The following is a 65,634-nucleotide window of genomic DNA, read 5'->3' as shown; positions in this document are numbered from 1 at the left end:
AGGCCTCTGCCCCTCTAGTTTTGGACTATGACCTCTAGTCCCTTCTGTACTTTGTTAAATTCCTTTATTTATTTGAATGTTTCTATCACATCCCCACCTCTCTTCTCTCCTCCAAGCTATAAACATATTGAGATCCCTTATTCCTGATACCATATTGGCTCGATTATACGCCGCACCCTTAAGGTTTTGTGCTATTTTAAAGAAAAAAATATTTTTACAGAAAAAATGCACGTGGAATAATAAAACTGTATTTTACGTAATAAACAGGAATACATGTATTTTATCATTTTTGGTATCTATTACGCAGTTAGTCAGCATATGTTACATGCAAACAGAAATCTGAGAAACCAATAGCCATTTTAAGGTCCCCCTGAATTCATAATGCACCTTACTTATAGATATGCCATTCTGCTCCTCTGATATGCTTTCCTGCCCCCCTAGATATGACACTCTGCCTCCTGATATGCTTTATGCCCCTTAGATATGACACTTTGCCCCCCCCCAACTTACCAGACTTGCATCCCCGGACTCCCTGCCTGGTGTCTTGCGGGGCCAGACGGTGCCCAACTGCGCGATGCGCATAGACAACCTATGCCACTGCTCTCCACTTCCGCCGGGGCTTCTATGCCGGCGCTCCGTCATAGAAGCCCCAGCGGAAGTGCCGCAGCAGCTGGGGTTGTCTGCATCGCGCAGACGCCCACCGGCTGCCAAAGCGGAGGATCCAGGTGCCCTGCAGCGTAGTGGGGCTAAATGAAAAAGAAAAAAGAAAACCTGCCCGCAACTGCATGTCCTGGGCATCGGGTGATACAAATTGCGCATCCCTGCACTAAACCCCGATTAGAGACCGCATCCCCGCTTTAAAGACTTAAATGGGGGGGGGGGGCTATAATCGGGCCAATACAGTATTTTTATCCTGGAAACCTTTTGCTATTTTATCAGCCCTTCTCTGAACGCTCTCAAGAATAACAACTTGGAAAATGAGGTCTTCGGACCTGTGCACATTACAGATGTCTGGTCAGAGCTCATCTAGAGTAAAGTTGCAGAACCAACTTTGCTCCTAATACTTGTTATAGAAGTTACACCCTGCTTGCCTTTACTGATGCTTTTGTGCATTAACTGCTTACCTCCTCAGATATAATTACTCCCAAGTACCTTTCATCTGTTGTTGCTGACAGATTTTTGCATCCCAGGTGCGATATAGGTATAATGCATTTTATCTCCTTAACTTGGATTAGAACACATATAAAAGTATCTGTTTCTATTTCCTACCCAGAACCCGTGTGTAGCACTAAACGAGGGCCGTGTTACATTATTGTGTAGTCAGGTATGCATCTTCAGGCTTTCTCCAGCTCCGCTGTGTAGATCAAATTATGATCTTCGCTTTTGGGGTTTTATTGGGCATCTTTCCCTGCCTTTCTCTGTCCCTACGCTGAGAAGCCGGCCAGCAGGTGCTCGTCACGTGCTCCCCGTATACTTCCCTCTTAAGCTTCAGGACGGACGGCTGATGGAGGCAGGATGGGCGCTGGCGCAAGCAAACGGCCCAGCAGTCAGCGAGCGTTCCCTATACATACTGGAGACAGGGATGAGATGTCAATTGTCTCATATTTCAGGTTTTTTAAAATTTCCCCTGTAAATCAGTGAGGTAAATGTGGCCTTTCTGGTGTAACCCCTGCTTTTGGTTGTCTCCCACTCTATTACTAGAGACGATGGTTTCATTAAATGTCATAATAACTAAAAGCGGAGATATAATTCATCAAATAACGGAATAAATATGAAATCACGCATTCCGGAATGCCGCAGCTCAATGAGTTTAATGTAAAGGGCCGAGCAGTACGGGAAGTGTTGCTGCGTGATGTCAGTGGAGAGGGGAGGGTGACGGCTGTTCCCGCCGCTTCCGTGACGTCAGCACGTTGTACGTCGTCGAATGAAAGGAAACAAACACTCTAGCTCTACGGATCCTGTTCCTGTAATCACATTGATTGCTGCGGCTGTAGGCACCAGGGGCGGAGGGTGAGTCTCTGGTCATGAGGCATGGGGAGCCGACGGGAAAAATGTGCCTGCTCGGGGGCGGCAGCAGCAGTCGCAGCCTGGGGGGGAGGCCCTCCTGCATTCCCCGGACCCCATTGTGGTAAAATGAGGCGGTTTGAGGGGCGCAGGGTTATGATACGGGTGGGTGACGGTATAAAATATACGGTATATAGTGGGTGATGCTGTGTGAATGATGTGGGTACAGCTTCTATATATATATATATATATAAGTGTAGACAGGTGAGAAGGTCCTGTTTTGGGGGGGGGGCAGTAGCCCGGTGGAGACCCGTGTACCTGCTTTCTGTAGATCAGCGGATGCTGCCCCCCTTAAACCCAAACACACAATATACATTATCGGGCGTTTGCGTTTAGTGAAATATACCGGGTCTGGTGGCGCAGCGTATGTCACTACGATAAAAACATAAGGAAGTCTGTGAGATTCGGGACAGTTACATGTATGTGTCACGGGAAGCGGATGTAATCGGGTTAATAGATGAGGGTAGAGCAGGACAGTTTATTGTCCCCGACGGTCCCATATAGAAAAATTGCTGTTAAAGTACTTTATGAATACTTTAAAATGCCTTCTTTAGAAAACTGACAAAATACAACACTTGCTTTAAGTAGACGCTTGTCTCTATGGGCAGCACTACTGATGAAGAATACATATAAAAGCGCTTTGAAAGAAACTCTTTTAAAAAGCACTTGGCTTTCATGAGAAGCTGCAGCTCCAGAGCCCGTTGTGGTTGCTTGAAGCAGGCATTGGGAGGAAAGCACCTTCTGTGGTTTGTTTGAACACTTCCAATTCTTGCCTCTTATTTTTTGACCAACCTCCTCTTGTGCCATCGTGCCCGGGGGTGTACTCGGCGCTCGCTCATCAAAGTATTCTGCGGGGCCCAAGTGATTTATTATAACAGGTTAAAGGGCTCATGACTTGTTGGAGTGGCTGCATGGAACATTAAACCATCCTTTTAATTTTGTCCTAAGCTGCTGGGCTGGTGGTATTTTCTTTATATTTCCATCCGGGCCGCACACTTTTCCCAAGACTTTCCTGGGACTTTTTATGGGTCAAATATGCCGAAATCCAGCTTTCCTAGTTAATATGTAAACTATGTGATCCTGTACGTCTTGACTTTGAAGATGTCGTGATAGCCTGTAGGAGTGTGATGATAAATATTTACGTATTTAAATGTGATACTGTATGTTTATATGTTTCACCAGTTTTTGATTATTAAAACCCCACAGGCCCGTCCGCTTTGGTTTCTCATGCAGGCTGGATGCCGGATCACTTCATTGATTCTGCCGTGGTTATTACCCGTAGGGCGTCAAGGCATTCTCTCGTTGGCTTCAATACCTGTTTGGTAAAGATAACAGTTTAAGTTACTTAAGGTGTATTGTTTTTATTTGTATTACATCAGAATTCTTGTTTATCTTTAAACAGTTTACCTTATGAATCATTACAAGTCCATTCATCATCTAGTATATCTAGAATCTTGGTTTTTAGTGTCGGCATGTAAAACTTGCATGTAGCGGGAAAGAGACGCACACACACACACACGCATGCAGACAGACACGCACGCACATACACAGAGACACACACAGTGTTAAAACGGTGACAAACGATAACTGCTATTTTCCTAACACAAGTCACTCTGGGAAAGAATAAAAATCATTACTGTCGCTGGGCATAAAGCAGATTTTAAAACCTTTTGGGATTATTTACTAAAAGATATTGTCACTTCTCTATTCATTCTGAATGGTCAAAAGCATAGAGTGTCTCCAGAATCAAGGGCTGAGCTGCTCCTCTATAATATACATATCAATCTCAATGCTGTGTAGGGAGACGGTGAATAAATCTCGCTTGTTTAAGTATACATTATACAGGGTTAGCTGAGCGCTCGATGCGGTTTACTGGGATTGGGCCTTTAAAAAATACAGGGATGTTTTGGAGCGGATACTGAAATTCAGAGAATCCTTTCAGGGGGCTGCATGCCTCCTTTACGAACACGTATCTCTAGATGCAGACTATTTAATCATTTTGTGAAACGGATTCTTCTGCTTGTTTTCTGAACCGTCGTTTGAACAGAAGATCTCCTGTGTTTCCGGGTCCGTTCTTCGCCGCAAGGTTTTTGGTGCTCGGCTGGTTCTTATTTTGAACTTTAAGCTATTAGATAGGTTTGCATTCAAGTAGGAGTTGGAGAAACGCAGCCATGTTAATACTTCATAGAGTGCAAGGAGCGTACAGGATATTTCCTAGTCCCCGTCTTCAATACTGTCGCGTGAGATTAAATGTGCTGGTTTTATTCAAAATATAATTTATCAAGGCTTTATTGTCGCAGATTTCTTTTAATTTGCAGGCTTTATTTTTTTTTTTTTTTTTTAGCTGAATGCAGACGTTAGCAGTGCGCGCCGGGTGAGTTCTTGATTATCCAGGCTGCTGATTCACCGGGAGAGAAGAGGCGTGAGATTATTGCACGATTGCCAAGACATTGCAGTGTCGCCACGCGCTGCTCCTCTGAAGATTGGGCTCAAACAAAAGCCACTAGAACAGAAAGAAAACTAAAGCTGTTTTGCAAATAATATGGGAGCAAATGTAAATGCGTTCAGAATTGAACATTCGTTCAAACAGCAACATTAACCCTTTAGGCTTCTTATTAACCTTCATTAGATTAGGTAGAACTAGCAGAGGGGGGGGTGCTGGTTTTATCATTTCTAAATTGTGGAATTGCCAATTAATAAAACTGAATGACGAGAGGTGCCACGGATCGGGGAAGGCAAAACAATAACTGTGTTGAAGGGTCACCTCGGCTGTCATCATATGATAGCTAAATGGTCCCTTTAAACGTTCATGGTGTGCACTCTTTCACCACACACCGCCAGTCAGCCCTGGCTCGGTGAGTGGTGTAAAACAGGGGGCCGCAGCTCAAACTTTGCCCTTTTTGTATTTTTCTCACATTTCTAATCGGCTTTAAACGGGATACGTGAAGATTAGTTCATCGTGTCCGATTCTTAGAGCGAAGGTATGAAGTAAACCAACCGTGTAGGGCATCCATCGGCAGGGTTAACAAAGCGTGTGCGCGCACAGATCCTATGTTCAACACAGATCCTTGTTTTCCAGGCCAGCAGACATTTCCAAAACTAGTAATGCTAGATTGGGGGGATTAAAAAAGTTGCATAAATATAAATCTTGCAATTATTGTAAGTCATTGGTGTCCTTCATTAAAGGGGCAGTTGTTAGGAGGGTTGGTGTGTTAACACCCTCGTTCACTATTGTTTTTTAGGGCCAACATCGAAAGGTTTTTCCTGCGGAAAAGGCTGAGCTGGCCCTGTATGATGTATAAGTCAAAGGGTTAACAATTTCTCACTAATCATGCATTACGCAGGGCCAGCCAAGCTCTTCCTGCAGCAGAAGCTCACTGGGGGTCGATGGAGAAGTCGGGGAGTGAATTGGTCCCGTTGTCCAGTGTGTCTGTTTCTCATTCCATCTGAACAATAGGATGCAAGAGGCAGGATTAATGATTGTGCAAAAAGGTGCGTTCCTGTTAGAGGTAAAAGGAGCAGCAGCAGCAGCGATGATTCCAAGGGGGAAATCTTACTGTTTTTCCCCGTTTCGTGGTGCGCGCAGAGCTGCAGTTGGGTTGTAGTTGCCTCTGCGGGTCTGTGGCAGGCAGTGGAGTGGAATCTGCTATCCGTGGCTTCTTGTGCTATCTTGTGGGCATAGTGCCCATGACTTGCCACTTTGTTAGATTCATTTGTAAATACACATCGGATTATTAAAGAGCTCTTGCAATTTTATTCCACCCCTGTGACAGAGTAGTACTGTTTTTTGTGTACCTGTGACATAAACACGTGTTCATCAGCCGCTTACATCGGTCGCGCATTCCCTGCTGCCTTCCCTTACTTTACAATGTGTAGAACTGAAGGGGCGAGTTCTTCCCTGGTGTTTTTTTTATGTCACCTGCTGTGAAATTGTGAAAGGCTTCTGTGACATGATTTGCTGCGACTGCTAATGGAATGGATTACGGCATTTGATGACGCTATATAAAACGATAATAAAATAATAATTACCAGGGTAGATGCCCAGCAGTTCTCCTTTGCGGTGCCTTGGTTTAGAACATCTTAGAAGAGAGAATGAATTGGTTATGTGTTAATTCTGTGCACTGTAGTAGGATACCAGTGCGTATTGTAGTCTAGACTGTACTGATAACTGCTGTGCTTTATTACTTATACATTTTTTTTTTATTTTTTTTTTTCTTTCTTTCTACAGTCTCTTGTAAGCCTGTTCTGTGAGAGCAGCAAGTCATGTCTGTCTCGACTGGACAGAAAAAGGGCTCCTTACGGCAGCGGAAGTGCAGCTTCTGCAGATCAAACCGAGAGAAAGAATGTGGCCAGTTATTGATGTCAAACAACCTGAAGGTGGCAGCACATCACAGATGTATGGTTAGTATGACATCGCAGATGTATGGTTAGCATGACATCGCAGCAGAGCGCGATCAATATGTCTCATTATCCTTTTAGCTTAGAGCAGCAGTTTGCTGGTACTTACAATATATAAAGTGAAATAAATCTGATTATTCAGTAAATCTACATCATCCTCATGTCTGCTTTTTATGAGGCTGTCTCCTGTTTTAGTGCTTTGTAGGTAAGGTCCTTAGTCTCTTCGTAGCTGAAGGATTTTCTGTAACGTACATCTCAAAAAAAAATAATTTCAATGCATTATGGCAGCCGAGGCTCCTCTTTAAATCAGGACCTGTCCCGCTGATAAATAAACTGAACGCTGTCTTGTTCTGCAGCTCTTCTCATCAGCACTAGTATCTTCACAATCCGACAGTGAAAATCTAGGTGGCTTTTCCATAGAAGATATACAGAAGGAGCTGAGGAGGGGCAAAAAGTTGGTAAGTGTCATTACTCTTTGATTCTTGGTGTAACAATGTGGTGGTAAAATACAGGGTAATTGTACAATAGGAATTGACAAAAAAAAATTACGGTTCCTTGCAAAAGTGTTCATTTTTCCTATTTTGTTTCCTTACAACCTGGAATTAAAATGCAACCAATTACCTTCAGAAGCCGCATAATTAAAGTCCACCCATGTGCAATCTAAGTGTCACATGATCTCTGTATATTTACACCTGCTCTAAAAAGCCCCAGAGTCTGTAACACCACTGAACAAGGGGCTCCATGAAGATCAATGAGCTCTCCAAACAGGTCATGGACAAAGTTGTGGAAAAGTACAGATCAGGGTTGGGAGATCATATGTATATAGATCTATTTAGCTTCGTGGAAAAATATTTTTATCCTTGAGCATAAAACAATAACATGGTATTAATTACCACTGGTAAGGTTTTTATAGAAATGTTTTATCCCACAGATGTGTTCCCTGTGCCATTGCCCAGGAGCAACCATTGGCTGTGATGTGAAAACATGCCGGAGGACGTACCATTATCACTGCGCGTTACATGATAAAGCGCACATCCGGGAAAACCCATCCCAAGGAATATACATGTAAGGCCGTACAGCTGTCAGATAGCACTGCTTCCAAATATTTGTCGTTTGCTATTCATATACGTCGCAAGGGATTTACATGATATTTCAAATTCTTTATTGTTCTTTGCGAGGGTTTTAGGCAGGAGTGGGGGAAATGCTGGAAAGTAAGTTTCTAAAAGACATGCTTGTAGTTTATTTTATTATTTTGCAAGATGCAACATGACTGAATAGAAGAAAAATCTAAATCAAAGTAATATTTGGTGTGGTCACCCTTTGCCTTAAAAACAGCGTTATTTTTCTTCTAGGTACACTTATACAAAGTCAGAGATTTGGTAGGCATAAAGTTAGGTGTATGATTATACCAAACGGTGATAATTATCAATTTAATATGTCGGGTAAAACACAATCCGTAACAGAAACAGGTGTGTGGGGGAAATAAAAGTAGGTGAGGAGCAAACAAACCCACTAACAAGGTGGTGAGCGTGCTAAAAACAGTTTAATGTCAAAAGTCGTACACTGTGGCAGTACTGAGCGCAGCAAGGTCTCTCCCAGGCAGACAGGGTTTCCAAATGTTCTGTCCAAGCTATTTTCAAGAATCAAAAATAAATGGTCAGTGTTGAGGACTTTAGATGCAGTGGTTGGCGAAGGAATGCGTGGTCTCCTCGGTGCTAAGAAGTACAGGCAGATGCTTATCCATCATGTAATACTAACAGCGGGGCATCTGACTGGCCCCGAATTTATTCTGCAGCATAACGACCCAAAACATACAGCCAAAGTCATTAAGAACTATCTTCAGTGTAAAGTGATGGTTTGTCCCCTGCAGAGCCCTGATCACAACATTGAGTCTGTCTGGGATCACGCGGAGAGAGAGAAGTAACAACTACCTGCCGAGTTTCTGCAAGTGTACCTAGAAAAGGCAACAAGGGGGGGTCACACCAAAAATGGGTTTAATTTAGCTGAAATCTGTTTGTATTTGGTTAAATATGATATATATGTGGGCGTATTGACATTGTAATGTTCTCTCCACTATAGGATTTTTTGTCGGAAGCATAAGGAACATATGCAAGACCTAGAAGGTAAATATCATTTTATGCAATGAATACTTAGTAATGTACTTTTAGAATAAAAATCCCAGATGACCAAGTTTTTTTTGATTATCTTAATTATATTAAAAAGTGACACACAAAGCTGTGTTTTGTTTTTTCTAAATGTACAAGGTATATTGTGTATATTGGCATTATCCAGATAATGTGAGAGAGAAGGCGCTTCTAACACAAAAGTGCATTTGCCTACCATGTTTTGTTCATGCCTCTCTCCGTCTGCTTTGCGTCAGATGAGTTAGAAGGGTTTGACGCTCAGGAGTTGAGTCCTTCCCCGCACCGCGGACGAGGAAGGGGCTCCCGGGGCAAATCACGGTCCACAAATTCCAGAGGGCAGTCCGATGACAGCAGACTCTCATCGTCACATTGCACGGAAGAAACCGAAAGTAGCTCCAGTGTAAGTTCCACTTAACTAACTTAACACCTAACTTAAGAAGTTTCTTGTAGCTTTTCTCAATAGTTAAGACTGTCCAAAAAAGTTTTACGGCTCAAACAAATTGACGCGGGCCTGTGGGCAGATCATGTATGGCGCAGTCCTTCTATTGAGAGCGATAGAATGAGTCACAGATGCTGTTAGATATGAAGAATACTGTATTTGCTCGATTATAAGACGACCCCCCAAATCTGAATATTAATTTAGGAAAAAAAGAAAAAGCCTTAATATAAGATGACCCTATAGGAAAAAAGTTTTACCAGTAAATGTTAATTCATGTAAACTATTTTTTTTAATAAAAGCTATGATTGAGAAAAATATTTTGGTTTTATTTCCTTCTATTTTCCAACCTGCCCCCCCAGTTATGCACATCTGCCCCAGAAATGCCTTCTACCCCCTATATGCCACTGTGCCCCATGCTATGCCTTTTGACCCCCTATGTGCCACTCTGCCTCCAGAAATGCCTTATACCCCTGTATGCCACTCTGGCATTAAGGGGGTTAAAAGGCATATTATGGGGCAGAGTGGCATATAGGGAGATGTGAGGCAGAGTGGCGTATAGAGCGTTAAAAAGGCATTTCTGGAGGCAGAGTGGCATTAAGGGGGTTAAAAGGCATTTCATAGAACACTCTGCCTCCAGAAATGCCTTATGCCCCCCATTTAACACTCCCCTGCCGCCCCCCCAAACTTACCGGTGCTTCCGACTCCCCGGTGTGCAGCCGGGGTAGCGTGTAGATGTCTACGCGATTCGCGTAGACAACTTGCGCTGCAGCCGGCAGGAGGTGTGGCTAGCAGCGGGGGTTGTCTGCGGCCATCGCGCAGACCTTCCCCGGCTGTCCGATACCGGTGCGGGGAATTCTCTCTGACAGCCGGGGAAGGTCTCCGCGATGGACGCAGACAACCCCCGCTGCTAGCCACACCTCCTTCTGGCTGCAGTGTAAGTTGTCTACGCGAATCGCGTAGACATCTACACACTGCCCCGGCTGCACACCGGGGAGTCGGAAGCACCGGTAAGTGGGGCGGGGGGGGGGGGGGACAGGAGGATCCAGGTCCCCTGCAGCTGCGGGGGATCTGGATCTTAGTCGTCTCATAGTCCGACCTATTTGAGGTCTGATTATAAGACGTCTTATAATCGAGCAAATACGGTATTAGCATTTCAGTGCAGCTAAATTTCCATCAGTAAATAACTTTTCTATATAATGCAAAGCATGGTCTTTTCTGCGTCTGTGGTATTTTTCACTCTTTCTGTTTTGTATTTCCTCCTCACTAGAGAGACCGCTCACCGCACAGAAGCAGTCCGAGTGACACAAGACCCAAGTGTGGCTTCTGTCATGCGGGTGATGAAGAGAATGAGACAAGAGGCAAGCTCCATGTATTTAATGCAAAAAAGGCTGCAGCTCATTACAAATGCATGGTACATATTTTGTTCTTCAATGGCCCTTGTTCTGGAAGAATAATGGGTTTTTGTAAAGGTAGATAAATAGTACAGTGGCTGCCCTTTAATCTGGGTAGAATCCATCCTATAGGGAAGGCATAGTGCATGTCTTTAATATGTATCCCCGATTAGGGGACATGTGGTCACCCTTATTAAGGGCATCGGACAGAAGAGGAATCAGAGTGCGTGGAAAAAAGAAAAGTTTACGCTGAATAAAGTTCAGATTTTTCGCTCAATTTTCTTACCTTATTCCGGGTCCGTGTGGAATCAAAATAAATCCTTATAATTTGGACCTGTAGGGCTGCTAAACATTTTTGCGGGGGGTGGAGGTTGCACACAAAAACATGGAAATCAACTGAATGGTTTATTCAGTCGCTTACTAAACCGCCATTAATGTGAAATTTGTGATGGTTGTCTTTGCAGCAATGTGATTTGGTATTCCTGAGTGGTCTAAGGTGTGTTCTTCTTTTATATATATTTTATGCACAGCTATTCTCATCTGGCACTGTCCAGCTCACAACAACATCAAGGGCGGAATTTGGAGATTTTGATATAAAAACCGTGATCCAAGAAATGAAACGTGGAAAGCGCATGGTAAATGGGTATTCTTTGTCGCTTATCTATGTGTTCCAGCACTCTCTCCCAAATGTGATCACAGCTCGTAAATGCCGCAGAACATTTTTTTTTTTTTTTAAATTGTATAAAATTACATTAAGACATTGCTAACTGTGACAAATTCTTATTTCTTCTGTGCAGAAATGTACACTGTGTGGCCTTCTAGGCGCAACCATAGGCTGTGAGATCAAGGCCTGTGTAAAGACCTATCATTATCACTGCGGGGTGGAGGACAAAGCTAAATATATAGAAAACATGTCACGAGGCATTTACAAGTAAGTTCTCAAAGTTTAAGTAAAATGCGTTGATTGCAAATGTAGAATTCTGGAAACTTCTCAATTATCAGACAAAATCATCTTCCATTATTCTAACTTGTTTCAGACGGGTACATGGCTACAGCGGCTGAACAGTAGTGTTTTATGCTCCTAGTAACTGTTGAGAAATCCCCCAATTCAACATTAATGCTGCTTTTTGTAAACGCCTCACTACTCAGAATCTGGAGGTGGATCTGCTGTAAAACTTCTCGAAGGTCCAACTATAGCCACTCGTTTGATTTTCAGCACTATTCTTTTCACAGCGTGCTTACTTCGTTTTGAAAAATGGTTCGGAAGTGTGCACTAGCGGACTTCTCCTTTTAAATAACACAGCGTAATATATGCGCATTTAACACCCAGATAAATAGCACCCCCGTGTAGTTACCAGATGGTAGGAAGACGGAAACGTTACAAGAAATGTGCTTCCTTGTCTGTCTGTATACAATATAACCTTTTCCATACCCCTGATTCTGTTTGTTCAGACTTTACTGTAAGAATCACAGCGGAAACGATGAAAGAGATGAGGAGGATGAAGAACGCGAGAGCAAAAATCGGGGGAATGCAGCTTGTGGGCACTGTGAAAGCACTCCGCAGCAGCTCAATGGAAATTAAGGGTTCCCGTGGATACGCCATCCGTTTGTGATGAGGGGGAGCAGGCAACTTTTTAAGTTCTGTAATAAATTACTATTTCTCTGAGGCTGTGAAAAGGACTGCATGGGAATGGGGGGAAAAAGATGTATTTTTTCAACTGTTGAATTTTGTAAGTATGAAATGGCAGCGCTTGGATAAATGACATTGACTTGTAATCTGGTCATGTTGTTTTTTTCCCCACCTTCATATTTATATTTTATGAATATTTTATAAGAATGTGCTTTTTTCAATCGGTTGCCTCTTTCCACCTCCAATATTTCCATTTTTATTTCTGCTGTTTAAGGGATCCGTAGTGTCTTCATACAGCCAAGTCAGAGGATTTTGGAGAAATTATAAAACTTGCCTTTTTTATGTTGCCAAAACTCTTGCGTTTTAGAGAATGCTAGTAATAAGATTTGCGCTAGTAATAAAGAAATGTGTATTAGAATATCCATCTTGCAGTTTTGAATGACAGTAAGTTATGTTTGATGATCTCAATGTAACAGGTGAGAACTGAACTAATGGCAATTGATAACTTTTATATGTCTCTAAACTTTTTATATAAACTCAACTTCTCTTTAAGATTTGTTGTCCCATGACATCAACAGCTTGTCGCAAAGAGGAAATGATTGCTTCTAACTTCCCAGACTCCTGAATAACTGGCCATGATGTTATGAATGTAAGCCTTTTCCAAAGTCTGTAAATGTAATGGACGCGGGATGTTAAATTTAGCGCGTGGTTAATATTAATGCATAATATCTAGTGCATTAATAGTATTAACTAATGTGATGACACATTTCACACCGACATTTCAGAGAGAGAGGGGACCGTGAAAGCGCATTACTCCATGGCATACCGTATCGCAGGTGAAGGCCGCTGATGCCTTCATCCCTAGCAGGCTCTTTTGGAAAACTAGAGTTGCTTTTTAGCTGGACTGGGACTTGGTGATAGCACTTAAAGCCCAAAGCCGTAGCTCAAGAAGAATAACCTGTCTTGGCATTTCAATTTTTTATTTTTTTTTAAGCACAAATTGTTCGTAGTTCCATTAACAAGAGCTTATCTAAAATAAATCGGCACTACATCCAGTAAAGAATTGCGCTCTACCTACCGTGATGAAGCAATAGCTTGCTTGTCTGTAATCCATGTGGATTATATTCATTGTTTCGGTAGAAAATGCTCCATGCTCGGTTAGGAGACTGCAGTCTGTAAAGCAGATCGGTCAGCAGTAGGTAAGAGGCACACGGTGTTGGCTTCGTTGGTCATTTCTACCGGTACTAAACCATTTATTTTACAAAGGTACAAATAACCGTGCAGCCAGGACAGGCATCAAAGGAACCATCGTACTGGTCGTACTCATTGAATGTTATGTGACTAATTTAAGAAGTTGGTATTTTTATGTTTACCAAAGTTGCTTTACTACACATTCTGTTGTGTGTAATCTTTAAAATCTGAGGCTGTTTGAATCTGTAATTGTCACAGACAGAATAAATTCCAAAAAATGGAGTTTACTTTGCGTGTAGTGGTATCATTTAGAAATGCTGTAACCGGAATTATTTAGTTTATAGGCTATAGTGGAACTAAAAACTCAGTTGAAGTTCCAGTTCTATACAATTGTATCTTCCTGCGGTTAGTGCAGCGATACTTAATTATTTTGCCATACTTGGAAATTGTCAAAAGCTTTAGTTATGTACAACACACTTCATTTCAGTTACAACTCTTTAGTTTTAAACAAATGTCCTTAAATGCATGTTAGCCTCTTGATAGTTTAAATCAGATCTTTAACAAATTATCTGGATGATGTCAAAGTTTTTTTTGTTTTGTTTTTTTTAAATGTTTTTTTCATTCGTTTTTTTTTCCCCCTAAGTTTTAAAAAAGGCTTTTTTTTTTTTTTTTTTTTTTTTTTTTTTTTTTTACCTTTTTTAAAGAACTCTTTTGAAGCACAATATTTGAGTGCTTCTACATATAAATATTAGGCTATTCTGACATTTTGGTTCTGAACAACAAATTGTGAACCTTATTTTAATGGCAAATTATACACTTAGCTAGCTTAACTACAGCTAGCATTGCTTACTTTATGAGCACTGTTACAGCTTTGCATTGCTTGGTTTCTTGATGAGAATTCTAGTGTTTACATCTTGCGTTGTTTAGGGTACGCAAGAAGTGCAAAACTGTCTTTAGGGCAAAGTAAAGCAGCCACAGACGTACAATGACACCATCTAGAAAGCCACCACTAAAAAAATTCCCAAGAACTTCCTCAACAGCCTTCGCAAGGTATGAAAATCCTAAATAAAGGTATCGCATTTATTTTACAATAACTGAAGCTTTGCCATTCCGTCATTACTTTCACGAGCGTTTGTGTTTAATGGCGTGGGCTTTGTGTTGGTTTCCCTGTGATGGAAATAAAGCACCGGGAGAGCATATAGGGGCTTTTACAGGAATGTACTTGCCCGGCACTCTCGATTTATCAGCATTGTTTTCTGAACCCCTGATGTCAGGCGGTAAGTCAGTGGAAAGGCAGCTTGAAAATGGGGCAGGACAGTTAAGTGAATATTGTTTAGTTCCCTAATCAGTAGAACCAAAAACCTGATTCTACTGGGTTCAGAGAAACAACATAATGTAGGGAGTCCTAAAATGTACTTGCCACAAGCTATGCGTGTCTTGCGCCTCACAGCCCCTGGTCTGCTGGGATGGGACCTTCCCAAATTCTCAAAGAGAAAAGTATCAGAATCCATGTCTTTCAATACTTGGGGAAGGCGCTTCATTCAGTAGGTCCGCCACCATTCACCAACCTAATTATTAAACGCAAGTCTAACTAGGACGTGGAAGAACCAAGGGATTAAAGGTTGTACCGCTCGCATCGTAATGCTATTGCTTAGGTCCTATTGATGACCCTGTAAACACTATGTAACATCTCTCCCTACCTGTCTACCCTCATACTGTTCCTAAATGTTCCTGTTACAGTGTTTTTTAACAATTCTCAAATACATTGTAAATGTCAAATGTATGTTTGTTTTTTAATATATTTACAATACAAGCCGCTACTTTATAATATATATTGTACTGATTTGTTATATTTTGTCTGCAAAGTGCCTTACAATGTAAATAATTGTATTTGTACATTCTTGACAAGCATCTTGAGGCTAGTGACATGTCATTGTTTCTGTGTCTGTAATTGTAGCTTTACTAGCTAGGCATGACAAACTTATTTATACGAAGTATGTAACATTTACATGCATTAATTCTCTCATTTGTTTTAGAGATGTGTGGAAATAATGAATATACACACACACACACACACACACACACACACACACACGCATTTGTCATGTAGACTTCTACTTGTGATTGCTAAAGCTCCATGCTGGAACAACATTTACTGTTATACAGAAATATTTGACGTTATTGGTACCCGTAGATAAACCAGTGACGATTCTTTGGGGTGAAATACCACATATTCCTTTGCTATACTATATATGTGAACTGTGGTAACAAACTTTTTTTTTAATTAAAATTACTACAAATCCTTTACAATGTTTATTTTATTCCTGCTATTCATATGTTTGTGCTTCATGCTGAAAAGGTTAAGTATGTGTATGTAACTCTAACATACCACCCGCTGTTATAAGAGAGAGCTCAAAACATTTTATTATATAAAACCACTAAATTGACGGTGTTTCTTTTAGGATCTGTAACCGCCATGAGATTGTGGGGGTCTCTTTTATAGACTTTCTGTAACAAGGTGAACTTTGATTGCAGTTTACCCAAAGTATGGCCGTGCGTTGCCTACAAGCAGGTTGTATTTGGACATTATTTTTATTATGGTAAAACATGGTTGCTCACGTTCAACCAGGCAGTATGTACTTACCATAGATCTAGGGCAAGGGCTGATTTAACACATCATAAATATATATATATTTCATGCTGTGTGTATGGTGCCACGATATGGTGATAAATCTTTTCAACCCTACGGTGCCCGGTGCCGTCGGGTGACTCCAAGCTAGAATTAATCCGCTACATAAAAATAGGAAAACGTTAACTGAAAACCTTTTGGTAGGATTTGCGTTTTAGAAAATCAGCAAAAAAACTTCTGGTCCTAGATTCAGCCATGAAGGTTTTATATTCTATAATTCTATAGCTTGCACATCTTGCTGTTTCTTGAGAAATATTCCTCATGTGGGGGGGTTCAGTGTGGGCAACGACAGCACATTTGTTAAAAGCAGCCTTATATTCTCGGATGAATGCCGCAGTTATTACTTTATAATAATGAGACAACCTTTTCACCGTGGGTGGTGGTGGTTTGGACACATTGGTTTGGTTGAATGTAATATGTCTAGTTGGGTTTGGGGTAGAACCTGTGGGATTCAGAAGGATGTCCTGATAAAAGAAACGTTCGGGGTATCTGGTAAGACAAGCCTACAACACATACTCCACGGAATGAGAAGTCTGTGTAATGAGGTGGGTTTGCTGGCCACGTGTAAAGGATCAAGAACCGTTTGAGCGTCAACTGGAATGTGACCCTCGTACGTTTCTAAAAACAGGAACCTCTTATAAAAGGCATTGCTGGCTCAGTGACAAGTGAGAAGCAAAACGACTCCCAGAACAGCACAACATCTGAACGTACTTTATTAGCGTCGTCTTCTGAAGAACCTGTTGGCTTTGGAGAAGCAGGAGTGGAGACTTAGTCTCCAGCAGCAATGTTAATGCCAGAACAGCGTGAAAAATAAAACACGAGTGTAGTTAGTGAGTGGGTTTGCATGCAAGCAGGGAACAAGCAATTGTTATATATTGGCAAGCTGATTATTTCTTTTCAACTGTTGTCATGGCTCGATAAAGACCATAAGGTCGAAACGTTGCCCGTGTTGCTAAATTAAATATACCAAACTGAACTGGTGCTGAGCGACTTTATCTGTGAGTGTGACCCTTGCTAAACCTTAGAGTTCAAAAACTGCATAGTTGACATAACCTTATCTAATGATAACTATATTTAAATAGATATTAATCATTGACCTGTTTCTTAGTGAATGTGAACTCATCTTTCTCAATTCAAGCCTATTTCCTACATTCACCAGGCAGGTCCATTCACGAGGACTTTCTTGAAGGAGAAGACCCACATAGTTTCTTTCTTGTGTTTTAAATACATTGTTGCACCCGGTAATGCGATGCAGCACTGCCTTCCTTTCACATGCTTCCAATCAACTTTGTTTTGCAGATCTGGAGGTCGCCTTTTATGCTCTTCCCTATAGAAAGATTCTCGGGATGATAAAGACCTCATTATATTGTTCATTACAAGGCAGCATGGTTAGAACCTATATATATGGACAAAACTATTGGGACACCTGACCATTACACCAACAGGGACTTTTATGACACCGCATTCTAATCACGTAGACATTAATATGTAGTTGTTCGCCCTTTTTGCAGATATAACAGCCGACACTCTACTGGGAAGGCTTTCCGAAAGATTTTGGAGAGTTTCTGTTGGAATTTATGCCCGTTCATTCAGTAGAGCATTTGTGAGGTCAGCACTAATTTTGGACGAAAAGGTTCTTCCACACCAAACTCATCCAACTTAATGGAAGGGTTAAGTGTAGAAGAACTAGACAAAATTGTTGGTCTAAAAAGTGACATCTTGCTTGTGAATGCATTACTTTCAGAAATATCCTTTTGTCATTGTTTCCATTTTAATAAGCTGAAAAATATATATATATATATATATATATACCGATCACCCATAACATGACCATGGACAATAATCTTGTTATCATGGCCCCTGTCAGTGGGGGGGGGGGGGATATTTTAGGCAGCAAATGAACATTTCGTCCCTGTAGTTGACACATAAGAAGGAGGAAAAATGGGCAAGCGACTTTAACAAGTTGTGATGGCTAGATGAGTAAAAGCATCTCTAAAACTGCAGCTCTTGGGGGGCTCCTGGTCTGCAGTGGTCAGTCACTATCAGAAGTGGTCCAAGGAAAGAAAAGCAGTGAACCGGCGACAGGGTGATGGGCGGCCAAGGCTCATTAATGCACGTGAGAGGCCAACACTGGCCTGTCTGATCAAATTTAACAGACGAGCGCCTGTAGCTCAAGTTGCTGAAAAAGCTAATGCTGGTTTTGATAGAAAGGAGTCAGAACACACAGAGTGCATCGCAGTTTGTTGAGTATGGGGCTCGGTAGCCGTAAACCAGTCCGGGTGCCCATCCTGACCCCTGTCTGCTGCCGAAAGTGCCTACAATGGGCACGCGAGCATAAGAACTGGACCACCGAGCAATGGAGGAAGGTCACGTGGATGGCCGGGTGCGTCGCTCACCTGGAGAACGCACGGCACCCGGACGGATCCATGGAGACCCCAAATCAGAACTTACAGAACTTTAAGGATCTGCTGCTAACGTCTCGGTGCAGATACCACAGCGCAGCTTCAGAGGTCCAGTGGAGTCCAAGCCTCGACGGGTCAGGGCTGTTTTGGCAGCAAAGGGGGGACCTGCACAATATTAGCCAGGCAGTCCTGTTGATCAGTTTGTATATATATATATCTTACACTCTAAATTCTTTAACAGTCTAATATTAGTGTATTTGTGTTATTGCTGACACATATAGTTTTTGAGCGATCATAGCACTTTGCACGGTTTTCTTATTTTACTTTCCAGGGTCACTTCGATAATTTCCATTTTTCTTAACACATCCCCGGCAGCTCTGCTCACCTTTCCTCCCTGCAAATCCAAAAAATAACTGCGTTATATCCTGTTCACCCATTGTACAGCGCTGCAGAGTGTGATGGCGCTATATAAATCCATATTTAATAATAATAATAATAATAACTGTTGCTTTTTGTTATTACTGGATTGGAGTCTATCCCTGGGTCAGAAATGTATGACAGAGAGGTTCCGTGCCCTGAATACACATCATCATAGTAATTAATAATAATAATAATAATAAGACCGGCCCGGAGGGTGGGGGGCACACGGGTGACACACGGGGGCAGGAGCCGCTCGGCACGCAGGACTCTGCCCCTTTCCTCTCCCCCTCCCCAGGAGCTCGTGAAATTAATGGGCAGGTTCCAGCTCCTCCCCGTGTCCTCGGCAGGCGGCCCCCAAGCCATGTGTATGAGCTGCAGGCTGCGGCCTTCCTAGTGTTGCTGGGTGCACGTCGTCACCCGGCTCATCGCTCTGCCGCTCCCGGACCCGACACCCGGACAGTGAGTGCCCGCTGCAGCAGCCATGGCGAGCCCCTGCATTGTGGTGAGTGATGGCTGGCCCGCCGCAGCCTCTTGGGGGCGGAGGGGCAGGTCCCAGGGATGGGGGGGGATGGGGGGGGAGAGCGGATGACGGGGTCCTGGAGCCTGAGGGAGTGACAGGTGGTGGGAGACACACAGGTGGGGTAAATAATATCATGTACCTCCCGGACTTTATATGAATGGTGTCACCGGGCTCCATGGCAACGGCAAAGCGGTAGCCCCGTGTGTGGAGGACAGGGTGTGAGCGGGAGAACGGGCACCGCATGGTCTGCGGGAGGACGAGCGTGATTTGGGGGCGCACAACCTGTGGGGGGATGATTTAGGGGCACATGGTCTCTGGGGAGGGTGATTTAGGGGGTATGTGGTCTCTGGGGAGGGTGATTTACGGGGCACATGATCCTTGGGGAGGGTGATTTACGGGGCACATGGTCCCTGGGGTGGGGGTGATTTAGGGGGCACATGGTCGCTGATGTGGGGGTGATTTAGGGGGCACATGGTCCCTGGGGAGGGTGATTTAGGGGGCACTATGTGGAGTGGAAGGAGATGAATTTAAGGGGCAGGCACCGCATGTTGTAGGGGAGGGAGAATTACTATGGATCGCTCATACAGCAGCGGATTCTGCAGGGCCCCCCCACGCCCCGCACGTTATTATTAACTGTAAACTTAGCTTTGGTGACTTCAACATGGGCGTCAATCACACTAATTCTATATTAAAGCAACCCTACGGGGGCCACGTCCATCGTGCTGGATGGGAACCTACACATGTCCAGAGCCCCTGGAAAAACAGCTCTAACACCAGTGTGACCCGGTGTGTTGGAAAAGGGTCCGCGTACATCTTATGGAAAGGAGTTCCATGGGCTGAGCTGCGTTTGGGTGTAAAATGAACAATAGTTACAGGCTGTCATAGGGATAGGCCATCCCAGTCGGACAGCTTGGTGTGTGACCTGCTTGGAACGGGTTTAAACCATTATCTGGGCCGATGATCATATGTTCCATCATCTAGGACAATGGCAAAAGCCGTGTTCATGTCGGCTCCCGCCGGCGTGTATTAATCGAGAGCGTTTGCGCTGGGTTGCCTGTTGGCCGGTCGTTTATTAGTGATATCGGTTATTCTTCTGGCAAGCGTTTGAGACCCTGCCACGGTCAGGCTAGCATTTGTTGGATTTTTGTGTTGTGGTCGGGCAGTATGTCATTAAGTAGATATTTGTTCCTTGAAGCAGAAGAGCATCTCGGTAACGTTTTGCGTGGGATATCCTTTAGTGATTTACCTGCAGCAGATCCCGCGTGGCCATTTGTAGCCGGACTGAAGTCTCCGATGGTCAGTACTAACCAGAGCTGACGCCAAAAGCACCATGCGTGAAGCCGGAGTGTTCTCACAAATAAATGTGCCTAATGTGATTTTTGTGGCAAAACGCGGCTTGCTTATAGACTTTTAATGCAATTTAAGGCATAGATACTAAAGTGATTACTTTGTGCGACACCATCGGGTGCAGTGAACTAACTACATAGCCGAGGATGACCCGTGGGAAACAGAAATAAACCATTAAGTATTTAAGACTTTTCGTGCGACCAATACTATAAATGTTTTCCTTATAGTATTAGGGCAATAAGTGAAGAATACAGAGTATGGTGGGAGCCCCCCCTTTAATTCTGTTTCTAGACGCTATCTTGGAGGTGGGAGGACGTTGCAGGTGTGGAAGTTCAGGTGTGATACGGTTCAAGGTCATCTCTTCTGCGCGTTGTGTGACGGTTTCCTGGAGCCAGGTGATCCGTGAATTCATGCACATTTGCTACATTTTAATAATATTCTGCAAGAGAATTCGTAACGCATGTTTTAACGTGGAGCTCCAGCAAATTTGCTTTTATTACTAGTATCCAATCAAAAATGTTTTTCCCCCCCAAATATTTTTTAAAACGGTTCTAGTTATTACGTTATGTTTTTAGGCAGCTGCCTTTTAGTCATTTGTAAGTTTGTTCTTGCTCTGTTATCTCAGCCCAATCTTACCAGACAAACGCCCCGACTCCTTATCATGCTAATTTATGGAAAACAATAGAATGCCTCTGTTTTAGTCACCCAGATGGATGCTTACTAATAAGTAAGTCAGTCAGTCTAGGGGGGGATGGATTTTATAGCTTTGCCATAAAGCGACGCTCAGTGTGGTATCTGTGCAGGGAAAGTCATCCAAAATATCACATGACTAACAACAATGGCGGCCTCCAGGACTGCCGATAAAGAACATTTATGTGAACAAAACGAGATGAAGCCAGATGGTGGTCGCCCTTTATGACTGTGTACAGTGCTGTTTTATACTGTTTTATACTTCCCGGTGGAAGTTTCCCATAAATTGCTGTTTAAAAATAAATAAATTATAAAATAAACATATTTAAAATCGCCGTGTGAAGGAAGCTTCCTCTTCTCTTATAAATATAGAAATGTTTTCCTTCCTAGTGGGCTCTCTGATTTCCGTGACGTTAGTAGCCGTGTCATGGGGATTTAGGTTTAATATCCATGACAGGCAGTACTATTCCGTGTGTTTTGTGCCGGCACGTTGTAATGTTCCCTGGTTACCGGAGAACGCATCTTGACAAATAGACATCCATAGTGAAGCTTGACTTTGCGCGTTTTGGATTCAGGGAGGACGTTTTAGGAACGATGGTGTTGGCACTGTATGAAATTATTTTATTTGCGCTGTAGGTGTTGCCTCTCAGCAGATCACAATTTGTCATGTTTAGGGAAAGCATAGTCGCAGAATGTTTGCAGCTAAAATTCCTGATATAGGATTTCCCAATTATTTTTATAGATTGCATAAATATAGAAGTGTCCCGTTCCACAATCTATTTCGGTCTCCTACATAGAAATCAGGAGTTTGTAATTCCATGCAGTAGTGCATATGTAGGTTTCAGGTGTGTGTGTGAATGAATGAATGTATGTATGTATATAAACGTGTGTGTATATATACAGCCATCGTATGCATTAAAGTTCTGAAGATAGCCGGATTGCCTCTGTAACTGTTGATCTCATGTGTTTGGTTCTGAAAGGGTTATATGGCGTCTGGTTCCGGAACACTCTTGTGTCTGTTGCTTCCTCCACAATCCGTTTCCTGTCGTCAGCCGCTTCCTTTTTTTGTGCGAGAGATGTGAACCACGTGGTGTGGAACACAGAATGATGTGCTTTGCATTAAAAGGATGTGTTTGTCGCTCTGATGGGAGAAAGGACTTTATGACGGAGCGTAAAAGTACGTTAATTTTATAAACCCTGTCTCTGTCTCTCTCCTTTCCAGCTTGATGATGAGGAGCAGGGATATGACCTTGATTTGTTCTGTATTCCCAAACATTATGCAGCCGACTTGGAAAAAGTCTACATTCCGCATGGACTTATCATGGACAGGTCAGTATACATAGTGTTTTTTATATATATATATATATATATATATATATATATATACGCTTGCTGTCCGTCCTGTTAGCCAAACTACTACATACTGGCTCTATATGTGGAGCTGTTGCTATGGAAACCAACGCCTCAGCTGATTGCTTCACGTATTGAACTAACTGCTGCCATTATGAATATGACAGAGAATTATTGGCGTTACGTTCATTGATGTATTTGTTGTGAGCCAAGATACCATTTAATGACTCTTCATACAGCTGTAGAAAAGCACATCGCTTGCATGTACCCCCAAGTTACGTTTGAAGGGTTATGTGAGATGATTAAATTTACCCAATCTAACAATACAGCCTAGTTGGATGAATTAGTACCAAACATCAACGTCTCTTGGTCATTGAAATATCAAGCTGGCTCTTAAATATTTTCTAGCTCCTATATCATTCTGAAATGATGGCGTGTTCATTTTTTTGTAATGATATTAATTTTTACCATTATACTCCATTTTAGAACATGCAGAGTATGGTTAGTGTGTTCTCCTGGACTTGGAACAGCATTGGAGTGATATATATTATCCTGGGAAAAAGTTAAGCGTTACGAGTGAATTGGGCAAACTCCAGAAAGTCCAAGAGACTAACAGATTATCTCACGCTGTGATTGGCTCTGCCAGGCTCATGATGCGTACACGCTATGGGACTATGTCATCATATGACTCTTGTTACATGCCTCAGTAGAGGTGGGAAAAAAAGACCCCATCGTTTTGTGGATACAGTGTCTGCTTTACTGAATAACAGCAAATACATTTATACAATATATTTTACAGTATATTACCTGATTTTAATGATATTTTCCTCATCTCATATGTCTGTTTATTGCGCAGTATGTATTTGTTTGTATATACAGCATGTGTCTCCACCTGTGCTGATGTTATGTTTATAGTAAGTTAATGTCATTGAATGTTTTTGATGTGCGTGGCCACCATTCAGTAGCAAAAGCCGGAGGGCCAAGGACTATTAAATGAATGCAGGTCGGGTCTCCATGTTCTAAAATCTAATAATCACTTATGCTATCACTCAAATGTCACCCAAAGATTATCTGCGATATATGTCCCTAGTGAAGCAGATTCTATGTTAGTAAGTGCATCTGTTGATTAAGTCTAACTGGTGTTAGCGTGCACACCTGGATTCAACGGGATAAACAGGAATTGCTTTATTTCAATCCTGTGTGAAGGTTTGTATTCCTTCTGTACAAATCCATCCCATTTCCACCGTATCTGTACATATAATGAGCATCTACACTATGTGTTCCTTATATCGGGGGCATCACTGTTACTGCCACTGGCCCTCCAGAACTAAAAGAAATCAGAATATTTTATTTTTTTTTTCACTTGAGGGAACCTCTGGTCAGTGATGGTTCCTGTTTATAGAACTGTTAGTGAAGCTCCACATTTAACCTGTTCTTAAATCACATCAACAGGACAGAAAGGTTAGCAAGAGATATCATGAAGGACATGGGAGGTCACCATATTGTCGCTCTGTGCGTGTTAAAAGGTGGCTATAAATTCTTTGCCGATCTGCTGGATTATATCAAGGCGTTGAACCGGAACAGCGACAAGTCTATCCCTCTGACCGTAGACTTCATTAGACTGAAAAGTTACTGTGTAAGTACCCCTTCGCCTGCGAGAAATGGATTTTATGCAGTACAGAGAATCGTGACAAAGCCCTGCTTAATGCAAGAGTCTGCCTTAGATATATATACCTTCCGGTTTGGGCGGAGCTCTGGGAAGGATAGTCTCGGCGCGTCGTGACGCCTTCTCATTTGGTTGGTGTAGACCTCTAGTGGCTAAAATGAAAATTACAGTTGTTTTTCGAAGTGTAGATTCAATACATGTATTTTCTCACTCTCATAAATGCTTGAAATACTTTTCGCGTGACACCCCGGGGCAGGTGAGCCTTTCTCAGATTCTGAAGTGGGGGTAGGCCAGTCTCCCTGGTCATCATGATCTGGTTTGAGCGCCATAAGGGGCCGCATCAGCACAGGAGCTCAACTCCGATACCCCTTGCACTGGCAGATGTCACCAGAGAGCTGCGCATGCGTAAAATAAAAAAATACAAACAGGGATAGTAAGGTTGCGGTGAAAGTGACAGTTTGCTTAGTGGAGTGGAGAGGGCTCCAAAAATAATTACATCTGCTTCCCTTAATCGTGAAAGTCGCTAAATAAAGTGCCTTTGCTGTCTGCAGGTGCGACTTAAGTCTTCCACTTTCTAGTAAATAGAGAGACTTTCTGATATTTAAAAGTACAGCTTATCCTTCACAAGCAAGACCCGGGGAACGATGTTCATAGACTTCATAGATTTATGTGCGCTGCTTGACTTTTTTCATTTCTTACAGAATGATCAATCCACTGGGGACATTAAAGTTATAGGTGGGGATGACCTCTCCACTTTAACAGGCAAGGTATGCAAATACTATACATGATATATATGATCAGTCTGCCATCTGTCAAATGTCTTTAAGATGACTAAACTGGCATTTTAGGGAAAAGCAGAATGATTTACTCCAATATGGCAGCAGTACAAAAAAAATAATTGCAATAATTGCTTATTTCTTATATATGTTGTGTAGGTACTAACATGCTGTCCGTATTTCTCTCTCACTATTTATAGAACGTTCTCATCGTTGAGGTGAGTATTTTTCTCCATGGTGTCTATAGATACTGTACTTTGACGGACGGTCGCACATGCAAATTAGAGATGGATTGATTTGCATCCCGGCGCTGATTAGCGTGTGCGGAGGGTTAGTTGAGTGAAGTTCTGGGCAGTCCAGCTTTCGGCTGCTCTTGTGGTTTGGTGTTTTTGGAAAATGGATATAGCTTTATTAATGAAAGCGAAGGTGGTTTTTTTTTTGTACATTTTATCCGGCCAACATAGTAAAGTAAGTGAAATGAAGTAAAGTTATGTGAGGAAACCACGTTCACGTCCGTGCAGCTTCAATCTACGCTTATTCTCTATCCCAGGATATCATCGATACTGGAAAAACAATGAAGACTCTGCTAGCCATGCTGCAGAAGTACAACCCGAAAATGGTTAAAGTAGCCAGGTAGTTGGACTGTTTTGATATTTTGCCATTTTCTTTCTGCAGCAAAAAAAAGTTTGCTTTTAAGGCATATTTGGGCAAAAGGCTGCCCTCCAGCTGTTAATGAACTACAGTTTGCTCGTCGTTGTGACGGCTGTCGCTGCTTCTTCCTGTTTAGTTCCTTTAAAGTATAGCAGAAAATATTTTTCTGTGTAATTGTATTGAAATATCAGCTGAAATATACATTTCTCTCTCTATAATATATATATATATATATATATATATATATATATATATATATATATATATATACACACATACAGTATCTTTCATAGCATTAAATAGCGTGTCAACTGATGAACTTTTAATTATGAAGATTCTAGATTCGTGTCTTGGAGTATAACGCAGAGCTTACACTCCGTGTGGGTTTAGTAGACTGGATGCTCTGATTAAGCAGAGAAACATAATCATTGTGTAACTTGTATAGATAAGGGAATGAAGATTTATGTGTAGAATGTGAAATCGGATGCATTTTGGATTAAATGATAGAAATCTGGTAACTTGGATGAAAATAACCAACGGACGAGAATTAGTCGTTTCTGACTCCATCGTCCCACTTAGTCTTATTTTTTGTGTGTTTATAAAAATGCTGTGAATAAGGAACACGATTCTACTTTGTATTCTCGCATTGCCCTTCTTTTACTGACCTCGGTACGGATATACCGTAATACTAACGATAGGTTGGTGGAATGAGGGAGTCTGGTCTGAGAGAACCGCACTCGTGCAGTTAGTAGGACCCGATTTCATACATTCTATAGGAAACATTTTCAATTTTTTCTGCTTATTACTTACTTTATTTTTTCTGTCTCCAGCCTTCTTGTTAAGAGAACTCCTAGAAGTGTGGGATACAGACCTGATTGTGAGTACAAAGCAAGTGAAGAACTATTAGCAGACCATATGATGACCGATTACAATAGTTTGATCACGTATTAGTAGCCAGAGGCCCATAGGGCAGGGATCTGGTACTTGTATTCTGTATCTCGTGCCGGCAGTCTGGGGTCTGTATGTACTTTCTATACGTGGTGCTGCTTAACGCTGGATTTTGTGGGCGATGACATATAGTTATTGAAATCGTTGCCGTGTTTGATGTTCTGATTTTCTTTTGCAGTCGTAGGGTTTGAAGTGCCGGACAAGTTTGTCGTGGGATACGCCCTGGATTACAACGAGTACTTCAGAGACTTGAATGTAAGTGGCGCATGTCCGCGTCTTTCTCGTGTGCTTTTGTTTTAATGCCTCCTGGTCAGCCTCGCTATTAAAGCAAACAAACGTGTCTGGGGTTTCTGAGATGGAGATGTGTGAAGTTAGCTCAGCGGGATGAATAGTAGGAGAGGAGAGCAGAACTGGACTGGGGGTCCTCCGAAGACCCCTTCAAATGAGGGGGGGGGCCCTTGTGTTTTTAGGGCTGCTCAAAATGCCGCTGTGATGCTTAGCAGTTACATCTGAATTGTATTTATGTTTGCAATAATCCCTTTAATGCTCCATCAGCCTTCCATCTGCGACTTTGCCTTTCCACCCTCCGACCCCAATCATATGGCATGTTAACCTATCGTCTGCCAGGAGGGTTTCCATTGGTCTCGATGTTAAACCCAGCGGCCATCGGACAATGCATTGTGAACTTCTGTTCATAGACCCAGCACTGCTGACAGGTGTCGGCGCCTCTTCATTTTATGGATTAGCTGGACCAAGTTGAGTTTGGTTCCTAGGAAAAAAAGGTTATTGCTGCCTCTTTCCCATCAGGTAATATTAAGCAATTACGCTTACGACAACTTTACCTTCGGATGCTGGGAAAAAATAAGAGTCAAAGTAATGACTGATAATGATAAACACAGAGCGATGCATGATGTACCATGTCATCTGAGCGTAATCTGGGTGACGGCAGCTGTTTGGGGAGTGTGTTCATGTAGGAAAGGTGGCTGGATTTATATAGCCGCCTTTACTGTGCGTTGGGGGCAACCGCAGTGTCCTTCAGGAAGGGCCAAGTTGCCCCTGTATAAAGGATTTGTATCTATCTGAATGCATGTTGTGTGTAGCCTCTGCTAGCATATGGTATTGGAGTTTTATTTTTAGCTTTCCAAGGTAATAACTGTTAAAAAAAAAAAATAAAAAAAAATTTTATGCTTTTGTAACCTGTAATAATTTATTTATTAATTTATTTTGTAATTTCTTCTTTTCTTTTTTAGCATATTTGTGTGATCAGCGAGGATGGGAAAGAGAAATACAAAACATAGAAACCTGTGTCGCATTTTAATCTGCCGATCCCTGCTCCCACGGCTTTGGCGGATCGGCTGCTCCCCGACCCTAATGCTCCATATTGCATGAAAGAAGTTACCACCACCTTCACCAGCTCACACTTCCATTCTTAAATCCATAGATGAGACTTAAAGGAACCTAAAGGATAAATAATTAAATCCCGATTAGCTTTTAGAACATGTTTCCTGATCACGGCATAAATCTTGTAATGCTTTCTTCATGTCTATATGTATCTATACTACTTGCATTGAGCAGCATCCCAACCACCGAACGTGTTAAAGTTTGGAGACCTTTCAGAATGTGACGCTTCTGCTTTCATATTGGCCGTATTTTCTAAATTATTGAGGAAGATGATGAAAAAATGAAAGGAAATCTCTTTAAAGGAATATGGTATCCTAAAAGTTACTAAAATTATATTTCTAATGTAATTATCCCCAAAAAACATAACTAACATAGTGGTAGTTGGTTCAGCCCTCTGTTTTTTACGGCTGACGTTTACTGCGGATTTTCATTTAACATGTAATCGGGAGCCTCTGACGTTACTGAACATCCGATGGGAGCTTCTGCTAGAAAATGAAGAGGCAATTCGGTGGCATTTCTTTCTTTACGTTATCAGGCTGTTCGCTGTGATGATTTAAAGTGACGGTGTAACGGCCCCAACAGCCTCGTTAAAGAAGAACATGTGTTAAAGTACCTAAATATGCGTTCTTAAAAGAGAGGGAGAAGCTGCTGTACTGCTTTTCGGTGATCCATGTCTTGCCACTGATTGGCTGCTTCAAGTATCCAATCAGTAGAAAGGAAAGCGCTACCATTGATATTAACGTGAGTACTTTCTGTGCATGCGCCAAGCGTGACAGTAAGTATATCGCATTTACAGAGATATGTTCAGCTGAGCGCATCTCATGATTGGAAAACAGCTGGGCTAATTCATATGGGGGACTGCAGAAGCCCCCTTCATGCGCAAGGCTCACCACAAACCGTTAAAGGGAGTATGCATCTGATTAATGCACCCACACACGAAATTAAAGATGGTTTTTTTTTAACCCCGTTGTTGCTGGGCTTCACCCCAGGTATAGTCACCAGGTAAACGGGTATATCTGGACTCTTCCCTTGAGCTTTTCTGACAGTAACAAAGATTGCGTTTCGTTTACTCTCGAATACTATGCACTGATGGCGTTTTATTCCTGCCTACACTTTTTTTTCCTCTCTAAACAAAAAATCTTAAAAATGTCATTATAATGTTCATTAAAACAATGTTCGCTTGCCCCAGTAGGAAAATGTGCCGATTGAGGGGCTGCACTTACCTGTTTCTAAAAAAAAAAATTAAGAACTTCTTTTTTTGCACTTAACATATCTTTCATCACATCTTAGAATTCTCCGAAATAAAATTCTAACGGGGATGTGGATCAAAGTATTTGTGCCTATAAATTTTTTTTATCCTAGAACCCAAAGCACTTAGACTGCGGAGGTGCTTAGCAATTATTACCCTTCCCATGATAGTTTCCCTTGGGTAACCCACAGAGCGTTGGCTGTTGAAGGGATTGGAACTTCGTTTGCAGATTTGGAATACTGATGCTTCCCTGCCCCCCCCCCCCCCCGCAACATACTATGTTTTCTTTTCTTTTTTTTATTTCAGTAATTTATTTTTATGTATATATTACGGATGATGCATAGTTTCTGTACTCCCAGTCATGTTCCTCTACATTATAGCGAAAATGCTTATTCTTGAAGTAGCTGTTATATGAAATTATTGGAGCAGGAGGGTCCTTCTAAAAATTATTATTTTTTAAATGGTTTGAATTTGACGAATAGACATGGGTTATATTAATGACGATAGGTTTTAGAGAAATTCTTTGTGAGATGCAGGCTCTCCTCCGAGGGACCGCAGCATTGTGCGGAAGAGAAATGGGAAATCATTTTCTAAGCCTTATTTTTGGAAATGTATTTGAGTTGGTTGTTTAAAAATAAAGACGAATTGCGTCCTGCTGTCTGTAAATCATAATAAAATTCTAACGTCTGGAATTTACTGGTTTCGGGCTCTTTCAAAAAGATGGGGAGAAAAAGGTTTTAACATCTTTATTTGCGAGGAGTCGTACATTCGCGCTGTTTATATCTCGGTATCGATATTCTTTCCGTGTTGCGTACATACATTGCGAGCCGCTGGGTTATATGTTTGTGTAGACGTGTGATCGGTAATTCTGTGGATACGTGCCACGGGTAATATACGCATTAAAACTAAATAGAAATGTTATGGAAGTCGTCCCGTGGATGATGTCATAAGCTTACATTAAATTCAGGTTGTAGCTTGACTGCAAAAACGCTGGCACTCCCTGAAATGTAGGTTTTTTGGGGGGTATTAAGGTACTTAGAGGACGCGGGTAATCCGTAAAACCCCTTTCCGTTAGCGACGGCTAATGCTGCAGTAGGGAGCAGCTGGGTCCGCTTGGGGTGAATGGTTTGGCTGCATATAGTAAGAGTAAGAAGAGGTTATATGGATCTGGTTAGGCTTTGTCGTAAGATGCGGTAACGTGGAGTTATCTATACATGTATCACAATGACACGGAGAATACACTATGGGATGAGGTACCGGAAGTGTTCAGTTACGCCAAGAGCTGCCATCATAACGCCCCCCTTTACATTAAAGCCGCCTTCTGTTAAGCGCTCGTGTCTCGTATCTGGAAGAAGATGAGCAGCTCCTGTTACCATCGGAGTGAACGTTCGTACGTAGCTGGTTCCGGCTATATTCCTGGGAAATCTATAGATGGCTCAGTCATTCGTGAAGGAGCATCGGATGCTGTAAGTCTGGGTCGTGTGTGGAAAGGATCGGAACACGCCAGCGATCCCCGGCGGATCCCATGATGTATTGTTACACGGATATCTTTCCACATTGTCTCTATTCTCTCGCTTTTCTCCCGCTCTTTATGCTTTTTTTGTACTTTGTGCTTTACAATGGGTTTAATCGTCTCCGGCATGTTTGTTTTTTATGTCAACGGAAACTGACTTTCTGAGACTCCGAGAAATAAGCAAATTGCAAGCAAGTAATTACAACGGCAGCTCCAGATGATGCAACAAGTTCATGACGTCACGTAGTTTTACCGGTAGGACATGATTATGGATGTTACATATATAATATATATTATATAAATATATAACATCACGTTACTGACCGCTTAGTGTATGAAAGATCTGCTCAAAGTAACAAACACTTTAAAGCTTAGTTTTCATAAAAAGACAGGCACAGTTACCAAAGGAAACAAACAGCTCGTTATCCTGCAGACAACATAGAATCAGAGCCGGATCCCGGGAGCCCCAGATGCTGCAGCTCTGGAAGTCAGGGAAACGCAGGCATTGCAGTAAATCCGACCAGCGCAGGCGGTAGATCAGTTGCAATAGGAACAGCAAGAAGCAGTAACAAGGCAAACGGCTAGACACAGAGTCTGGGTTAGAGGGCAATTCAATTAGCTTGCCTAAACATGATGATGATGATGATGATGATGGTCTACAGCTCTAGCATGCAGCCAAGAATTATGAAGCTAGTACCGATCTAGATCTGCAGAAGAGAGTAAGAGTGCAATGTAAGGTCCAGCGTTGGCATCTGTTACATTAAAGAGACAATCTAGCGTCTCATGCAAGCCCACCATAGACGAAAGTTGTTTAATATGCATTATGTACCTGTATAGGGAAAAATCCCTTTAGCTCTTTTAAGACCCCCCGGAGTACTCATAAGAGCCGTCGCCGGCTGACAGACAGTATAACATCCATACACTTTCACCAAACACATCTCCAGCAAGTTCAGGAGCTCGGGGGTCTGCAGGATGCTTCCGCTTATCTGCAGAGGGATAAAACAATCATGTAAACGGGACACAGCTCTCACATGCAGTAAGGTACATATGACGGGTGAAGTCTCCGTAACTTGGTCCAGGCTTCAAAACCAAGTTAGCCGAGTTAGCAGCGGTGTTAAGATATCTGGATTCTATAAACTGTGAGGTTCTAGACTCGGGGAATTCTGATACCTACATCAAGGGGTTTCTGTATATATTAATTAACTCAAGGAGTCAAAGTATTAAGAGCTGGTGATGGGAGGGGGGCTGCTTTTAGATTTAGCTTATAGTGACATCAGGATATAGCCATCACTATATATATATATATGTATATATATATATATATACACACCGTATATAAATATATATATATATATATACCGTATATATATATATATATACATATAGTGAAATAAGGCAGGAATACAGCAGCTGAACATAGAACCGATTGTGAAATACATTTAAATAAATATTAAACTCTTTAAACTGCCTTTTAACCAAATCCTGGGAGATCTGCAACCCCCAGCTGCCCCCTGCCACGGAGCATGCGCAGAACGGACAAGTGTAAGCAGGGATCGCTTTATACAGGTTTTCCAATACTTTACAAAGTGTTAACGTTTTTATTTTAGGAAATAATGTAGATTTTATCGGGAAGCTTTAAAGCTCCATCACCCCGGCCTCTTGGTTACAGGGCGATTTAATCGGTCGGGAGTCCTGTCGGCACGTGGTGTGTTGGGATCCGTTACCGGGGATCGGTACGAAGAGAAGGGGAAGCGCCGATGACAGAAATCTTAATGAAGAATTATAGAAGTTGATTGAAAATGATGGACTCGATTCTATATATTGACTGAACGGATACCGAGCGCTATAGATCGCGGTGTCACCCGGTACCTATCAGCTACGGAATATTAAACGAACGGGTAACGTTTAACGAAGTTCGCTGTTTCAGTCAAACGCTAAAAACGGAGAGAAATTAATGGAATATTGGTATACCTGCCTTTAACCCTTTTATTGCCACATAGCAAAGCTATTAAATCGTAAGTTGGGATAATTTTGTGGAAGATGGTTCTTTCTTGTTACCGGCACATGATACCGGCGATGATGACATTGTGTGCGTTTGCTTTTTTTCCTTCTCGGTGTGTAACGGTGAAACGGAGAGTAATTATCCGATAGCTTCATCAGCAGGATCCCCACCGGCTTCCCTTACAATCACTATAGCTATTATTCGGTAGGTACCGGCCCGTTAACACGCTGTATGTTACGTATATCATTACTGTAAACTGGACGCGGAAAACGTGTCCGTTACGGGTGCTGCTCGTTCATTGATCTGCGGTAACCCAGCACTCACTCGCGTTTATATCATCTGGAAGGTTGGGCGATTTCTATGGAAGCGCTCCCGCCGCTGTATTGCGAGCGGCCCCGTTGGAGTCGGTATTTGGCCCCTGAGTCTGGGAACACATGGCCGTCTATTGTCTATATACGATTAACCCATTTAAGGTGCTACTTATAACTAATCACCCGGCCCCTAAAGGGCAGTAATAGATGTACCGGGATAAGGTGCGGTCTCATAGATACGGCGCTCGGGCTGGACGTAGAGCGGTTACAGGGATCGCTGTTTGTGCCGGGGATATCGTGTACTTTCAGCTGTGTACTGAATGGAAACATTACCGGCACGGGTCAGATTTCATACCGAATGATTGCACACCGGCCGCTCCGAGACAGAAGGATAAACCCGCGGGATGGCAGTAACGGCCGCTACGGGAACGAACACCATTCAAAGCGTTTCTCATTGAACTTTATAATGCGAATGTCATTTAGGCTTTATGCACAATACAGAAGCACACTAGGTGTACATACCACACAACTAACATACCCCTACTCAGGTATTGTTGGGGTAACTATAACTCCCACGACTCTCAGGCTTGGGCTGTGTTACGGCTGACGAGAAAGTTATATGCAAAATAAATACTGCGCCAAGTACTGACGAAAAGCCAACCTCTCCTTATTACTCCAAAAAGGAACAGAACCGCGTACAGGGCGTTTATAAAAGGAATTCTACAGGATCAGGTGTGATTAGAGCAGCGGCAGCGCCACATCCACGTCTGCGGAGAAATCTATTACCGGAGAAGGGATCGCTAAATAACTGACAGTAGACAGTATATACAGTATATAGTCCAGCAGCAGGCAATCCTGGCGCCAGGTACAGCTACAACCCCAACAGGTATTCAACAAATACAACCTCACACCGTTTACTAAAAAACAAATGTTTATTTGGAATTGAGAACATTTAAAAACACATCTATATATACAGTCTTGTGACATAAGCAACATTACTAGAGCAGCAATGAAATACTGGAGAGTACTAAGAATCCTTAACTCCAGTATTTACGTGCTGCTACAGCAACACAGCTAGAGCTTCATCACGCAGATTTGTCCGTTGAATAACTTTTCAGAAGCATGCAGATGGCTAACCTGCTGATACACAGCAATGGACAGGTTGGTGTCCTGATCCAGATATGTTCTCATGCTGGAGACGGAAAACAAAAGATTAAAAACTTCTTTAATGTAATCGCTTGGAGATGAGACAGCCGACACATGAAGCACCGGTACCGAGCAGCGCATGGTTCAGTCCGTGGCTCCTCTGCATCGTCTCTGAAGTGAAGAGGCAGCTCAGAATGGTCTGTATCTCCTTGTTCCTACAAACCATGATGTGCTGCTACATCACCTCAAAGCAACCGGAACCCTCAAGCCGTCATCATGCGGGATTCCTGAAAGAGAAGATGAAGTGTCAAAGATCCACACGTTTCTAAGGACGTGTCCCCTTACATGACGCCCGTTAAGCCATATAGATGAATGATGGAAAATATGTATATATTGGGCTGTTCATGAACATTTAACACAATATATTCAGGAGGGACAGAGGATAAAGCAAAGTGAGGCACACAAGCTGAGCTTTCACCATTACTGACAAATCCTACAGGGAAACCAACCGGGTATTCACGCCATGAGAAGACCAATTTGATCCAATAAAGAAGGGATAGCTGCCATCGGCCCTATTTCTTAGGCACTCATGGAATCTCTTGTATCTTTGGGAAACTCTCTACCGACAGCGGCCAGCGCTCGTGCCAGAGGCAACCCGGGCCAAACTAAGAGCCTTAGACCGGTATAGATCAGCTGCGTCTTCCCAACGCAACATGCTCTCTGATCTGTGAAAACATCACGCTTCAGGTTCACATTACAAAACGTTACGAGGTCGTATTTACATTAAAATTACCCATATTTAATGTTTATACTTGGATTAAATATAAAGAAATCCTATCTTAAAAAAAGAAAAGAAAAACAAGGCTACAAGTGTTTCCCGTGTTCTGCACTTATTTTAGCAGATTAAGGGATATATAAACCGCTGAAAAAGCAAGCGCTATTTTTGGAACGGCACCAGATTTAAAAAGAGGAAAGTTGGGTTTGTGGGAAGAAAGTTGGTGGCACTCCGTACATGCAAATAAACAGCGCTCATAGCTTTCAGGCGGTTCGGTACAGAGTGGATACAAAGACAGATGGCACATAACTCTTCACCGCTCATAAAACCTACCGTGCCCGGTATTTAAATGGGACAAATATTATGTTTTGTGAATAAAAACATCTATTTTGGTGATGAGGTCTGGGTGCGGTCGCCGACGTTTCTTCTTAAGTTGCGAGTCTCTAAAGATACTGTGCAGAGGTAAGAATGATTGCTCCTTAAATCATTACTACTTTATAGATTTATTCCAACAGAGCCATTTCTTGCTCTCAATATTGATGCCTAAATGTTTCTGGCTGGCTACAAACTTACATATTGAAAAAGGAAAAAAAGCCGCACAGACGTGTCAACTATTTACAGGGTGAATATAGGAACAGAGTTTATTAAGATCAGTAACTGCAAGCTGGCTACACAGTATAAGAAATTACAGCTCACTTATATGCCGATAATGAGGATTATCCAAAGGAGCAGCCCACCTATTTCAAGCAGGAGCGATGGCTCACATAGAATGCACTCTTAGCTCCCCGGCATGTGCTACCCACCTCGTGGCCGGCGCCAGCATGGGATGTAAGCTCCTTTGAGCAGGGATCTCCTCACCTGTTATCTCTGTAAGTCTAATTGTTGTGTTACATACTACTTATGTCCTATTTACCCATTGTACAGGGCTACAGAATGTGACGGTGCTATATAAAGCAATTAATAATAATGTACCACATGCAGGCACCAGGACAGGTTTTCACACTCCGTGTGCGCCCCCTAGTGGCAGGTTTTAGGAGTTCGGTTATCCATTTGCAGACTAGTTTGAAGAGGAGGCTAAAACATCATCGTACGGGGGTCACACGTTAATTGGGGACATCTATGAAAAGGCATGTTTAAAAATGAACTGGTCGCAGGAAGTGCTCACTGGTTTCACTAGTTGGTATAAAAAGATCAACAGCCTACTTTAAGGGGAAGACTTCCCGCACCCATCACCCAGCCTGTGATACGGGGGGCTCGACTCCCCCTGCAGCAGATCAACGAGAAAATACACGTTTCTTCCATATTATTTAAGTACGGATAACAATTATAAACATGGCCGAGATGTTTGAAGGCGCTCCCCTATCGTCTAAAATGACAGCTGGACAGGCACTCGCATTGCGTTGACCGTATTACACCAATGTTATTTTATTTTGCTCGTTTTTGCAGAAGTTTGGGAGGTGCGCTTCCCAGTACAGTTTCACCTATACATGTCATGCCAGCAAACGTGTACAGGCGAGAATAAATGTTAGCTTTAAGGACTCAGTCGTAGTATTTTCCTCTGGCGCAAGTTATTATATATAGTATATACATCTTATGTTAAATCATTATTAAAACGGGGTTACAAAATAGTAAAAAGATTTTTTAAGGGCCCGACCTTTGCTTCCTGACTTGATTCTGTATGTTTTAAAAATCTTCATATCTAAGGAGAGAAAGGGCTTGTATGTGTGCCCAAAATGCCCATAATAGAACTTCGAAGAAACACCGAAATCTAACCTCTTTAAAACTCGATAAAGCATTGTGAAATAGATTTAACGACAGGATATGTTTTACGACTCATGTATTTAGTAATACACATTTTTTGTGATCGCCCCAGATTAATAGTAACCAGGAGCGTGGTGGGCAGCCTAGTTATGCAATTTGAATTGTTAGCTCCTGCACATTAATTAAAAAAATAACTGTAACAGACAATTCAGGCCCCTTTTCAGTAGAAGCAGGCTGGGGGAAGAGAACACAAGTCATATAATGTAATGTGCTTACCTGGCCTTCCATGCATTTGTGGATGAGAAGAGCTTTATTCTTTTAACTACTGAACAATGTATGTATTTAGCAGCCATATGTTCATTCTGTGTATATAGGATCTTTCCTTAGGGATATAAAACGGCAGATAAACGAAGACACTTAAATATCTTAATAGGGAATGAGCAACACGGCCGGGAGAAAACGCAATACGGCGAATCAGCACTTTATAGCTCTTCGGGAGAGCGGGCGACAAGCCACGAAGTGAAAGAAATTCCCTACCTGTCACCCGTTAGTGAGCGTCAGTCCGGCCGCTCTGCCCGGCGAAGATCAAGGAAGGGGCGCCGATTATTTTCACATTGTTACCACTCCATGTTTCAACTCCAACAGCTAATATTTGCGAGTGCAGCCTGAAGTGTGGCTTGTATCGGGATATTTTTGTATCTGACACGTCCAATTCCAGTATTTATTGACCAGTGGATGTAAGTCAGACTTTATACAGGACTGTGAGGCGAAGCCAGACTCACCGAGTGACGCCGGACGTCTCGCAACCACTTCTGTTGTGCTGAAAACCTGAAAAAAAAGTTCACAGCACAAGGTTAGTTTTCGACCCGCGGTGCGACAAAATGACCAACAATTACAAATATATTTAATGTAATATCCACACACTGAACTTACCCCCCCAACCATAAAGTGTCAGCCTATATGTACGCGTATTAACTCTTCCACAGAGTATAAACATAATGAACTAGCATCGATTTCAAATGCTTTTTTAGGAAACAAAAACCCGATATAACGTCCAGTAAAGTATAATTTTATACAGTGTCCCGGTGTGGAAGCTTCCATCACATTTAGCGATAACACAAGAAATGGACGTTTAATGAGTGAAGCCGCGTTCCATTCCGCGATACGCTTCATACAGACCGGCACCATTTTCTGGAATACTATGGAGCCGAGGCTAAGCGGGCAGCCATCTTTCTATCCCAGGAACATTTTATAGTTTATACACGTCGTACATACAGAAATGCTGCATCATGAATGGCAGCGAGAGCCCGGCTTAACCCTTCGACTGCCACAGGAGGAAATACGAGCGATTTGGAGACGGATATACTGTATGTTATAAAGGAAAGAACGTCTTATTTTAGGAGCAGAATTCTATGTGTTATTACACAATGTTACAAATACCTGCCGTAACACCAACAGGTATATTTCTGAAAATATAAATAAAATCACGCCGAGATCAAACATCTGTATAATAACTCGGAGGCTTCGGACGGCAGCTGTCTGATAATTTAAAAGTTGGATTCTACAACGAATCCGAGGATCACCGTTAGAAGTTTGTGCTGCAAAGAGCAAATTACAGACAAATTCTCCAGATCATCCACAGAAAGTAAAAAAAATAGAAAGAAAATCCTGTCCTAACAATTAAAATATTAGATACGTATATATATTTTTTAAATATATTTAGTGACTCTACAATGCTCCTGTTCCACGGCTTACGAATGTAGAGATTTTTATCCCCCACTACATGCGTAATAATAATAATAATAATAATAATAATGCCCCAAGCAAATGGACCGGCAACACTACGAGTTGGCGAGGATCCTGTTAGCAACAACCAAACTCTCTTAGCTGTACCTATTAACCCCTCACATACCAGAGGGGAGAAGACATACTTCAACCTACCTGAATATAATAGTTAGCAGCGCCAGAATATACTGAAACCCTAGCACTGCCTGTATTCTTGGTGATAAACACCCTGGAAACAGCTTTTCTTACATAAAGTTGTAGATGTTTTTGCTTTACACAACTATCACGGAGTTAAATCATATTAAGGTTACATTTTAATATATAATGAACCTCAATTTCTTTAGGGCTGGGGTGTGTGTGTGTGTGTGCGTGCGTGCGTGTGAAATCTGCACTTCTGACACAATGAATTCGACTGACTGAATCTTTTTAAACTCTGAGAAGCACTAAGACTTTCTTAAAACCCCAGATCATATAAATCAACGGCAGCCTGTAGATGAGATCTCATTCACATGCGCTGCAGCTTCCACAAAGGGCAGCTTGTAGCTTTCAAAAAAGTTTAAGGTAACCAACAAAACGATTTCGTTTCGGTAAACGTATAAAGTGCAGCTGAAGGGTTTTGTCGCGCAGGATTTATATGTGGGAAACGAAAACGATATTGGGAAGGGTCCGAGCCTTCGTACAGAAAAGGACTCCCTGCGAGGAACCGGCTAATGATTCATTTTTTTATGTAAAAACATATTCCTTAAAATGTTCTATGAACCGATAAAGCCATGTTTACGTGAACTTTTATACCAACGTGAGCTTGTCTAAAATCCTCTGATTTACAACCAGAATTTCATTTCAGAGGGGCCTGCTCCGTAGCAATAAAGAGCTACAAATTACCTCTCAAAGCAGGATTACCTTTACGAAATCTGTCATTAAAACTACATAAAAATTAATAGCCTACACAAAAATAATTAAAAAGGCATGTTACACATATTTTCATTAGCCCAGAAATCACATTAATATTTCATAGGTATTACTGTAGAAATTAATGCTTATTGCCATATTTTATCTCAATATATTAACGATTTTTTTTTTTGGTTGAAAGGTTTTTTTCTACAAGTTAGGTTAATTAAGCCCGTATTAAATTGCTTCTAGAAGTCTTGACTTCTTTCCCTGTAACAAACGCAATATATATTATATACCCTAAAAATAAGCCGAATCACCGATTGCATTTGTGTACATATTGCCTTAATTACACCGCTACTAATTCTGAGACATTAAACACAAAAATGAGAGGATAATAGCCGGTTTGAAATACAATTAATCGCACAACAAAGTTTAGCCTTCAGAAAGATAAGCAGCGGTTTGTAACAAAATAACGAGAACACTTCCCGGTAGCTTGTTTTATGGCATTTTACATATTTTGTGTCCTTATTATGAGTAGAATTGGACTCCGCTAATATACATTAGTGGAGTCTAATAAATTATATATATATATATGTATCTATATCACACGCCTCTGGGGCAACACCTGCACAAGAAGCCAAGCATTTCCCTGCTAATGTTGACTTTTTAATCACTTTATCCCAAATAGCTTATTCTACTATGGTCTAAAGCCACATCCGAGCAGCTCCGTTAACAGATGTCCACGTTAGATGAGACACTTTGTTAGACGTTATATTACACATGAATATTATACCGTTTGATTAATAGTATTTTAATCCCCAGCCCCAAACACCTACCAACCCTTTGTCTGCCCCTTCAGAGCAGGCAGCGCCTTCAGAAAAATAACCGTCCTACTGGTTTACCCAGAGAATGGCCCAAACCCCCAACAGGGAGACATTAACCCCGACATGTACTAAGAAACCAACTGCCCCACATAATCATAGTACACACATATACATATATATATATATACACACACACACACTATATAGTATATATATGTATACACATTCACACACTCTATATATGTACAGTATAAATACACAATATACACACTCGCTGAAATAAAAGAATGAACTCTAAGGAATATGTGGGCAAATATATAAGTATAAATACACGTTTACAAATAAGCCATTAAAAACACACATACAAAATATCTATATACACACACATATACACATCACCCAAGTGCCTTGTTATACATCCTTTTGAAATATCGCTTTATTAAATCAGGAAAACAGCCCATTAAAAACTTTTTCAGCGCTATAAAAATTCATACTGCGTATTAGATAATTAACAGGCTACGAAAAATTACACAGAGCCGCACAAAATAAGTGTGTTTTTGTTCCTCTGCCCCCACCCCCTATGGTGACAAACTGCCCCTCCTGGGCTCGAACCCCGGGCTGGCCCCGCTGCCTTGCCCGGAGCTGGGGGTATCGGGTGTTCTCTAGGCGGGGAGTGCTCGGGGGCATCCTCACACCGCCCTGTGGTAACTAGGGATCGGAGCGTGTGTCGGGGCTTGGCCTCCTCCTCCTCCCACCCAGCCCCGGGTAACGGTCGGTCCCCTCTCCCCGCTCAGTGCCGGGCGGAGCCGTGATGGGGGGGGTGGGGGAGGCCGCCGACACACACCGGACACCACGGGATTTTTTTCTGATTTTTTTCCTGATTTTTCGAAGAGATAGAAGGCGACCGCAGACGACGGGAAACTGAAAAAAAGCACACAAACCGCTCCGGCGAGTTATTCCCTGGGAAAAAAAATCCCTCCTTACCTCAGTCCAATCGAAAATGGCGCCGAAACCTAAAAAACTTCTTAAATTTCATTGTAGGGTTTTCGCGGGGGATTCTGGGTAGAGAGCGCAGAGGAGGAAAAAATAGAGAGAAAGAAAGAGCCGAGGGAAACAGCGGTGGGCTGTGTAAAAGGCGTGGCTACACTACAGGGTGTGTCGAAAGGGAGGTCGGTTACAGGCGTGGGATTGAGAAATGGGCGGAGCAAACCTGATAAACAGAAATAGGCGGGATCATGCTTATGAATAGACGGCGTGTGGGCGGGTCGGGGAGACGGCTGGTGGGCGGGGCCATGGAAGGTGGTTTCCTGACAGGCCTTCTGCACGTAACAGTTGTAACGCAAAGTAGAAAAAAAGACAGTTCGCGAAAATACTTTTTTTTTAAATTTAGTTTTTCCCCCTTTTTTTGTTAAAGCAGATAAAACGTGTGTCCTACTGTATGCGCTTTTACCCATGCACAGCTTTATAAAAAATACACAAAGGACGTTGTGTTTCAATTATCTTCTAAAAAGTTTATTTATTAAGCATTATAAATTACACTAGCGAAAAACTGCCAGTGGTGTAATGCTTTTATCATGCAAGTTATAAGAAATCTGGCTAAATTAATACCCCAGAAAGCCCGGATTTATATATAAACGTATAATATACAGGCCATGTTTGTAATAGCGCTTTAAAATCTTTGTTATGTATCTTGACATATTTTATTGTGATATTTTTCTGCATTCATTATAAAATAATGATCGTAGAGTGCTGTGGACTTCTTTTTTCATGCTTTTTAAAAGTTGTTTGGGCAAATGGGTTCTAATCTGCCCCATAAAAACAGAGATACAGCAGATCAGAACCATTCGGCCCATTTTTTCCTGATGTAAAGACTTTTCAGTTCTTGGTTTTGTCATAGATTCAGGATAGTTTTATGTCTGTCCTGTGCATGTTTCAATTCCCTCACTGTATTAGCCCCTACCACTCTTGCTGGGAGGCAGTTCCACTTGTTTACCACCATCTCATTAAAGTAAAACTTCCTTACATTACATCTAAGCCTCTGACCGCTAGTCCTAACCTTTCTCCTTGGAAGTGCAGCAATGTGAGTTTTTGTCTGTCTATCTCCCGTTTACTGGAGGTTCCATAAATATCTTTTATGGATACTTTTTATGTGTTTGCTAAAAATATTTGTTACCCGAGGGTGAGGGGCTTCGATGTCACTTGAAGGACCCAAGCGACTGTCCCCGTAGCCATTAATCCGGTGTACACTCACAGGTCCCTTTGTGTTCTTACAAGATATAGGAAGCACATTTAGCCCATGGAGCAAACAAAGTCTAACCGGGTGGCTCAGTAATATAATATCTGCCTACCACACAGGCAGTAATAAGATGACTCTGATCCATATTTACATTTCATACATCAGCAATTACGGTGATACATGCTATGGCAGAGTTCATTTAGATCCACTAACCAAGAATAGTTGCAGCCGTTAGTATAGTCAGTATGTTGTTGCAGTTTCCTCACGCCGTGTCACTGATCGTCACTGATTTTAGTAATTACATTAAGTGTTTCACATGTAGGAATTTGTAAAATAAGTGTTAATCCACTGCAGTAGTGGAGGATGGTAGACACGGGAATCCACCACCCCTATCTACATATCATTTGCGTTACTCCATCTGAGACACTTTCAAGCATCAGAAACAGTAAAGGTAAATGTAGTAATACCGTATTGGCTCGATTATAGGCCACACCATAAAGTTTGGTGCTATTTTAAAGAAACATTTATTTTGAAAGAAAAAATAAACATGGGTGGAATGGTAAAACAGTATTTTACCTAATAAACAGGAATACATGTATTTTAACATTTTTGGTATCTATTCTGCAGCATAGTCAGCATATGTTATATTACAAACAGAAATTTGGAAAACCCAGATATGCTTTATGCCCCCCGATATGCCACTCTGCCCCCCCAGTTATGCTTTATGCCCCCTAGAAATACCACTCTGCCCCCTCATATGCCACTCTGTTCCCTAGATATGCCACTCTGCTCCCTAGATATGCCACCCCCCCAGACTTACCAGTGCACCCCGAGACCCCCTGGTGTCTAGCGGGGGCCGGCTTGTCACCGGCTGTGGCGATGCGCGTAGGCAACCTCCGCTGCCGGCACTTCCGCTGGGGCTTCTATGATGGAAGGTTATGTCACGCTCCACCATAGAAGCCCCAGTGGAAGTGCCGGCAGCGGAGGTTGCCTATGCGCATCGCGCAGACGTCCACCGGCTGCCGGAGAGAAGGAGCCAGGTCCCCTGGAGCGCTGCGGGAGAGCTGGATCCTAACCCTGCTGCTTTCCCGCAGCTGGGCTTAATGAAAAAGAAAAAAAAAAAACACCTGCCGGGCGCCCGGAACTGTTTGTCCCGGGCATCGGGCGATACAAATTGTGCATCCCTGCCCTAAACCCCGAATATAGGCCACACCCCCACTTTAAAGACTTAAAGTGGGGGGAAAAAGTGTGGCCTATATTCGGGCAAATACAGTATATGCCTGTGCAGCGCCCTGTTTAAAGGCACATGACTCCTAAGAATCATCTTAGGCATGGCCTAAGTGAAGCCAAACCCAGGGTAGAACCTGGGGATAGTGGTGCCCCCATAACTAAAACACACGCACATAATAACGTGCAAACTTGCTCTAAGACTCATGTTAACACAATGCCCTTAGACAGACTATTTCTCTCCCTCACACCTCTAAGCCTCAGCTCACCCCTGGCATGGTAACAACACATGCTGACTTACACATAAACTGTACCACCATTCACTAACACACCTCACTCTAACACCACTCATGTACACACTCACACAGTCACTCTAACACCAGATACTTACACATGTACATACACATACTCTCTCTCTTACAATGAGCGGATGTGGCATTACATTGTTTTATTTGCATATACAGTATGTATGGTTGGGTGGCCACCTTGGAAGTGTTTTACAGGGAAAATATATAATATCCTACGGAGCTGATAACCTAGTTAATACCCCCTCCCTGAGAATTTAATTTAATTTTATTAAAAGGACACATTTTAACTGCTTATACTATTAAAGCAGTTTTAAACCCAGTGTTTTGGGCATAATTAGTAGTAATTAGTGCCACTTTTGTCTGGAAATATCATATTTCAAATTGAAAAAAAGCATACAGTATGAGCAGATAGCCCCAAATCACTTTTGTAAAAGACCAGGAGAGGACAAACATTTTACCACTAAATCTATTAAGAAAACACATCACTTGTTCTACTCCTTTGATTCATTTTTTGTTGGCGTGTCCACTTTAAGCACATTTGGGCAGCTGATAATCAAACCAAGTCATTCCCCGTACCTTCTACACAGCTAGTAACTGCTCCCTTCTGTGTCCCTTATGGACATGGCTATTAACCTACTATCCTCTATAAAAGACGTGGATTGGGGCCCAGCTGCTATAAAACATGACTACCAAATGCTGTCCCTACAGCTGCACACATCCAGGGGCCTCAGACAAGGGTCTTTATTGCTTTGTTTATAATCCAGCTCCGGGGAGAGTCAGGTCGGGCAGCTAACGGGTGCTCTGCCATCGCTGCTAGTCCCTCCTGGAGAAGCAGATCAGACAGTTTGTGAAAAGTATCCACAAACAATTACACTTGGTTTACGCTTACATTCTGTATCATTTTTTGTTGTTGTTGCGCTGATCTATAGCCAGTAAGTACAGGGTGAACAGACATCCCGTCTTATGCGGACAGCCCCCTCACTGAGACTTTTGTCCGAAGTTGAGCCCATCTGCCCCATTTAAATAAAAAAGTGTTTGATTGACACACAGCACGCTTGCACGTTTCTGACTAGCTGTGCAGCTGTTTAATCTATTGTGCCGGGACATGGGGAATTGCTGATGTGTCTTTACAGAGGCAAGTCCGAAAGGCAGCAACAACGGAACATAAGATATGAGTAATAAAGTAACTGACAAAGGGCCTGCGCTGCGGGTCAGGGACAAGTAACCTGTGGGACTCTAACGGTCGTTGTACTGTAACTCCCATTTTTCTAAACAGACTGTACAGAACAGAGCAAAGCTAACGGCGAGGATCACATAAAGAGACCATGCAGGGTATATACAGCTGGAATGATTGTGCTAGTGGCTGGTTGCCTTTAGGATAATAATTAGTGATAGGGCAGCAGGTTTCCGATAACTCTAACATTAACTTTATTAACTGGATGCTATAGCTGATATAACATGGATTCTCCCCATGAATGTTCTGATTTGCCCCGGTGAATGGAAATATTCATTTTTTTAGGTAGTCACACTATTCCAGATCACAGAGCCTCGATTTATAGTTCTGGTCTTCAAGACCATACCTCACATAGAGCTGGCTACGACTTCCTTGTCAGAATATGCATTATATGGTCTGTTGAGTCTGGACTACCAGATAAGAAAGTCATCCTAAGTCACTCCGCTATGCAACATGTAGCTTCTCTTCCTTAACTCTCATATAAAGTTCTTAGTTGCTCCTTGGCACCCAGACTTGGACTGATCATGTGGGACACTTTGGCAGCTGGCATTGCTCCATATTCACTCGATCTGAGCATCGTGAGCATAAAAACATAACATGCGGCCTGTAATATCCAGCCGTCGGCCTTAAAGGGCCAGGGCTACCTCATCATCCTAAGTCTGGCCCTGCTGGTACCACTTTAAAGTAAACAAGAAGCCAACACTACCTTGATCACTGTAACTAAAGGACGTGTATACAGGATCTATGTATTCCCTATACATGATGGAGATGTGTTCGTCTTTTTTTCTATTTTTTTTAGAGATTTAAACTTTTGTTTTTCATTAGCTTTTGTTATGTAGCCTTTTGTTTAAATTACATGACTACTTCATTACTTGTATAACAAAGTCTTTTAAAATCTTGTCTTACACTACTTTTGAGTCACTGGTTAGCTGGTACAGAGAATTAACAAAATGGATTTATGTGTTAGGAGGTTTGATCCTGGTAAATAAAATTATGAGTGTGGTACAATATATCCCAAGGACCTCTTGGCAAAAAACAACCCCATTCTCATCAAACAAGTACAATTAAAGGCTCAAGGTATATTAATCATACATAAGACAAGGAAAAGCCCATCTTAATATCAGATACAAGCGGACAATTTCAAACCTGTGTAATGCGTGAGTTTAAGGGTAGCGTCCCTTTCATTCATAAAGTCAACGTTCTTTATATATTAGCCAGTCGATGGCTTCAGTAGCTTACCCCTATAGCTATACATTTTCAATAAATCCCGGAATTATTGTTAATAATTTGTGTTAAATTGTGTACATTTTCATGCTTTGTTCACTTGTTAGAGATTTTGGCTGAAAAGGTTTCATAAAGTAACATGAGGTTTGTGTGGCTTCTGCAGACAGGTATGACCTGCTGCTGTTTTGACAACAGTTCCTCATCCTTTGACAAGGTCACACTCTGTTTTATTTTCTCAAGAACAAACACCTGGAAATAGTCGTGCTCGATGCCATATTTCCAAAGGCTTTCATTAAAGTGATCAAACAAGTAGGAGCAGTGCTGGATTACCATAAAGGGCTTGATTTAGCCAAACTCCAGGATCATGTCTCATGAATAGGCCATTTAAAGCTACAACCCACCAAATGTGCCCAGTGGGCTGCGTGTAATATTACAAGATCCCACAGACAAGATGAACGGAAGCCTCCTCGTTTACTACGTGTTTCGTTGGGAAAGTATGTGGAGACATGCCAAGCACCTACCCTTCCATGGTGCATTGGGCTGTCCAGCAGGATACAGCACCAGCAACTGGATTCAAGGTAGGAATACATTGGAAGCATGTGCATTTTTGTTCCCAGTCCCTACACACATGGGTAGATGCCCATCGGTGTCAGGAGAAAACTGACGGGAATTTGACAAAGCAACATTTTTAAGCAAGACTCTATTTGTTCTGCCAAAACAGGGATCCCTACAAAATATAGGCATTTCTATCCCTTTAAGAATAATACATTTTTCTTTAAGGACGAAGAACATGCAAATGATTCTTATTTAATAAGACACACAGTAAATATACTAAATAGATACACACAAGATTTGTCCTGCACATGGTCAAATGTTACAAAAATAAATGTATTAAAATGTATTAACCGGAAAGACTTTTATGTCTAAGAGATGCCCAGTCCAGCCCATGGCCATTTATCTCTTCTCTCGGATCACACTTCCAAACAAAAAGGTAATCTAACTGGATGGTTTTTTTTGTTCTTTCTGACAGCAAGTGTGTTAAATAACAGATGAGTTTATGGTGTCCACAGCTGTAAAGTGACTATGACCGCACAACTTACAATGCCGGCAGCGCTAACAATGCAGATACAACCTCTTGACACTGCAGATATCGTTCCGATGAAACATTTGGATGAAAAGAGAAGGACACATCATTCGCTCCACCCCACGCACATGTACATGCTCACTGTTTATCAAAATATGAAACAAACATAATGAAATCATACATATTACATATTGTAAGACAGGGCCAGACTGGGTTTGACTAGGTGGCCTCCAGATGACGTAGGTGCGGCTGGATATGTTATATTTTATACTCACAGCGTTTGGCTGGGCATATCGAGCCAGTGGCCACACACTACAGCACGCAATCTGCCACTGGGGTGCTGTCAGCCAGCAGCCCACCGGGCAAATTCCCATATGACCAGCCTGTTGTTAAAGTTAAGTTGGATCCTTTATTGTAAATAAATTGCTGTTATATTATAACAAGCAATTAAGACCAGCTATAGAATAGATCAGAGTGTTGACCAAATGTACCTTTCAATGTAACCACAAGGCACTACTTATAGACATGGCTTACTTGCCTGATGAGCGATTTGGCCCGGAATATTTAAAATAGCCTTGTGAATCTGTGACATATTAAGCTTTAGACCAAGGTCGGCCCCATTGGAGGGACAGCAGGCCACCCGCAAGCTTCCTCGTCACAAGAGAGCAAAGATCTATGCACATGAGTGAGTTTTTGTCAATAATTCTGCAGAAAGGCTGAAATTTAATTACACGGGCCACGGCAGAATGCACGCAGGACATGGCTAACCTCTTAGGTCACCGCAAGGTAATCAAGAAGCATCAAAGCTATACACTGAAGTTATTTTTCATCTTGGGGCTTGTTCTGCTTAGTTTTTACTCAGGTGAAATGTACATTTAAGACACACACACCAACACAGGGCAAAGGAAAAATAAGGAGACCAGCTAACTACCGGTAATTAAATATTTTAGTTGAAGTAGCTGTCTCTTGCTGTGTGAGTTAGTAGATACTTTTCCTATCCATTCCTTAGAAGTTAAAAAAGATGCTAAGCTTTGACTAAGCTTTGAGGGCACCATACGATCAACCTAATAACTATCATGACCCTGCAAGCTGCTCACCACCAGTAAACTGGCAAAGTGCGTGTATCTCCATATTGGTCATTTCAGCAGCACCCTGAAATATCTACATTTATATGTCTTTAGGGTTTCCTTCCCTTTCTGTACTCTTTGTGAATATTTGTAGGTTCTGAGCAGACATTAGGCCCAAGCATTAATGAATAGAGCAGACAGAACAACTAATCGAAACATAACGATTAGAAACAATCTTTCCCTCTATCTGGTCGCAATGCTCAGTAGGTTTTTGTTTCTGTATAGACTAATAGTTACTGAATATGAGTTTCACACTAGCCACCGTTACTTTACATATTTACTAATATTTACTAAGGTGTGTAGAATTCGGTCATGGGCTTCTTTTGTTTCTATTATGGAGACTGTAATTTGTTAGAGGGCTTTATACCCAACAATGGGTTCTGGCCTATGCAGAGTAGGCCTAGTGGCGCAAGTCAAGTGGAGGCAGTCCCCCTGCGGGGGTTTGGTTACAAGGCCCATTTACTCCATAGAGTGCCTTTAAAGGCTCTGTGACATGGATATGATGTCATATTCCAGCTCTCTTTAAACAGCACAGTGGCTGCAGAGAGGGCGGCGGGGGGCAGTGCCCAGGGTCAGGCCTAGGGCAGCACGCGAGGTAAATATATCACTGTTTATACCTGTCTCTGCTCTGCAGCTAAGCTCCCGGACCTATATTAATATCCCTTCCCTTTTCCTGTTTGCATGATTATTGAGGTTACAGTTGATTATGACTCTTGCTTCCCATCCTGTTTTCTACCTGACCCTTTATCTGACCTTGACGACACTCATATTCTGTTTCCCTCTGCTCTTCAGCCGCTGCCCTGTGTTTACAGCAGCTTTTATCTGACAGGGGTTAATTTATATGCGTATATATATATATATTTAGAGAGAGAGAGAGAGAGAGAGAGAGACACATATACATACAGATATATATATATATATATATTGCAATCTTGAATCTGGAGCCAAATTAAATTTCCATGATGAACAGGTGATTTTGAAACCTATTACAAATGATATTTAGATAGCGATGAATGCTATATAACTTACTAAATGAGTGAACCCAAGCACTTCATACAAATTTCATATATTTTTATCAACATGTAATATGTATTTGTGCACTGTTTGGAAAACCTTTAATTTTTTACATTATTATTATTATTATTTTTAATATTACTCTTATTTGTTGTCAGCTCTAAGCCTGACCTTTCTGCTAGCCAAGCATTAAAGGTGCAAGCCCTGGCATTACCATGTGTCCCAACTTTGCGGAATCTAACACCAGAACTCAGGGGAGTGGCTATGACTGGGAAAATGTCAGCCGGCGTAAACAAGGGGTTTATACAAGTATTTTTCTGCACATAATGGAGAACCACATCATTTGCTTAACACTGCTAGAATGTTACCCTATCCATGGTTTTATCAATACATTAAAACCAACTTATTTATACATACTACTGAGCACAGTTTGTATATTAAAGTGGTTCTTCTCTGCTCATAGCAATCTGATCATGTTCATTGATGCAATCCCAGATTATCGTGGGCCCCTAGGCAAACATGCTTGCACATGCACATACGCACACTCTTAACTGCACTTGCAGTAACGTGACTTCAACTGAGTGCCCTTCTCAAAGCTACATTAGCCTGCACAGTGCCTACTGTTAGTGATTTGATTTTGGGAGCCCCTAGGCATGTGCTTAGTGTACCTAATGGATAATCAACCTCTGCATTGGTGAATATTCCTATGATCTAATGCTAAAAGCAAATTCTTTCGTGCCTGAAGAATAACACAGCGCTAGAAAAAATAATAGAGTATGTGTTTTAAAAGGATATATAATTAAAATGTCATAACGGTATGTTTATCAGAATTTTAGCGTCCTTATCTTCCATAGGCCTTTGTAGAAGCGTCTCGCTGTGCTATGTAGTGTGAACATGACATGAGCGGTAGCTTAGTAACCCACACTCGCTCTACAAGCCACACACTCTAACGAGTAAGTTGTGTCATCGAGCAGCAAAAACAAGAAGCAAAAGTTATTATAAGACAGCGATAGCTGCCAATACACAGAAATAATGTACCAAACACTAAATAAAATTTACTTTTTTAATATATATATATATATATTTATTTATTTATTTTAAATCTGCAAAAAGGAGAAATATTGCTAATTTAGGCTGGATGTCTTTTTGCGGGTGGAGACGTTATTACGGGATAATGATTGCTTAGATCTTTTGTCTTTAGTTGTTCGCTTACTTTTACATTTTCAGATAAACAAAGTGAAGCCATTTCCCACTTCTGCCATTACCCATGAACTGCCTGCTGCACTAACTTCCTGTTTTCAATTCCTTCTTCGGTCCTTTATAAAAGGCTGCTTTAACAACGTGGCCTGATCGCAGACCAACGTAACAAACATTTCATTTTTACTTTGTGCATGCGCTATTTTGGAATAAAAAGATCGTACCATCATTTCAGATGTTACATTTCCTAAAACTGTAATTTTGTTTTGTTTATTTATTGCTTATTTTAAATATTTTTTTTCAGAATGCTAAAAAAAAATAATTTCGGATGTTTTCTATGTTCCGCCTAATATACACTTGACAAAATATCCTGTGTCGCAAACAGAAAAACTTGACAACTAAATGTAGTTACAAAATCTTGTTTTACTAACAACACTTAAGCTTTAAGACTGTAGTCAACCTGAGTATGATGACGGCCCTCGAGCTTAGTGAGTGGACTCGCTGTGAAAAGTGATACACTGGCTGATAACCACAATGTGGTAATTGTTGATTTCTGTTCTGACACTTATCATCTGTATTTTGTAACTACATGTATTTTTAAGAGAACAACTGCCATCAAAGAACGTCTTGGATTTTATTGTTATCAAAGCCATACCTGCCTCATGTGGCTACCAAAATATTACTGAAATTAATTAATGTATTTGCGAATAATCTACAAGGCACTTACTAACTTTATTTATACACCAAATGAAATCTAAAAAACCTCTGGGAAAGCTGTCCTTATGATCAGCATTAGGTAGCCACGTACCACAAAGGGTTAAGCAGGGCAGCCTGTGCAGGTCCTTTCTGAATAACCATACCTGGGAACTCTCTGGGTCAAGACCCAAATCATCCGGGTCGTGGGAGCAGGGTACTGGTACGCCCCGATCCCCGCCCATTTTCCCTTTAAATCGGGGTGTTTCCCACTGATGTCAGGGAGACCTCCCACTGACTGCAGGGGGACCTCCCACCGGCATCACGGGACCGCCCCCTGACGTCAGAGGGCAGTCCTGGCCGCGTGCCGCAAGGGAAGGCTCCAGGTAGCCGGAGTCCAGAAGTTCCCAGGTATGTAAATAACAGAGTAGGTTGGTTGAGCCTTTTTATAGGATAATACTAGATAATAAAGCCTGTGGTACCGTGAACACAGTGGACGGGATGATAATTTATTCCCCCTTCCTCTCACTCTCTCTGTGGTAAAGCATTGCGATGAGGGGACCGTCCACCTGCAACCAAGCAACTCTCCAATGCCGCCTCTCACCTTAGGCTGAGCTCTTCCGTTTGAAACCAATGTGATGACATACTGCATTACTCACTTAGTTACCCAAGTCTGTTTTATTATAGAGATGGTGATAGTAGTCGCCCTCTTTGTTAGTTTCTGTTGAAAGTGGGCTGAATTCCCCATTGGTGGTCTGATCGCTGCCTCAGGTGTGGGTCTTCCCATATAACCACCACCACTCATTGGTCGTGTTGTCTCTATATTGTTATCTGTTGGTTGTATTATTCTCCTTTGATCTGTACTGGATAAAAGGCTTTGTTTTATCTCCTACAAAAAGTTCACCTTCTTATATCCCTCAACCATGCGATACACAGTTTTATGAAGCGAGGCCTCCCCAGGACCCTGGAAAACTGATTGCCGGTGATGACAGCCAAGTTTAAACTCTTGGAACCCGTGTTTCCTATCACAATAGAAAAAACTGTGGATTATTTTCTATTAATTATATTTTTCTTTTATTATTATGCGAGCAAGCCCCTACATACACTATGAATGAAAAAAAAACAACTAAACATGTAATCACAATTTTATTTAATTTAAAAAATGTAATGCATTAGCCCATCTCATTTAGAGGCCACTTTGCATATTACCTCATTTTGTACATTTCAAACTTTTTCAACTTTTTTTTTTCTTCTCATCCATTTGGACTACTTGAAAGATTTACAGTATAAACTTGTAAGATGGTGTGTATCCAAACATTATGTCAGTATGTGGGAGCTTGCGTCTGCCAGATGCCCTGCACCTACAACCGGATTAGGTATTTTACAAAAATAAAGTAGGGGTCTGTCGACGAAGATGGCTAAATGGGGGGGGGGGTCTTACTTTTTATGGATAGTCATCATATTTGGTTTTGTTTTTAGAAAACTAGGAAACTTCTTATAAATTGATCAAAAACATTTTCTAAAGATAGACCCATACCACTGATTTAAAGCTGTTATTGAAGTACTATTTGAATTATTAACTAGTATTTTTAGCCAAATGGTAGCTAAACATTTGACTTTTTGTTCCAAACCCCCCCCCAAAACTGTGTCTTTGTGTCCTGGTTGTCTGTGCCTTTGATGGCATTAGGTATGCATATTAGCTGGGCATCATATGTACCAAAGTATTTCTTTGCTAGATTTAGTACTAATACCCCTCCCCCAAATAAAAAAGTAAAAAAAAGAAATGTAGGTGGTAAGTCGATATTAGATAGAAATGAGTTAATACAGATTCTGAGCATGGGTGTCAACGGATCTATGATTAACCCTTTCTGTGTTCTGTAGCATTCTAGACTAGTCTGAATTATGGAAAATCTGATACAGGAAAAAAAAATAAAATATATATATATTTTTTTTAATAAGTATAATAATTTAGTTTGACATTATCAACTATTAAAATAGCTACAGTCTGGAGGTGTCCAAATGCATGATTTTAAATGCTTTGATATTATTCAAGGGATAGGCAATTTAAATGTAAATTTGTTTCTAAGAGAGACCTGTGTGATATACATAGAGGTATCATTAAAACATGTAATCATCTGAATACATTTTAAAAGGTTAAGGATTTTTTTCTATTGATGTAAAAGTGTTTTTAAAGGTCACCGACCTCAAAAATAGTTTTTCTTTGTGCATTAATTTGAAAGTTGTCTTGTTACAGAGCCCGCTGGCATGGTGCTGGTATGGCACTGAGAATGTGGGTGTACTGGGCTTGGCTGGTAAGCATTTGGGTCCTTCAATAAACTTTTTGTTGCCCTAGTCTTTGACTGGTTGGTGGGGAGAGTTTTTTTTATGCCAGCCATGGGCTTGGGCCAGAGACTGGTACACATTTTAGTTTCTTTTTTTTGCACATGTAATGTTGATTTGATTTTTGTACACGGATGTTTATTCACTCAAAAAAATGCCACAGTGAAACTTGGTCTTTGAATACTTTTTTTGTTGGTCTGTGCCTTTTAGCCGCCACCTCTCCCCCTTGAAGACTGAAGTAGGTCCCATCTTCGACAAAGACCCTAGAAGGTCCGACCTTCCAATTGTTTTGGCCAGAGAAGGCAGAAAAGGGCTGCATATCTCCCCTGTGAAAAGTGTAGCCCCAGAAGAAAAGGATTGGGGACCCGCTGTCCACTATGGCCCTATCACTTTTACATTTCTTCAAGCAACGACAGGAAACACAAGATACCCCGACTACATGGAAGGGGGAAAAAAGTACCAAAAAATAACTATAATATTCCCAAAACCATTACACAGCTTGGGTGATACAAAAATATATATTTACAGATTCTGGCTTTATGTTTATTGAGACGGATATTTTGTATGTACCAGATTCACAACAAGCTGTTGCAGTCAAATTTGACTCTTACCACTACTGGAATCTATTCGGAACAGATACGTGAAAAATAGAAAAAAAATAGAAAAGTCAGTTGCAAATACAGTAGTCTAAGGATGCTTTTTACCAAGATTGTTAAACATAGAACTTACCATTAACCCAGCTTTCTATGGTAAATGTCCTAATTATCCACAACACTTAATGGTGCTGTAACAAAATTGTTAATTTATTCTACAAATGTTAACTTTGTATGTAATATTATTTGTTTTATGTATAAAGTGATGGGTTTGTGCCATGTTCTTAAATACTTTTTTTTGGTTAAAATTCTTCTATCATTGTTTTCTTTCACTTTGCAGGTGAGTTAAGGGTTTGTATTTCTGACCATAACGATTGCTCTTGGATCAGCTAGAAATGGTAGCCTCTCCTTGTTTTTTTTGGTTCACATTTGAATTCCACTTTGTCCTGTCTATATTTAGCTTGTGGTTTGGTGCTAGGCGTTTAGCATGGGTAGTCAGGGAAGGAGGGGAGTGGTACTAAGGAGTAGAGACATGCACACATGTAAAGGAGTGTTTTATTGAATCGAGGAGGGATCTGCTGTGTTTTCAGTAATTCAATGTTTTGAGAGCATCCCTCGCATTCATTGAGACATTAAATAATGTGTTGTTGGCTCCTCTAACTATGCTTTAGACTTCAACAATATTTAACCTATTGCTTACTCAGTGTTTCTTTTAAAGCACTCTTTAATATACAGAAAAAATGGTAGTTTTCCAGTTTTCCAGGTTACTCCAAGGGGTCCTTAGCTCACCAAAGAGAGTTTCACAATTAGCAACATTCCAATGTCTCACCGCAGGACACTTGCGCACATGTGATGTCACACGCATCTTCACCCCTAGCAAAATGATGTCACCATAGTACATAGTTTGCTTGTTCTTAATTCTTCCTCACACGGTGAGTCTAGTCATGTAATGTTTTTATATATAACTTTCAAAACAGTTTGCTTCTCTAAACCATGAAAAAAATGGGCATGACTACACTGTTAATTAATTTGCGATCTTTTTGGCTACGTTAAGACACTATCCTTGTCTTCATCCACCCCCCCACCCATGGACAAAAGAACAGCTGTAGACCCCTTAGGGTGTTTGGGACCTGAACAGTTGCCCCTCTTGCCCTGTGCAAAAACTAAAAAATAAAAGATTGTCTTGACTCAAGATTGCCCAGGGCCACATTAGCATGAACAAAGGACACATATTAACCTTTGAGAACCTTGCATTCATTTTTAGCAATGGAAATTGTAACATTACTAGAAAGGAAATAATGATAGCATCCTATTTTTAATTTGGATATAGTTTGCAGGTAATAAGAAGAAGTCAAAATGTTATCACTCATTACCACAAGATTACAATGTAAAAGACATGCACATGCATCATGCATTATGTTGTTGCCCTTTATAAAAAGTATCTTCTAGAACATAGTCTGTCCAAAAGGGCACTTCCAGAACAAGTGAAGAAATGTCTCATTCTCCACTATGCACTGCAGACATTGTCTATATGTGCACCTGGAAGACCTTACTGCATGGCCATCTGTACAATAAGCTATTTTTTAAAACCTTTCCGTAGGGTACAGCAAGTATCTCTGTGTGCACACTGTGAGCAAGGATTTCTCATCTGGCATAAACATTTTAACCTAAGAGAGGGTAATGCAAATGAGAAAAGACAATACAATAGTGTTCCTTTATTCTAAGCTGTAGTTTTTGAGTCTCTCAAGCTTTTGCTTACCTATACCACTATATAGAAGAAATATGCATAGCCCATTCCAGTCTTGATGGGTCGGCTCAGTGAGGTGAATAGGCAAGGGAGTTGTCTGATAGATGAATTCAAATATTTAAATACTCTAAGGAACGGAAGACCCCTCTATTCTGTAGATACTTTTACCAGCTACTCACACAGTGGGTGCCATTGAACAACCTTGACACCTGATATGTCCTCTTAAGGATGTTTTGTTTTCACTAGGAACCTCCTAAACCCGAGAAGTGAACAGCACGATGATCCTCAGCAAACAACTCCATCACTAATAGTCTTGAAGAGGACAGATTCCCATTTCTAATATGTTTCATTTCGACACATGATTGATTGATTGACATGTACTGATTAAATTACTGACTGTAGACAAATGCTGTGCCTATTCATACTTGGTTAGGTGTCCCAGTCTACGTTGTATATAATATGTTCTGCCTCCAGTGGATTAATATTATTAATTTTGGCTGGTATAAAACATGATTTTTTATTCCACTTTAGTCCTTGGTTATCAAAATTGATTGTTTCTCACATAACAGAGTTAAAAGCATCTACAACACATCTTATCATTGAGCAATTACATTCTAAAGCGAGTTATGGTGTACACAAGGCATAGGATTGCCGGGGATCAGTCCAGTTTCCCTTTTTCTGAATTGAGACTAGTGATTCTTAGGTGTTGGTATGAATGATTGGCCTCTTAATTAATGTTTTTTTGAAGGAATGGTTATTTCTTGGAAGGGTGGGGTCTGAGTCTGAGTCTTGTGAAGAACAACAGGGGATTTCATAAATGGGGAACAACACAAAAGGAACCTTGAAGACAAGAACGGAAATAGTTTATTTGAGAATAGTGAGGTTAAGGTTAGATACAGAATAAAAAGGTATATGTGGTAATGTGTTTGTAGATGTGATTATATGCCTTTTATGATCTAATAAAGATTCCTCCAAGCTAACCTTTGTTCTCCGTTGGGTAGACTGATGAGTCATCTACTGTATATCCCAAATACGCAGGAAAGTCCCTCACTGTGTTGCTCCTGGACTGTATTCATTGTTTTACCAAGAATATCTGCGGTGCACTAGGAACATTAGTTTAGTAGCGTATCGGATGTAGGGTGTGGAGCATCTGAGCTTTGCTTGTAAATAACTATCATGCAATACAGAGAGTCTCTTCACAGCTTTTCACAGTCAGTAGCCCATCTGCTTCCCCAACCTCTCAAAGCTGATTTGATCTTTTGGGACCAGGTACTCCCTACCATTTCCATCTTTTTTCTCTTTTCTTTGTGGCTTCCTTCCATGATGCTCTATTGGGTGATTGGCCTCTCTAGCGCACCTCTAGGTTTAATGGGCCCTTTGCAGAGGTCTCCCTAAAAAGCAGCGCATCTATATTATGGAGGTATGTGGTGACTTCCATAGTATCTTTTCCCATCCACCTAAGGTTTAGCCACGTGATATTACATCATATTGCAGCACTCAGAGCGAAGAAGCCCAGTGGGCCTTTTTGGCTTGGTAGATCAGTAGCAGCTGAGGACACTGCCCTGGGTGAGGCCTAGCTCAACAACCCCCGTAACTACATTGATGGTGTAATTGCAGGTGTACAACAATAAGAACCATCTGTAAACTGCACAGGGCTTATTTGTTTGTAACTGCTCCTTTCTGTGGATATACTTTTAGAATGAAATACTTTTATACTTGTACCATTTTGTTACTTAACTTTTTTTTTGCCACAGAGTAGCAATAATGTTTTTGAGATCTTACATCTTTCAAAAAGTAAATAAATATATAAAGTATATTATTACATATTCTGTTTTTATGCCTACATTTTTGCCGTAGCAAAAAAAATGTCCAGTAAATTTGGGGGATTTTTCATAATAATTCTGTAGATGTTTGATTTTCCTTAAAAAAAAAACCAACAATTGCCCATTTTCCTAAAATGACTAAAGGCTAGCATGCTTGAGCATAGCTGTGGTTCAGAATTGATACAAGTAGGAACATAGGGGTTTATTTTAACAGCTGTTGAACCTTCTGACATGATGTACGTATTTTTTTACTGACAATATAGGCTGCTTGTCTCCTGAGCGCTGCCAATTCATATTCAGCAATACAAACCACATCAGATGGTTCCCCAAATAACAAAACATGTTTTTAAACTCAACGTGCATAATACGAATATTAATTTAAACTGGAAAAACCTGTATAACCTGCTTATCTTAGCTGGCTCTTAGAAAAAAAAATAGTATAGCAGTGATGCAAGCATAATCGCAAACAATAGTCTGTGTATATGTTTGTGACACATAACAATGAACTATTTCCTTCTTACAGTCGTCAGACTTCACCAAGATCCCTACCGCTGTTAAACTGAAATGAAAGCTTTGTAGTAGCAAAAAAATGTATACAATACTAGAACATAATCAATAGCATAAGACACCCATTTCGGGCTTATTCTTTTAATAAACACACATTATATTATAATTTACTTTATTTAGTGAGATCCAGCAGATTCGTTAGCTCTATTACAATAGAGGAGAGTGAAAATTAGCAATAACATTAAATTTGACAAAATAAACAATAACATTAACACATGCTAAGATATACTGGTGCAGAAGGAGGAGAGGGTCCTGCTCTTGAGAGCTTACAATCTATCACACACAAACCCTAAAAAGAAAAAGCATCACCTCTCTATCTTGGAAATCGATAGCACTGACACACATGCGGTGATGTTCTAATAATATTGAGCTGAAATAAACCCTGTTTCTTGTTGGAACAGACAAGATAGTAAGGGAGGTATACTATTTAAACAGGAAAGGACCTAAAGAGCAGACACAGAAGTGTAGAGATACATGTTGTCAACCATGTGTGGTTACTTCCTCCCCTACTAACTTTTGTCCTTTGTTGAATGTATTTTAGATAGATGCCTGTCCCATACAGCTAGATTCTTCTCATAGTCCGGACTGGTAAAAAAAAATACTTACAGTGGAGACAGAAATCCTCAGATCTTCATGAGTATTGAAGAAAAGGTTTGGGAGGACCAAGCCTTGATACATGGACATTAATGTAGTGTTTATGTGTCCCCCCAGTGTAAACTCTTTCATAACTAGTGGGAAAATCGATAAGATAAATGCTGCAGGTTATAGGACTATATATTGTAGCACCTGGATTTTTTACATATGTGATCAAATGATGGTTGTAGAATATTAAATTGAACAAGAGCTGCTTATGGAGTTTAGCTGGTAGAGGGTGCCACATATGGGGTCTCTCCTATTTTAAGAAGATGAAACAAGCCCGTTGACGGCAGGGGTGGTGTAAAGCACACCACCCCTAGACTCTGGAGCCGCGGAATGTGTTCTCTGGAGGGATTAATCAATCTTCACTATCTGAAAGTCTGATAGACGAATCTGGGTTTGGCAGATGCCAGGAGAACGTTACCAACCAGATGGCATAACATCTGGGCACCTTAGTTTCAGGACAATGTTAATGCTACAGCATACAAAGACATTTTGGACAACTGTATGCTTCTAACTTTGTGGCACCAAATTGGGGAAGACCCTGTCATGTTCCACCATGACTGTGCCCCAGTGCACAAAGCAAGGTCCATAAAGACATGGTTTGATGGGTGTAGTGTGGAGGAACTCGGGTGGTCTACACCTTAACCCTAAGACCTATGCCCTGATCTCAACCCAAATGAACACATTTTGGGATAATTGGAGCGCTGATTGCGAGCCAGGCCCCATACTTTTGGTCATATATTGTACATAATTATAAATAAACCAATCAACAGTTTATTTGTATTATGTTATACGTTATTATACATTTAAGGATGTCGTCCCCTGCGTAAGGTGTGTGTGTATCAGATGCATTGTGGAATTTAAATGTAAATAGTACCGTAAGTACACAGCTAGCTGACCTGGAAAGCCCCAGCTGCTGTAGAATATCTAGTAAAGAGCTTTCTTGTGAATATTGCTTTTTGCGGCTCTCTGTATTATTGAATAATATAACAATTTTATTGCCTGCACATTATTAGGTAATTCCATTGGAATAGGAAGTACATCCCTCTCAGTCCCATTGTAGTTATGACCTGGTGCCAGTTTGGAATTAGCAGTTGTGTTTCTGCCAGACTCCGGGTCCCCAGCAGGTTAACTTTGCAGGAATCTCTGCTGCGTGTCTCGCTATTTCATGACCATGTTGACAGACTGCTGGATTACCACATTACTGTTTACCTGGAGAAAACATGTGCCAGAAACTAGCCTAACTTATGAGTCCCTAAAGGTTTAAACAGCTGTCTGTGTGTTGCTTCCTGACTGTGCACTTCTAACCCCGTGTTGCGTTATAAGATTTTTTATTGTACAGCGTATGTATAAATCTAATGTGTAAACTGCAAGGGTGACATGTCGGATTAATATAGGGGTTATAAGAACTGTACCTCAAGGCCTATCTAGAAGAATCTGAATAAAGAAACGACCATTATCCATTGGAATTTGATTCTTTTTATTGTTATTACTACACTTTTGCGTATTGGTTTCTATGATAATTTTCTGCCGATACATATAAGACCATTATAATACCGTGATTCATTATTTTATTTCATTTTTATTTTATGTTAGTGTCACTCCTTCCAAACATTTAGTATCTGTTTTCATGTCGTCATTTTTTGTCACTATTAGTTTTACACAATTTTATAAAAGTCAGAAAACGTCCAAGTAAAATCTTTGTTAAGGGCCCAGACTACACACGGTGTGTAGCTTTAGTCACCAGATTCTAATGGAAACATTGTACAATAATAATAATAAAAAGGCTTGGCAATGGGGCAAAAATGATTTATGGCTTATTATAGATGACTGAAAATCAGTTATAATGGCAAATTTTAGGGTAAATCAATGTTTATTGAGATTTTCAAAATTTTCAAAATATGTGGGATACAGAAAAAGAAAGGGTAGGGGAGCAAACAAACCGTGACATCCAAGTTGGTACACATCAGAACAATGGCATCCCGACAATCCGCCCCCCGACAATTACCCGCCTAGCGACAAGATATCATCAGAAGACCCCTGACAGACACATGTCTTAAATAGCACACCTAAGAGAGGGAGTGAGGAGCCTCAAAGGTTGCTGACTTCAGCTCTGAATGGCCTTAGTGGCCTTAAGTGCTAAATGAGCGCAACCACCAGCGTAGAGGCGCCAGGGATGGAGCAGCCTGTCAAGGGGGATCCTTGCACGGGCATACGGCCCATATAACCGCAGAGGAGAGAACGGGGGTCGAGCGGGTAGAGTCAAGAGCAGCATGCGAAGGAAGGCAGGCCACGGGGGAAGGGAAAAAAAAGGGAGAAACAAAAAGGGGGGGAGAAGAAGAGAAAAAAGAGAAAGAAAGAGAAGGAAAAAAAAAAAAAAAGGGGGGGGGGGTTAGAGGAGGGGCCAGGACTGGGGATGTGGACCAGAGCGCTACAATATCGTCGGGCAGGGGGCAAGATATAAGGGCTGTAGGTAAGTCCGCAGGCGCCTGGGACAGTAAGGAACGGGCGAGGGGACCAGAGGCATATGCCAGCCAGTGGTACCAGGTGCGTTGGTATCTCTCAACCGCATTCGAAGCCGACAGGGCCAATTCCTCCAATGAGCGCTTATTGTCCACCCGGAGGAACCACTCCCTAAAAGAGGGAGGGGAGGGGTCACCCCAGTGGAGAGGTATGAGGGCCTTAGCGGCCGTGATCAGGTGCCTAACAACCGTCCGTTTGTACCAGGAGAAGGAGAACGTCATATGTTGTAGGAGGTAGAACTCCGGGGTGAAGGGGAGGACCCTGTCAGTGAGGGACTGAGCACAATCGTGCACGGCGGACCAGAAGGGAGCGATACGAGGGCAGTTCCACCAGAGGTGAAGGAGAGAGCCCGGGGACTCCCCGCACCTCCAGCACTCGTCTGTCGACCCAGGCCGGTAGCGAGACAACACCGAAGGCGGTACCAGTGGGCTAGCAGTTTATAAGACATCTCCTGGTCTTTAGCGCTGAGAGAGCAGCGATGTGCGAAGATGCACATCTTGCTCCACTGTTCCTCAGTAAGGACGACCTGCAGCGCCGTCTCCCACCTCCCCATGAACACAGGGGGTGAGGGGGTCAAGGCGGACAGGAGGAGGCTGTAAAGTTTGGAGATACCATGGGATAGAGGGGCATCCATCACACACAGGGACTCAAAAGGGGAGAGGTCACGCAGCACGTTATGTTTCCGAGCCAAAGAGCGGTAAAAGTTTTGCAGTTGCAGGTAGCGAAGCCTAACCATCAGGGAGGTCGTCCCCTGGCCGACAAGGTGATCCAAGGGCTTAAGCCCCGCAGGGGTCACAAAAGATCGTAATCTCGGGACACCCTCCGGAGTCGCTGCAGGGAAAAGATTGAGTCCCAGCCCAGGCGGAAAGTCGGGGTTATCTCTGAGTGGGGTGAGTGGGGAAGGGACAGAAGAAAGCCGTGTAGTGCGGAGCAAGGAGTGCCAGACCCGTAGCGTAGCACACATGAAGGGGTGAGGGGAGGCAAGACGACGCGCCGTATCCACAGCGAGCCAGGGGAGAGAGGAGATCGGGAGGCCCAGCAGCGCGCTCTCCACTCCCACCCACTGTTTATGGGCCGGAGAGCGGGTCCACTCCACAATGCGCAGCAAATGACAGGCGCGATAATATGTTCGCGGGCAGGGCAGGGCGAGGCCACCCCTAGACTTAGGGAGGATCAGCGTAGCGAAACTGATGCGTCGCGATCGAGGGCCCCACAAGAAACTGAGAAAGGCGGAGCGGACAGAGGAAAAGAAAGAGGGTGGGATGGAAATCGGCAAGGTTTGAAACAGGTAGAGGAGGCGAGGCATAACATTCATTTTGATGGTGTTAACCCTACCCAACCAGGAGACCCTAAGTCTCGACCACTTAAGCAGGTCAGATCGAATCGATGACAAGAGGGGAGGGAAGTTAAGGCTAAAGAGGCGAGAGGAGTCATCCGTCAGCCAAACACCCAGATATCTCAGCTGGGAAGGGCACCACTTAAAAGGAAAGGAAGCAGCCAGGGAGTCCCTGTCCGCCGGGGGTAAGTTGACATTGAGAATCTCCGACTTACACATGTTAATTTTAAAATTAGAAAGTTTCCCGTAATCGGAAAGCTCCTTCAGGACGACCGGCAAGGAAAGATGGGGCCGGGTGATAGCGAACAGAAGGTCGTCGGCATAGCCCAGGACCTTGTGGCTGGACCCCCCCCGCCGTCAGACCATGAATGTCCGGGTTTAAACGAACGGCCTGGAGCAGGGGTTCCAAGGAGAGCACAAACAGCAGGGGCGACAGGGGGCACCCCTGCCTCGTGATAATGGCAAATTTTATTAATTTAGATTTGTTTAAAGGAAAAGTTTTGTTCCACAAAATTGTTTTGCATTTATTTACTTCAATTTATTTACTGCGTGCAAATCAGCCAGGTGGTCTTTAGTTAATTTAGTAAGAAAATTAGAGTTCTTTCTCATTTACGCATAAACATGAAGCATATTTCTTGCACATACTCTGCAGTCATCCTATTGAAGTCAGCTGGGGGGGTAAGTAAGACAAAAGTGTGATTTTCTGATTCCAATACCTAAAGAATGTACACCGATTTTGGTGCAGTAAAATGCATTGGAACCCATGTACAATATGTGTTTAAACAGAAAATAGGGCTGCAGAGGACCTTTTGTGCAGAACTGCAGGAGAGGAACCCTGAAGCAGAATAGACCAGGACACAAGAGATGAGGACCTGGACAAATCTACCGGGAAACAAGGGCCAAAATCTTCCACAGAATAGTCAAGGTCAAACGTAGCTGGGTCAAAACCAGAAGGACACTTTCAAGAAGCCAAATCAGGAACAGCAAGCAGGGCCATGACAAGCAGGTGACAACAGGAAAATCAACCAAAATAGCACAGGAATAATATAAAATGTTACACCAACCAAAGGCACTTAGACTCTGAAGGCCCCATGCTAATATAAGCTGTCATGGCCAAAAACGGGCAAATTATGGTCAGAAAGGGTCATAAATGCACGCCGCTTCCACACACAAGTAGAGACGCAGTCACGTGACCGTACACTCGCACTCACAGGGAGGCACTGTCTGCTGCATGGTTGTAGCAGCTGCAAGGTAGCTGGCCTGCCACAAGCACCCTCTACTTCTGGATGTATTATATCAATTGTATTAAGGTAGTGTGTAAGTTGGGGGTAAGTGCACCATTCCACTTTTTTTTATTAATTATTTTAAATAATTAGGAATTTTTACCAGGCTAGTGCCACCAGGGTTAAGTTGCAGCTGCAATCACCTCTGTCGAATTCCAACTACTTTAACCCGCCCTGTGCTCTACAGATTTCCTGGCCATGCCTGCATTTTTGGGACAACACATTTAATTTAAACAGGGAAGAAGTCATCAGAGAAGGCAGGAAGACATTGAGAGAAGGCATGAGGGAGTTTAAATAAGAATGTGAGAAAGAGCGTGATAGAGAAGGGGTGAGACAGTTTGAGAGTGTGAGTTAGCATGAGAGAGTGAATTTATTAAACATGATAAAACATGATATGGGAGGGGTTTTGGTGGGTGTGGTTTTGGTGGAGGGGCAGCATTTAATGCTAGGACCCAGGCAGCCCAATGTCCTGGGCTGGCCCCGCCTATGCCCACCGGTGACCCCACCCACTCTTTCCCCGAGCCACACCCACCAACAGAGGTGTCCCAGTTTGGACTCCTGAAATATTGAGGGAAGTCTGAACCAGTCAACATCAATCAGTAACTTATTTAGTTTTTTTTTACTATACATAACTGGAAAATCTAAGATTTGGGATAAAATTACTTCTGATCATAGTAAAGATTTCACAGAGGTTTTCATTGTATGTTCTTATCTTGGGGTTTAAGAAAATCCTTATAGTATGTGTTACAAAAACTATTATTGATGGTAAATCAACATTATACATTAGCCCTATATACAGCTCTTTTGAGGCTTGCCATCGATTTTGGGACATAATATCCATATTTTATTTACTTCCATCTTCCTTGTTGCTCAAATTCCTAATAACAGACAGAGGTGCTTTATTTTAAGAATATGACACCTGTGAAGGAAAAAGCACCACTCATGAAAAAACAAAACCTCACCATACGACCAACCCAAGTGTAATCTTCCAAGAAAGCATTTGGCAGTTGAAGCACTCACCCACGCTACTGTAATAATATTTAAATGCCGCATCAGTTTGAACTT

At 41.8% G+C, this 65,634-nt stretch overlaps 2 protein-coding genes across 2 annotated transcripts; both read left to right on the top strand.

Annotated features, from left to right (window-relative positions):
- Positions 1 to 6,327: 6,327 nt before the first annotated feature.
- LOC149298212 (PHD finger protein 6-like) lies at positions 6,328 to 12,018 on the top strand. The gene is made up of 9 exons (XM_089487783.1): positions 6,328 to 6,465; positions 6,819 to 6,920; positions 7,394 to 7,527; positions 8,542 to 8,585; positions 8,843 to 9,006; positions 10,313 to 10,456; positions 10,967 to 11,071; positions 11,234 to 11,367; positions 11,889 to 12,018. The coding sequence occupies exons 1-9, from the start codon at positions 6,328 to 6,330 to the stop codon at positions 12,016 to 12,018; spliced, it is 1,095 nt and encodes a 364-aa protein (XP_089343909.1).
- A 7,231-nt stretch (positions 12,019 to 19,249) lies between these two features.
- HPRT1 (hypoxanthine phosphoribosyltransferase 1) lies at positions 19,250 to 28,014 on the top strand. Its single transcript, XM_089487716.1, has 9 exons — positions 19,250 to 19,270; positions 22,548 to 22,654; positions 24,128 to 24,311; positions 25,043 to 25,108; positions 25,318 to 25,335; positions 25,668 to 25,750; positions 26,599 to 26,645; positions 26,895 to 26,971; positions 27,967 to 28,014. Exons 1-9 carry the CDS (start codon positions 19,250 to 19,252, stop codon positions 28,012 to 28,014), a joined length of 651 nt encoding a protein of 216 aa, XP_089343842.1.
- The last annotated feature ends 37,620 nt before the right edge of the window (positions 28,015 to 65,634 follow it).

Source organism: Sceloporus occidentalis, unplaced genomic scaffold (genome assembly GCF_023333645.1).
Source record: "Sceloporus occidentalis isolate IW3139 unplaced genomic scaffold, rSceOcc1.0.p SCAF_34, whole genome shotgun sequence".
NCBI classification, from domain to species: Eukaryota; Metazoa; Chordata; class Lepidosauria; order Squamata; family Phrynosomatidae; genus Sceloporus; species Sceloporus occidentalis.
Note: the sequence above shows the minus strand (reverse complement) of the source record. Positions and strands in the feature narration are given on the sequence as shown.

Coding starts and splice junctions, on each gene's coding strand:
- LOC149298212 (XM_089487783.1), top strand. CDS start 6,328: ATGTCTGTCTCGACTGGACAGAAAAAGGGCTCCTTACGGCAGCGGAAG. Junction 10,457..10,966: donor CAGCTCATTACAAATGCATG/GTACATATTTTG, acceptor TTTTATGCACAG/CTATTCTCATCTGGCACTGT. Junction 11,368..11,888: donor ATGTCACGAGGCATTTACAA/GTAAGTTCTCAA, acceptor CTGTTTGTTCAG/ACTTTACTGTAAGAATCACA.
- HPRT1 (XM_089487716.1), top strand. CDS start 19,250: ATGGCGAGCCCCTGCATTGTG. Junction 19,271..22,547: donor TGGCGAGCCCCTGCATTGTG/GTGAGTGATGGC, acceptor TCTCCTTTCCAG/CTTGATGATGAGGAGCAGGG. Junction 26,646..26,894: donor TGTGGGATACAGACCTGATT/GTGAGTACAAAG, acceptor TTTCTTTTGCAG/TCGTAGGGTTTGAAGTGCCG.